General features: G+C 36.6%; 1 long non-coding RNA gene across 1 annotated transcript; it reads left to right on the top strand.

Annotated features, from left to right (window-relative positions):
* The first annotated feature begins 20,612 nt into the window (after window positions 1–20,612).
* LOC147370075 (uncharacterized) lies at window positions 20,613–57,361 on the top strand. Its single transcript, XR_015168480.1, has 3 exons — window positions 20,613–20,787; window positions 32,311–32,423; window positions 56,979–57,361. It is a non-coding gene; the product is annotated as an uncharacterized LOC147370075 (long non-coding RNA).
* Window positions 57,362–72,089: the final 14,728 nt, after the last annotated feature.

Below are 72,089 nucleotides of genomic sequence, written 5' to 3'. Positions count from 1 at the left end.
GTTAAAAATCTATCGGCTCTTAAAGAAGATAAAGTTCCCTATGATGGAAAGAACACTGAACAATATGCCCAGAGTCCTGAAATTAGTTCTGGACCTACTCATTAACAATGTTACCTTGGACTAACAATGACCTAATACCAAATGTCTTCACCTATGACATAACAAAATATATTTATTTTACCTCCACAGAAACTTGTTGTAAGATGAAAATGTGTTTAATGATGAGAACACATTCAAAACTAGTAGATGTTACATAAATATGATGATTTATTTTACCAGTTTATACCAAAGCAAAAGAAAAATAAATTTACTTATATATCCATTCATCTGCTGATGGACATCTAGGTTGCTTCCATGTCCTGGCTATTATAAACAGTGCTGCGATGAACACTGTGGTACACATGTCTCTTTCAATTCTGGTTTACTGGGTGTGTATGCCCAGCAGTGGGATTACTGGGTTGTATGGCAGTTCTATTTCCAGTTTTTTAAGGAAGTTAGCCAGAAAGAAAAACACCAATATAGTATACTAATGCATATATATGGAATTTAGAAAGATGGTAACAACAACCCTGTATGCGATTCAGCAAAAGAGACACAGATGTATAGAACAGTCTTTTGGATTCTGGGGGGGTGGGGCATGATTTGGGAGAATGGCATTAAAACATGTATAATATCATATAAGAAATGAATCACCAGTCCAGGTTCGATGCAGGATACAGGATGCTTGGGGCTGGTGCACTGGGATGATCCAGAGGGATGGTATGGGGAGGGAGTTGGGAGGGGGGTTCAGGATGGGGAACACGTGTACACCCATGGCAGATGCATGTTGATGTATGGCAAAACCAATACAATATTGTAAAGTAAAAAAAAATAATAATAGTAATAAAAATTTACTTATATAACTAAAAGTATATCAGAGAAAACCATAATATGCAATAAAATGTGCTTACTGAAGTTTTTAAAAATGAAATTCATTATTTTATTTTCATATAGAAAAATGCCAACATTATACAAGAGGCAAGACCATCAGGTCGTAGCCCATCTTCCTTGTGTCTCCATGTTGGTAGAAGTCATAGAAATTGGGCAAAATGCTGGTTTAGCTATTATAATCTGTCTTACATATGAAACATCAGAGATTCAGAGTTGTCAAAATAGTGGTGAAAAGTTTAATTTTATTATTATATTTTCTTTTACTAGTTTATATTCAAGTCAATAATTTTCTAGGTTAAAAGTATGCCTTATGAAAAATAAATGATGACAACAATCCATAGACTTAGATATATCTAAATATTTAACTTTGTCTTTCAATATTTTTTAGTACTTTCTAGATGCTGGAATCTTGTAAAAAATTTTATCAATGCTTTATCAAGTATTTTATTAAGTGCTCTTCAAGTTTTGCTGCGGGGATATCAGTTCATCAGTATATTAAATTTGTTCATACATGTTAATGAGAAGTTCCCAAACAAAAAGTAAAAAGAAAACATTTCTTTCTCTCTCTCCAATCTCAGACTATTGTCCTTTTCTGTTTAATTCTAGACAGATAGTACTTTTTGGGATGGATGGGAGAGGAGAGTTTTCATATTTCCAAATTCTTTTGACATATTTTGTTTTGTATCCATATAGAAAAGGGAAAGATGTTCTTCCACCATGATTTTATTCAAATGTGACTGCTAATTTCTTACTAATTTATAAAATATTATGTCACAGTGTTTAAGATGTGAGGTTAAACCATCCATTTTTCACATCTGCAAGGAAAATATGTCAGCTGCTTGTGACATGGCTTTTCAGTTTCCCCTTCAGAAACTCTATAGTCAACACTTTTCCCCGCTGTTTATTGAACATGGAAAGGGAAAAGAAAAGGGCATTTTGAGGAAGAGATTTTAGGTCCTCTCATGTAAGCCATGCGATTGTGCATTTTTTTTTTAAGTGTTTTGAAGTTACTGACTGAATCGTTACAGTTCTAATGGTGGACGCGACAGAAACTTTATTTTACTGTTGCACACAAAAATTATGTAGCCTGTGTTAGAGCGAGGATTTTCACTCTGACAACGTTTTCAGAATCTATTATATCTATATTCACTGATTGGAAGATAATACATTTGTCTCCATGGCTGCTAATCACCAAATTGTCCCTTTTTAAAAAATTTCTGTCATCCTCCTTTGGAGATACTTACTAGATGTCATACATTTGATTAAACACAATTTTGGAGAAATGGAAGGTCTATCTGATGGAACTAATAGACCGCTGCCAACTGTGTCCTCTCAGATAGCTACTCTAACTTATTTACTCAGGACTAAAATTTTTATGTATGGAGTACAACAAAATTTTTATTAAGGGTCAAGTTTATGGTTATATTAAAAAAGAACGATTCCCCAGTTGAAGGATGTTAGGTTACTAACCTAAAAATGGAAGTTTTACCGTGTTGTCTGCTGTTAATATCACTCTGACATAAATCGATATATGCTTTTCCTTAAATTCATGAATGTACTTGGCCAGCAAGCAATTAAAGTGTCTGACCTGAGATCCATTTATTCCCTTGACCAGCGTATAGCCCCAGAGGAAAAGAAAAACAAAGGGCAGGTGACCTGGCCTAATCTCCTTGTCAACTAGTCCTCTGGGTAAATAGACTAATGATATTTACTAGGAGGAACAGGCGTTATCTATAGGACCCCTTAGCAAGATCTCCCTGGCTAAAGGATCACTGAGAGTAAATAAAATTGCAATCACTGGATTTATGAGGAACGGTTCCCTGGAGAATATCATGTAAGTCATACAACTCTGTGGGTATAAAATAGAGCTGTTTTTTAACTTAAATGCCTCCTGCTGTGTTAGGTAAAACCACAGAACTTCAGAAACCTCATCTATTATTCTGGGTGAGAGAGAGTGTTCAATACTGAAAGAAAGGATACAGCAGAGTTTCTAGATTTATCAAGTACAAATACAGATGCCCAGTTAAATTTGAATTGGAGAAATTTGAAAGTATATCCCTTGCAATATTTGGGAGTTACTCATACTAAAAACTGAGTTTGTGTTTTGACTATTTAAATTTAACTAGGTATCTCATATTTTAACTGGTAACCCCTGTTTGGAGAAACAGTTGGGATGCCTCGGATATTTATTATCTTCTTTGTCTTTTACTCTGGATTACCTACATGTTTTTTTTGAAATCATTAGTAGATTTTATTCTGGGTGACATCTCTGATTCATGAGCCTTATTTGTTGATTTGATCCTGTGTATAAGCACAGCAGAAAAAAAAAAATATATATATATATATATACACACACACACAAACAGACTGGTTCCAAATAGAAAAAGGAGTACGTCAAGGCTGTATATTGTCACCCTGCTTATTTAACTTCTATGCAGAGTACATCATGAGAAACGCTGGGCTGGAAGAAGCACAAGCTGGAATCAAGATTGCCAGGAGAAATCTCAATAACCTCAGATATGCAAATGACACCACCCTTATGGCAGAAAGTGAAGAGGAACTAAAAAGCCTCTTGACAAAAGTGAAAGAGGAGAGTGGAAAAAGTTGCCTTAAAGCTCAACATTCAGAAAACTAAGGTCATGGCATCTGGTTCCATCACATCAAGGGAAATAGATGGGGAAACAGTGTCCGACTTTATTTTTTTAGGCTCCAAAATCACTGCAGATGGTGATTGCAGCCATGAAACTAAAAGACACTTACTCCTTGGAAGGAAAGTTATGACCAACCTAGATAGCATGTTCAAAAGCAGAGACATTACTTTGCCAACAAAGGTCTGTCTAGTCAAGGCTATGGTTTTTCCAGTGGTCATGTATGGATGTTAGACTCGGACTGTGAAAAAGCTGAGCACCGAAGAATTGATGCTTTTGAACTGTGGTGTTGGAGAAGACTCTTGTGAGTCCCTTGGACTGCAAGGAGATCCAACCAGTCCATTCTAAAGGAAATCAGTCCTGGGGGTTCTTTGCAAGGACTGATGCTAAAGCTGAAACTCCAGTATTACTCAGCCATTAAAAAGAATATATTTGAATCAGTTCTAATGAGGTGGATGAAATTGGAGCCTATTATACAGAGTGAAGTAAGCCAGAAAGAAAAATACCAGTACAGTATACTAATGCATATATATGGAATTTAGAAAGATGGTAACGATAACCCTGTATGCGAGACAGCAAAAGAGACACAGATGTGTAGAACAGTCTCTTGGACTCTGGGAGAGGGCGAGGGGGGATGATTTGGGGGAATGGCATGGAAATATGCATAATATCATATAAGAAACGAATCGCCAGTCCAGGTTCAGTACAGGATCCTTGGGGCTGGTGCACTGGGATGACCTGGAGGGATTTAAATTTAAATAAATTTAAATTAAAAAAAAAAGCTGAAACTCCAATATCTGGGCCACTTCATGTGAAGAGTTGACTCATTGGAAAAGACCCTGATGCTGGGAGGGATTAGGGACAGGAGGAGAAGGGGACGACAGAGGATGAGATGACTGGATGGCATCTCCGACTAGATGGATGTGAGTTTGAGTGAACTCCGGGAGTTGGCGATGAAAAGGGAGGCCTGGTGTGCTGCAATTCATGGGGTCGCAGTCAGACAAGACTGAGCGACTGAACTGCACTGAACAAATAAATCAGTTTTACTCAGTGCATCTTTACTATTTTAAATTTGCTGAAGTTGTTGTTCATTAACCACTAACACATTACTGTAACTACATACAACCAGGAGCCATATTTGTGCTTATGTATCTGATACACAGATTCACAAAAGCTGCATCCATATCCATTCACATAGATTTTCACTTACAGTAAAAAAATATGTCCACGTATGAAAAAATTATCTAACACTTAGAGAAATATATGAATGGTTATTGGGTCACTATCACACAGGAATATTATTTAATAGGTACACCAAGGGGTTATATAACTCTCTATAGGAAAGTACCTTTGACTTCCTACTTACACTTCACTAGAACCCAGACTCTATGGTGTTTCATGTTAATATGTAGATGTTTTCCTATAGAAATGAAAATCATTTGTGTTGTGGTAAAGATAAATCTTTAACTCTGTGTCATTACTGTCCTGTAGGAGAATATTTTATATTTGACCTATGAGTCATAACTGCATTCTTTCAGGTCCGTATATATCATTCTCTCAAGTCCTCATTTGAACTAACTTTATCATCCTGTCTTTTCTCTTATCAATCTGACAATAATACATTGACATATGTTCATTTTTGTGTTTGAATGCAAGTCACATTGTAAATATTTTTGAAAATAATACTGTGACATACCTAATATTGAAGAGTTTATAGTTTGTTGAGGAGACGTACAACTAATAGATGGATTATAATATTACATTATTCTGGCATTGCTAGTTTATATATCTCTTTCATTAGATAAGATGTTTGAGGACAGTGACTGCATTCAGTTGGTTTTGCATTTAGAAAGTGACTGATCAAATCCACCCAGGTAAACTTATTATTCAGTGTGGTGGTAGATGATTAATGAGTTGATCTCTGATTGAAATATTTGCTGTTTAAGTGAAATGTTCCTCAACATACTGTATACAGCTAACAGAGAATTGTAACATTCATAAAATCCTGATATCATCCCCAAAGATGCTCTGAGATGTGACATGTTAGATAGGCTCTTTAAAAGGGAAGAATGAATAATGACCTTTTTGTCTCAAACACTACATAGCTTTGATTTGACCTTCTAGGTCTACTCCCAGCTCTTCACTCTAGATTTTGTCCCTTAAGGCTGACCTATACAGAATTCCTCAACCAGTTCACTTGCCCTCTGGATTTAGTTTGCTCTCATCAAATGCTGAAAAGAGCCAAGAGAGAAACCCTTATCACTCCCACTGGCAATAGGTTACTTCATTATTGTTATGTGTTTTAGAGTTAGTTCAACACAGAACTGGCCTTATACGCATTGATTTGTAAAATGTATTGGCTCTTTTAATATAGTATAATTAATTAATTATACTGATTGATTTATACCCTATTCTTTTTCAGAAGGATATCAGATTACTTAAGAAACATTAAAAAATTATAAAGTGATACAATATACAAGAAAGGTATGTGAAAGAAAAGAAAAATTAGAATGAGGGAAAAACGATATGAGTTTTGGAATAAAATCCATGCTATGATAATCTTCACCTATACAATTTTGAGGATCCACACATTTGTGTAAAAATTCATGAAGAGGAAAATTGTATCCATTGCAACTCATAAGTCTAAATGGAAAGCATATTCCGTGAAGAAATTCAATAGCTCAGAGGCCAAGAAATCAATAGAAAAATTTTCTCTAAAATCTTCATCAAAATCTTTGCAGTGTTAGATTACACATTTAGCAAATCATTTTACCTAAATAAAACTTTAATAAGCTTTTTGTTTTATTATGTGTTGCTTTTCTGATAGATGCTGTGTGGTGTTTGTTTATAACATTAGTACTGACAGGTCAGTTTATTTCTCTCCCACAAGTCTAATCTCATCATAACAAAGATCTGGACAAATGGACTAATTACAGCTCAAGCAGGCAGGATTTCTTGGCTCTGGTCTTGCAGCAAGGATTTGAAACAGCACACTAGTTACAGCTCAGTAACAGCACAAGCAATCAGAACTTTTATTAAAAAGACAGGATAGTACACTCCCCACAGGAGGGAGTGGGCAGACTCCAAAGGAGTGAGCTCCAGTCCGCTTGGCTTCCTTTTTTTTTTTTTTTATTTTATTTAACTTTACAATATTGCATTGGTTTTGCCAAATATCAAAATGAATCCGCCACAGGTATACATGTGTTCCCCATCCTGAACCCTCCTCCCCCGTCCCTCCCCATATACCATCCCTCTGGGTCGTCCCAGTGCACCAGCCCCAAGCATCCAGTATCGTGCATTGAACCTGGACTGGCAACTCGTTTCATATATGATATTATACATATTTCAATGCCATTCTCCCAAATCATCCCACCCTCTCCCTCTCCCACAGAGTCTAAAAGACTGTTCTATACATCAGTGTCTCTTTTGCTGTCTCCTATACAGGGTTACCTCTCCGTTCAGCCCTGTGTGAAATAGGGCTTGTACCCACCACCAATCAGGAGGGGGAATGCAAACAGGCGTACCCTCAAGGCCAATCAGAGAAGGGGGTATATCTGGGCCCATGCAAAACAGGGCTTTTACCTACTCATCTAAGAAGGCGTGGACTGAGAGTACTGATTGATAGTTGCACGTTACAGGACAACAGACTCAAATGTATGTCTTTCCCATAATTCAGTCTGTTATAATCAGATAATGTAGAATATTTATGAACTGTTAATGGGCATTCAGAAAACTAAGATCATGGCATCTGGTCCCATCACTTCATGGGAAGTAGATGGGGAAACAGTGGATACAGCATCAGACTTTATTTTTTTGGGCTCCAAAATCACTGCAGATGGTGATTGCAGCCATTAAATTAAAAGACACTTACTCCTTGGAAGGAAAGTTATGACCAACCTAGATAGCATATTCAAAAGCAGGGCATTACTTTGCCAACAAAGGTCCGTCTAGTCAAGGCTATAGAAAAACCTGTGGTCATGTATGAACGTGAGAGTTGGACTGTGAAGAAAGCTGATCACTGAATTGATGCTTTTGAACTGTGGTGTTGGAGAAGACTCTTGAGAGTCCCTTGGACTCCAAGGAGATCCATCCAGTCCATTCTAAAGGAGATCAGTCCTGGGTGTTCTTTGGAAGGAATGATGCTAAAGCTGAAACTCCAGTACTTTGGCCACCTCATGTGAAGAGTTGACTCATTGGAAAAGACTCTAATGCTGGGAGGGATTGGGGGCAGGAGGAGAAGGGGACGACAGAGGATGAGATGGCTGGATGGCATCACTGACTCAATGGACGTGAGTCTGGGTGAACTCCGGGAGTTGGTGATGGACAGGGAGGCCTGGCGTGCTGCGATTCATGGGGTCGCAAAGAGTCGCACACGACTGAGCGACTGAACTGAACTGAACTGAATGGGCTCCTGGCTGCCTGAGGTTACTTGGAAGACACAACTCTGCATCAAGGGCCCATGGCGTGGACTTGGGGAAGCCCCCCAGTGGTTAGTTCCTATCCGCTGTGACCTTGGGGCACATGCCCAAGAATTGGAACAGTCTGTGATCAGTTTTGCAGCATACCTGTGAGCTCTCCTGGCCATGTCTGGGGCGGGGTGTAGAGATCAACTTGCATCCTTTAGGCTAGGTCTGCCCGCATTGCTCATGCCTAACTTCCTATCTAACAGCATCAATATAAGATGGACAGCTTATGGACTAGGGCAATTCATTCGTAGGTACATTTTGAGACAAACATTGAGCGTGAGATAAGGAAATGCAGTAGAAGGCAATGCTGTCACCTCAGGGGAATATTTTAGAATAGGCAAACTGAATTCAACTGGACTTTAGGTAAATCTTGGGCTATGCTAAATGCAAGATTTAACTCTGGCAAATGCCTTACTCTCCAAAGTTGTAGCTTGCCAACTGAGAAGAGATTCACAGGTATAGACATGCTGCAGCCACTGTGGAAGAAGAATGAAGATCTTTTTGAGAAGGTTCAGAGGCTAATGACGACTTGTGCCAGAAGAGAATTCCTTCTCAGTCTGTCCTGAGCTGAGGTGCTGGCAGGGCCATGCTTCCTCTTAGAAAATTATTTTAAAACAACTTCACCACACAGTCAAATGGATAAGAAGGGCAGGGAAATTTGACCCTCAGAGTCAATAAGTAGTAACCTTGTAACTTGAACCTAGTCTATCAAACTCTTCAGCCTCTGCTTTTTCTAACACATCATTAATAATCTTTATTATTAGCTATTAGCATTAATATTAACATGAATGTTATTTTTGCTAAAGCAGGCAAGTAAATACTGATATTTCAAATAATGATATGACAACCTTACTCAGTAAATAATGCTAATTCTCAATGCTTCTCCAAAATGAAGTGGCTCTTGAAAATTAGATGCTTTAGCATTCCCTACTAAGTGTCCAACTGCTCATTAAGAATGAAAATGTGTTTCACATATGTTGGTCTTTGACCTTTCTATTTGTAGAGCATTTTACACTTGTGATTTCATTACATTCTCCAAATCCCTGACAATGTTTGGCAAGCTTTACAAAATAGTAACTTGATCAGCTTGCCTTGAGGCCACCCAGCAAGTCAAGAGCAGTCAAATAAGGGCAAGACCTCAGGAATTGTGACTCTCTTTTTTCTATTGTATAAAAATATTTACATATCAAAATTTACTTTTTTCCTTATAATTGCACTTCATAAATATGTATATGAATATATGGATAAGTTGTTATATTAAGAAATTATATGTAGAAAATTAGAGAAAGTAAAACAAATTTATAATGAAATAGGTTATTTTACTATTTTTTTTCTTTAAATATTAGTATCAATAAAGTAGAACTTTGTCTATCACAGTTACAGACTGTTTGAAACTCATGATTGATAAGCAGCTGCCAGAAAACTGTTATAGGAGGAAATATTTTACAAAATTTCCACTAAAAGTAATCTTTAGTGCAAATTTTTTTAAACCAGTATTTACTTTTTCTGAATATTACTCCCCCAAAAGCTAAGAGGCTTATTAAATTAACTCCATAATGCATATGAGATTATTTGCATAACCATTGCAATGAAGCCTTCCTCCCTCATGCTAAATCCATTCCAGAGATAACTGTAGAATAAAGTCAAAGAGCTTTACAAGTGAAGGGACAGTGGAGATAATTGTTGTCCTTGCTATGTATGGAAAGAGGTTGAGGTCAAAAAGTTTAAGTGACTTGTTCAAGGTCACACAACTAAGTGGTAAGTTGAATTCAGAAATCCAGACCCCCAGTCCATAATGTTGTGTTTATGATCTATTTAATGGCTTTCTGTGCAAGAGCAGTAAATAGCTTAATCACTTGATCACAAGGGTACACTGATTCAACAAATCAAATATGACACAGCTTAAAAGGTGCATTTTATGAAAGATGTTTACCTTATCCCTGTTTACACAGCAAGGAACTTTGAGGAGTTAATTTCAAAACTGTAAGCTGCGTGAATCAACTTTGATGAAAAACAAATATAGAAAATCAAAACAACCTCTAACTAGTCTAAGTAGATAAACTTAATAATATAATTTAGAAAGGTGCCATATTGTATTTACAGCTCAATGAAATGGAAGTGGACTCAAAATGCTTAATGTCAAATAGCTTACCAAAAATTCAAGAAAGTAGGACATCCAAAAGTTTTTGTTCAAATAACAAAAATACCCACTGTGATCAGTATAAATAAAATGATACTTTCTTTTTGATTAGCTCTTTTTTTAAGGAAGAGTGGGCAGAGAATAAAGTGAAAAATATTTTATCTAGGGTAAAAGAGTTTCAATATGTTCATTTCATACCTATCTTATTTAAACAGTAACATCAAAATGGAAACTAGATTCATAAAGTAAATTCAGATATTTGTACAATTTCATTAGAACTTAACATGTTTTTAGTAGCATAGAACCTTAAGGAAGGAAATGTAATCATTTTGAATTACTTGACTGATCTATGATGAGAGACTTTGGCATCAAAATAATGCAAACAATACATATATTGACTTTTTTCACATATAAAATAAATCCATATATATTCTCTTGTTCAGTAACATATTGTTTGTGTGTATATATAAATATATACATATATATACAATTTTTTCAGCAAGTTTGATTATGATTAAAGAGCAGAATATAAACTGAACAGTAGTTGTGACACTGTAAGAAGTTTATTTGACAGAGATTAGGAGGTGGGAATGAGAATATCTTAATAGAACAGAATATGAAAAAACAGTCTCATTTTACAAAGAGAGAATTCAAGAAATGCTGTCTACAGTTGATAGAAAAGGAAATAAAAGATTATTATTCTATGTCAGATATTTGATCTATGGAACTTAAAAGAATGATAAAAATATATAAATGAAAAGGACAGTTCAAGTGTGTAATTAAGATAAATTTTCTTGTACTACAGTAGACATTAAACAGGTAATGTTTAAACTTCATAAATTAGTAAAGAAAAGCATAATATATTATTTAGAAATAAAAATTGGCCACCAAAAATTGGAAAAAAAAACACTTTAAAATAGTTGCTAATAAGAATGTGCTGGGGAATGGGAAAAATAGTTTTCCTTCATATATTTTTATTTTTTAAATCATATCAATGTATTAATAATTTTATGTTTGATTGATTCCTCTATTAAAATAATAATTACATAAGCAGTAGCTCTGATCTGAAGTTGTTACTATGATAGTATCTAATCTGTCACCACAGTTCAGTAAAACTATTTAAAAAGTATAACTATATTATCTGTTCAAACTACATCCAGTTAATACTGCAAAAATAGCCTGGACTTTAGCTAGTATGGAATTGATAGTCTTTAGTAATATTTCCGGAGAAGGCAATGCACCCCACTCCAGTACTCTTGCCTGGAGAATCCCATGGATGGAGGAGCCTGGTGGGCTGCAGTCCATGGGGTCGCTAAGAGTTGGACATGATTTCATGACTTCACTTTCACTTTTCGCTTTCATGCATTGGAGAAGGAAATGGCAACCCACTCCAGTGTTCTTGCCTGGAGAATCCCAGGGACGGGGGAGCCTGGTGGGCTGCCGTCTATGGGGTCGCACAGAGTCAGACACGACTGAAGTGACTTAGCAGCAGCAGCAGCAGCAGTAATATTTCAATTTAAGTCAAATAGTTCACAGAGCACCATGGTTACATGGAAGTTTACATGCAAACTTAGTGGATTTTTTACTAAATTGTTGAATTAAATCCCACTCTACATTCTGTAAGAAAAGCCTTTCAGTATTGAAGGGCAACTTAATATATTTTGTCTACTTGTAGACTATGCCTGTATTTAAGATTGAGAAAAAATGTTACATATATTTAGAAAATAGGTTTATGTATTCTAATAATTGTAATCTTATAAATTTTATTACTCACTCAGTGGAAATATTTAGTATCAGAAATGATATTTTTAAATCAGTGAAAACAAATGAGAACCATATATTCTAAGCAATTAAAATTAACCACATATTACTTTTGCACTATTAATGGTATAATATGTCAGAATTCCATAGTCAATAGTTTTTGCAATCTAAGCATATTTAATGTATTTTTGAAAGGTAAGTACATTTTAGTCTTAATTAACAGCTTTAATAATGAAAATATAATGTTGCAAACTATATTTTAAGCCAAATTTTAAAATCTAAAATCTGCATTATAAAAATATCTTAGGATTGAAGAATTTAAACAGTACATGTGGATTACTTTGTTCTGTAGGTCATATCATATTCATACAAATATTTACATGTAATATATAAGTTATTACTTGAGTATCAGACACATTTCCTAAACTGTGCTTGTTATAAGAAATCTTAAATGTAGTCTAAGCAACACTGGTAAGTAATGTCACTGTTGAGTTGGTAATTTCTCTGAGCTATCGGTTCACATGAAGTTCATATTGTGAAATTCTAAACCATGAGTTATTTTTAACCTTTTTAAGTTTTAAATTATCTCTTAGAAATCTTGTTATCCTTCAGCTTTCAAATACAAGCACCTAAATCACAGAAGTAAAACAAGTGATTATGAAATATGAGTTCTGTTTTAGTGAATGATGGCAATAGGTTACAAGATCCTCCAAAAAATTACAAGGGTTAAGGTACAGAAGCATACTAAAAAACAAGCTGAGTAGGAAGAACGCGAAACAACAAAATTTGGTGGGCTTTAAACTACAGAGACCATGCTTCATCAAAAATGTCAGTCACTACATACATTAGCATCTTTGTTTTAATATTTATGTTACTTTTTAATGAACATTTCACTTAATATTAAGTATAAAAGAAGTTATTCTTTAAAATGTATTTAATGGTCTCTCTTGCCTTAAAGTAATATGAGCCCAATTGGGCCCAATTACCAGATTCTTGCATTTATAATTGCATTTTTTCCCCAAAGACTTTCATATACATCAGCTTTTAGCAGAATCGGAAACCATATCATCTTGAATCCTAAGGGAACAGAAAATTAAGTATAGAGTTGGGGAGGTAAATATGTTTTAAAAATAGTTCTATAGGGCAAATGGAAAGTGGTAATATAGCATAATTGAGTACAGAAACTTTTCTGTGAAGACCAACTTGAATGACATGTGAAATAGGAAAAATGAATATATGCTATAATTTCTATAGCATATATTCTATATGTTTATTGTAAAAAATTCTAATGTTTATTGTTATAACATTAAGCAATAAAAATGTAATATTTATAATGTCATTCAAATTCCCAAAAGTTAAGTGACTATAAACCCACATGCACACACAGACACACACACACTTCATGGTAAATCTAAACATCAAACTCTGTAATGAGCAAATGTGTTGGAGGCCACTACAGCTTGCGACGCAGGAGATCCGGGTTCAGTCCCTGGGTCGGGAAGATCCCCTGGAGAAGGAAATGGCTACTCTCTCCAGTATTCTTGCCTGGAGAATTCCATGGACAGAGAAGCCTTACTGGCTACAGTCCATGGGGTCACAAAAAGTCAGACACAACTAAGCAACTAACACTAAAGTCTTGGACTCTGATGTTTATAAAACCACTGTCGGCAGTGTGTGTGTGTGTGTGTGTGTGTGTGTGTGTGTACATGGTTGGATGGGGGTGGTTGAGACCCACTGTACGCCAAGTGCCTAAAACACTGATTAATATGTGATAGGTTCTCAAGAAATATTTGTTTAATCAGTAAATTATGCTGACGAATTCTTCCTGTAACATTTTTGACGAATGCATTTTTGTCTCTCCTACAAGCATCCATGTAAAATAGCAGTATTAAAGACATTGTTCAGAATTGCAGTAGAAAACTGCTTCCAGAACCATATGCACCGTGGTAGGGCACCAGCAGAAAAGATGGTCTCACAGGCCATCTGCTCAGAAGGATCTGAAGGTGAAGAGAGTACACTATTTATATAAAAAGAGAGAGGTGAACCAAACAGGTCATGTGAATTATCTACACTGGAGAAATAGAACAGCTTTTTTATCAGTGAGCTTACCAGGTCTTCTCTGTTTGTTTTGAACTGAAAGATTGAAAGAATGCTGTGTTATTCAGGTTCAAACCCTTCACTGACCTCTCGACTTTTACAAGATGCCTTAACAACTTTAGACTTTTTAGTTATTGGTTCAAAGATAAGATGTTATGGGTGTGCACAAGGTTTGTCCCCTCAGTTGCAAATAAATTGAAGCAAAACTAAATTCAATTTAATTTTCCTCTGGCACAGTGGGTGATCATTGAGATTGGCCATTTGCAGTTCAAAGAAACTGAACTATGCTGTCTTTCCTGATAAAAATTTTTCTAGCCATATGTCTTCCATATGATGTACTTGCACCCTGCTTAAAACATATTTCTTCTTACTCCTATTAGGAAAAGGATTATAGCTTGAGTATGAATTTGTTTTTCATGAATGGAGATGTTTATTTTCAGCACAGTTTTTCAAATAAGATTGCAACGTCTTTTAACTATTACAAAGCTAGTGGTATCCACGTTTCCACAGCTTTATGTGTAGTTATTAAAAATCCTAAATCCTTTCTTATCTATATTTAATAATATTAAAATAGACTCAATTTATTAATTTTATCCTAAAATCTCTGAAAAAGTAAAAATGCTTTTAGTTAATAAAACTAGTCCAATGTCTACTTTACAAAGATACATATTTCTCTATACAGAGTATAGAGTCCATAGTATAAAATGTATCTCTGGATTTCTCATTGTTTTCTACTTTTGTCCCATATAGTGGATAACTATATATTACTTGTCACAAAACAGGCATAACAGTCATCACAAAAAAGTTTTAATACTAACTCAGAAAGTACAGAAATTTCATTCTGTTATTTGCTATGCCACACAGCCAACTCAGAGACCCTTAGATCGGCCAGAGACTTTGCATAGCAATTTACATCCACTCACAATATATATATTATTAATTTAGCAAAACACTTCCTGGATTGTTTTATGAATTCAGCATTTTCTTGATATCAGTGTCAGACAGAGATCACAGGAAAAGAAAACTATAGGCTAAATATTCCTCATAGACATGAACACACACATCTTTCATTAGTATTAGGAAGTACACTTCAGCAGTGTATTAAAAAGGTAATAAACCTTGACAATATGGAATTTATTTCAGGAGTGCAAAATTAGTTCAGCATTTAGAAAACAATTATTGTAATTCATCCTATTAGTTTCAAAATTAATTAGTATTTGCATAGATGAAGATAAATATTTGACAAAATTTAACATATGTACGTTATACGTGAAAAGTGAAAGTGAAGTCCCTCAGTCATGTCCGACTCTTTGCAACCCCATGGACTGCAGCCCACCAGGCTCCTCCCTCCATGGGATTTTCCAGACAAGAGTACTGCAGTGGGTTGCCATTGCCTTCTCTGATACAAACAGCATCTTGTAATGAAAAACAACTTCTTCAACTTGATAAAGGTAATTTATGGGAAATATACTCACATCGTACCTAATGGTGAGAAACTGAATACTTCTCCCCAAAATTTCAAGGTGATGATGCTCAATTTCACTGCTTATACTTAACAATGGACTGAAGGTCCTAAAGTGGTGAAATAATGTAAGAAAAACAAATAAAATCATAACAGTTGAAAACAAGAGATAACACTAATTGTGTGTTTGTGTGAGAGAGAGAAACAGAGAAATGGGGTTGGGAGAGGGGAGAAACACGGCATGATCACCTACATAAGAAAATTCTAAATAATCTGAGAGAAAAACCCAACTCACACTAAGTGGTTTATGTGGGTTTCAGAACAAAAGATCAATAAAAAGTCAAATGCATTCTAGATGTTAGCAATGATATTTAAAAGTAGTGAAAAAAAACAATATTTTTGGCAGTGGTTTTAATAAAATAGACAGCTATAAATCTAAAGAATATGTGCAAAATGACTGCATGTTTAAAGTATAAAACACTGGTAAGATTAATTATAGTGGATCCAAATAAATAGATATTTACTGAGTTTATGGAGTTGAAAATTCAATGCAATTCCAATTAAAATATCAGCAGGGTTCTTGTAGACATTGATAACCAATTCAAAATTTTGTATGTAAGTGTAGAGGAGCTACATTAAACAAACAACTCAAAAAATTGTAAACTAATTAAGCTAGCAGAGACTTGGCAGAAGCATAGACATCTAGATCAATAACATAGAATACAGTATCTAAGAATAAATTCATATATACAAAACGAAGGGAAGGATGCTAAGAAAAATAAGTCTTTTGAATAAATGATGTTGCATCAATCAAATATTCTTATAAAAATAAACCTCAACTCACATGTTATATCAAAAGTCAATATAAAATTCATTTTCAGGTGGATAATAGACCTAATTGTAAAACTTAAAACTGTAAAAGCATACATATTGCTGAAAATCCTAAGGAAAGTTGAAAATATTAGAGTTTCTAACAGAAATTGGATCCTCATCAGCAATCTGCTTCTTCTATAATTAACATGACTAAAGGTATTTTACTTCTGGCCTTGAGCATAAATATTAAACTTACTTAAATTAGAATAATTAATTTATATTTAAAGAAGTAGAAAGTAACTTTTTCTTCCTAGATTCAATTAATGCAGTTTAGATAGCTCAAAGAAACTTTTTCTTACTTACTTTGCTTTAATGACAAAATTCGTGTTTGTTAAAAATTAAACAAAATAATGTAAATAAAAATGAAATACTTTCCAATATTCTTTCACTATAGTCCTTCTGCCACTGCTTCTTAAAGGTGTTTGTGGTGGAGACACGTAAGTAACAATTTGAACATGTAATTCTATGTCCACTTTCTACAGTTATTAGAAGTTGAATGTGTTAGGTGTACCTGATAAAGTCAACTATGTTGAATGTAACGTGTTCAGATTCAGCTGGTATCCTAGTTAAACACACCTACACCTGTCAAACCTGGAGAAATAATGACTTGACAAAATTAGGCATCCATCTCTCTGAGCAGAATTCACACGGCTTCCAGGCTTTCCAGATGGTAAGTACTTTTTCCATGCCCAATGACCACTCTTTTGTCCCTGCGTCCTTTGAGTCAAGTAGACCATTGGCCTTGTGTATGTTGTGTGTTAGTCGTTCAATCATGTCCGACTCTTTGTGACCCCATGGACTGTAGCCTGCCAGGCTCCTTTGTCCATGAAATTCTCCAGGTAAGAATACCAGAGTGGGTAGCCATTCCCTTCGTCAAGGGATCTTCCCAATCCAGGGATCAAATCCATGTCTTCTGTACTGCAGGAAGGTTCTTTATCATCTGAGCCACCAGATGAGCTTAATTTATTGCATGTAATCTAGAAACTTGACAATACTTGTACATTAAAATTATAGCACTAGAAATTAACCAGAGTTAATTAGAATTCAAGATAATTGGGATAAAAACAGCTATTAAAAAATTGGAAGTATTTGAATAAAACTGAGATAATGGTAAATTTTAATCTGGTATGTCTGGAAAAAAATCACACACTGAAAGGCTAATGAAAACCAAAACATTTTCAAAAAGTCTTTCAATATTGAAGAAGTGATTTTTCGCTTTGTGTAGAGATTTTGCCCATGTCTAACAACAATTGTAATTAATCATCCAAACTTTCATTTATCTTAAACAGTTTGAAATCGACCACCGTATTTGCCAAAACAATCATTATCTAAAAATAATAAAAATAATAGGTAATTGACTCTAAAAAATGAACTATTTTTTAATAATTTTATTCATTAGATATATGGAAACTTCATATATCTAGATATTGAATGTGCTTCTAAATTAGATGTTATACAATGCTGTTATTAGGAGAAATCCTTTTTGTTTATGAGATAGAGTATTGATATTTTTTCTTTAATTATAAATTGATTTTTTTTCTCCTCACTATGAGTAACATTTCAGCAATGCTGTACCAAGTAATATTTCATTTGATGTCAGAGAAATTAACATATTCCCTTTCAGATGTGTATATATGGAAATGCCCTGTTTTTCATGCAGACTTCTGAAGTATGAGTGAAAAAGGTATGGCCGCAGTCTCTTGTTATACCAGCAACGGCCATTCAGGCCACAGTTCATACTGCGGTGGCAGCTGTTCCACAGTCTTCTTGGCTTTGAGAAGCCTCTGCGGTTTTCTCTGCCGCAGCCATGACCTAGCCCAAACCCTTTCTCACACCCCACACAGCCATTTTACTCTACTGTTTCCAACTATTTGCAGTGAGAGGGGTTATCTTAAAGTTGCCAGATCCCAGAATTCCACATGAAGTGTGGGTGCAAGTCTTTTCTTCAGGAGTCTTAAATTTATTTCGAGATTCAACTGTCTCCACTTCAGATTTGGGCCAGAGCACTGAAAAACACGCAGGTCCATGACGTGGGTGTCTCCCTTGGGGCATTCCTTTCAAGACTCCTCTTTAAAGAGTAGACAGAATAGCGGAGGGTTGTGAGCTATCTGCTGATGCCTGATCTTCTCTTCCTTGCATATTTTACTTTTATTTTATTTTATTTAAGCTTTATTTTTTGCCAGGCAAGTGTTCTTCAAAGGTAAAATGGTGAATTTGGCATTTTGGTCCAAAGATTTGGCATCCCGCAGGCAACGCTATGTTCATCCTTCATAAACCAAAACAAGGAACTAACACACAGTTAATATAGAAAATTGTGAGGGAAATTAATAACAATTGACATCTGTTAGTGCTCGACAAATTATCCTACCGTACACTATTCTTCTCTTGGACATGTCTGTGGAAGTTACTATTGAGACAGTTTTTAGCAAATTTCCATTCTATGTTTGGACATGAATCTGGACATGAGTTTGAGTAAACTCTGGGAGTTGGTGATGGACAGGGGGCCTGGGGTGCTGCAGTCCATGGGGTTGCAAGGGTCAGACATGACAGCCCCTGAACTGAATTGAACATTTTATGCTTTAGGTCAACATCCTTCTTAGTGTATCCTGACTCATTACACATAACTCTTTTACTAAGTCATGAAGCTAACATTACAATATGTCATTAGCATGAGAATGTTTCTTAAAAATGTAGTGAGACTGTAAATACATATTGAAATAATATTTTCATTTTATTCAAGAAAAGCCTTAATCTAGCACTCTACAGGGCAAAGAATTTAAGTCACAAACACACAGACACATATGTGGTAAAATACCAAAGTACTGAACACTGTTCTGTAAATTATTTGGTCATGATTATTTTTATGTCAAGTATGCAAATGTACCTCATGTTGTCCTTGAGTTAATTCTACAGAAGACTTTCTATCTCCCAAGAGGGTCATTTCTGGATTGACATTGAGAACTAGAGAAAAAGGGGCAACAGGTAAATCTCAGGACGATAAGACTTTGTTGTTGTTGTTGAATAATAATTAAATCACTAGGGATGAGATTAACTAACGGCATGAAAACTTCCTAGAAGAAGCTTGCCTAAAATGGACTTGGAAACATTCAAGGTGCCTCCCTGGATGCTATTAAGAAGTCATATTAAAATGTATTAAAAAAACAATCAGTTCATCAGGTATGTTATTAAAAAAAACACTTAAACTATGTAGTATGATTTTGTGATGATAAATTCAACAATCTCTAAGTTATTGATTCTATAGGGAAAACTGATGATTTCTAGATCAAGAAGATTTTTAGTTTTTTATGCTTGCTATTAAACTTTTTAATTTTGTATTGAAGTGTTGGGGGCCTGAGTGAGGCACTCCGCCCGTGGCAAAGGTCATGAGGAAGGAGGCTCGACATACGCAAAGGTGGGATCGAGCCTCAGGAGTCCCCCTGGAAATCCTTGAGCATCTACCCCCATAACCAGAGCCTGCCTACTTTACTACTTTGTGCTCCCACCTACACCTCTGACTTTACAGGGGGCTGTCCCCCACCACCTCTTTCGGAGAAGGAGTTAACCTAGAGCTCCAGTTAATAAAAACTCCTGGGCGTGACAAGAGTGTTTTAACCTACAAACTCCTCTGAAGGTTCTCTAGCCTGCCTGACAGGCTTGTCCGGCCACATGTGATTGCTTACAGCCTCCCAACCGTGAGAGGCACGAGATGCTTTAAACCTTCTAAAAACAGGTTCCTTAGAAAAGTTAGAAAACTATTAGTATAAGTATAATGGGCTGATTAGAAATTGTATTGGTGAAGGTTTCTTCATTTGTTGAGCCAATGTTTGTTGCTAAGTCTCCATATCCCCTGCCCTTACACACATTAATGAATATATAGAAGAAATAAGTATTAACCTTTGATATTAATCACGTTAGACCTAAGTAAATTCTTTCCTTAACTAAAACCCACTACACCCTCACCCTATAGGAATGTTACTTTATTTGGGTGGCGTCTGTTTTAAGAATAATCACCCCTGGAGAAATAAGTGTCCTGGTTGACTGACTGCTGTCACAAGGAGAGGGTCATAAATTGTCAGCAGGCCCCCTGGCCAGAAGATGATGTAACACCCCTAAGACCTCTGTATACATTTGTATGAAGCACCTGACTTTGATAAAAGTCAGGACTGCTGACCCTGTGTGACTTTTGCACATCTCAGTGTATAAAAGTAGACCATGGAAAATAAAGAATTGGGATCAGTTTCTCGAAATACTAGTCTCCCCATGTCGCTCTCTCTCTCACTCTGGCTGAGTCTCCATCTGGAGCGCGGAACCCGCCATGCTTATTGATTATGCCTGGGCTTCTAAGATCCGACCGGGGAGGCCTGAGTGTCTCCTCTCCTTCGGGAGAATGGAAGGATGCCTGCGGCCTATGTAAGTGGTGCAAACTTCTTGTCTCGAAGTTTTATTGGTCTCCCGTGTAAACCAAGCTACTCAGCCTCTTTTCTCCACTGAATTTTCCTGCTGAGCTATCCTCATTCTATTACTCTTTACATTTCTAATTAATATCTAATTGAAGCTATTGTATCCTGATCCTCACCGATGCCGTCCCCGCTTCGAACTCCCTGGATCAGCCGGGGCTGGACCCCGGCATTGGAGTATAGCCAATTAATAATGTTGTGATAGTTTCGGGTGAGCAGGAAAGGGATTCAGCCATACACACACTGCTATACTTAAATTGAGTAACCGAAAGGACACACTCTATAGCACAGGGAAGCTTGCTGAGTGTTACGTGGCAGTCTGGATGGGAGGGGAGTTGGGAGGAGAATGGACACAGGGATATGTAGATCAATAAGATATTTTAGACAAAGGAATTTTGTTTTTTTTTTTTTTTTTTTATTTAATTTTATTTTTAAACTCTACATAATTGTATTAATTTTGCCAAATATCAAAATGAATCCGCCACAGGTATACATGTGTTCCCCATCCTGAACCCTCCTCCCTCCTCCCTCCCCATATGAATCATCATTAACTACCCCAAAAGCATGAGAAAAAGAGAAAACTAAAAGGATCTCAGAAAATTAGGATAAATGGTAAATAATTATAAGATTATAAAATCACCACATGTTTCTCTGATAAATCAAATCAAGCCAGGTAACTAGAATCAGGATCAGATAAGATCAGATCAGATCAGTTGCTCAGTTGTGTCCAACTCTTTGTGACCCCCTGAATCCCAGCACACCAGGCCTCCCTGTCCATCACCAACGCTCGGAGTTCACTCAGACTCACGTCCATCAAGTCAGCGACGCCATCCAGCCATCTCATCCTCTGTCGTCCCCTTCGCCTCCTGCCCCCAATCCCTCCCAGCATCAGAGTCTTTTCCAATGAGTCAACTCTTCGCATGAGGTGGCCAAAGTACTGGAGTTTCAGCTTTAGCATCATTCCTTCCAAAGAAATCCCAGGGCTGATCTCCTTCAGAATGGACTGGTTGGATCTCCTTGCTATCAGGATAGATTTTTTGAAACTTTTTTAATTTATTCTTTACAATGATTCCTTTCAGCATGTGTTTACCATATAATTTTACTTTTCACCTTGGATTTTCGTTGGAAATTAATGAGTCAGAAACTAAGGGAAGAGAAAAAAATAAGAGTTAATAGCTTGAGTGACATCTTTCACATTATTCCCGGACTTTATTGACACAAAACAGTTGTATTTTTGTCTTCCTCTTTGGATAACTCTATGTGATCAACATTTAGAAGATGTAATAAATTTTTTTAGATCTACAAACTTACCGTGCTAGAGAAATCAAATTTTAACATTAGGACCCAACAACCTTAGATTGATGAATAATTTTTAAAGATCTGTTCACAGTGTATTTTTTTCTATGCATATTACCTTAAGGTATAGATTATAGATTACTAAAGTACTTAAAGTAATGTACAGTTGTTTAGTTTTATTGGTATTGTTGTTACTTAAGAGAAGCTTGTCTTACAAGAATATCTATTAACAAAAAAATTCTGCTAGCAACTGTACACTTAAGATATCTATATATTTGTGTGTGTATAACATAGGTACAAATTGGTACAGAGAGACAAACGGTTGGAAATGTTATTTTTCTTTCTTTTTAGAGTGTTTATTTAAAATTCACTTAGTAGTCAAGCCACATAAGAGACTTTGATTTGAAGAGGTTTCCTTTTGAAGGTGACAAGCTAGCTTTCACTAAAACATTAATCCTCTGGCTATTTATCAGAAATGAGAGACTGTAAGGACATTGGAGACTAGAAATATTATACTCAGAGAATAAAGAAAATCCTAGCACTTCTTGACCTTAAAGGTTTTATCACAATATACAAAGTCACTTAGAAAGTATATATTTGGAATTAAAATGGAAACATGAGGCTTCAACAGATTACAGAAAACTATCATTTAATGGATTGCTCTTTAAAGGTTTTTTAAAGTGCAAGAAACTGCACACACACATATACATACACATAAAATTAAGTGCAAAGAGTGATTTTAATAGCCATGGCAAAAGAAAAGATGATTTCAAAGGTTTTAGTCATGATTTCTTTTTAATATCACTAAGTCCCTGAGACAAAATAAAGAGAATAAGTGTAGCACACACAAAGGAGATGCTGTTTTGGAAAGGCTGGTCAAAAACATTAAAAATAGATGAAAGTATGGAAGTCATCAGATACATTTCACAAATCTTGATTTCTCCCTATGTACGTGCCCAGAAATATGAGCAGTTTCAAGAGAACACACACAATGTCATATCAGGAAGTTAACATATTTATGAGGAAATAAAAAAAAATCATCCCAATGAAACAGAATTTTTGAAAATAAAGACCATCAAATTCAACTGTATTATCTACTATGTCTGTAAATGAGAATGCAGAAATCCAGAATAGTGCATTATGCAAGGTAACAGGATTCAAATAGAAATGGCTGCTATGTTGTGAAAGCGTATCGGTCCAACATTAAAGGGAACTGAATATTAATTCACCAAATTAACCTTGTTAAATAAAATACTTTTCTCACCTTTCCCCACATCTTTATTTGTAAAATTAGATTAGTTGGACTAAAAGATAACAATTAAAAAGAATAAATGAAACATATCTACATGTCAGTTCTTGAGAAAAAGGATTTTTAAACAACACACACAGTTTGATAATATTCATATACATTTAAAATACTCAATACACTGTTTTATATTGTTTCTGGGTAAATATATGAATGCAAAAGTTAAAAAATGAGTATAGAGACATACATCAAACTCATGCTAGTGGTTGCTTCTGAGATAAAGATAAGAGAAACATGGAGTATGTGGTTAAGAGAAACTTCACCAGTATCTGGGACTTTGTTTCTAACTATAAAATGTGTATAATGATAGTATGCACCTCATAAGCTTGCTGTGAGTACTAAATAAGCCAACATAGTAAAGTGTTATCTATATGTTTTCTCAATAGCCAAGTTATTTTCCAATAAAATGTATATTATTATGTTACCTTGAAATGAAATTCACTTGCTTAATTGATAATGAATACATGAGTGACATTTAATTGAAATGTGATTTTCAAATTCACTATTTTGCTCTTCCATATTCTCATATTTTAACTCTACTTGCTCAGTTTTATAACAGTTATATTAATGAAAACTAGATGAAAATATATACTCTGAAGAAGATTATTTCAATGTTGTAATAATTTAAAATCTTACTACTCTATCAGTAAATATGTGAAAATATTATTTTCATTTCCTGGTTATAATTTAGATATGTGTTTAATCAAACGAAAGCCTTTTAAGGTTAATGTTTAAGATTAAATCTAAGACTAATGAAGCAATGGTATCTTGATTTCTCAACAAATAATATAGACTCCATAGCAATTATTTCAGTGTGGCTCACAAATTAGCATCAGTTTAAATAATATATGCACCATTTCACATAGTGAAAAAGCGATAATATTATTTTATAACTCCAAGGCATTGAATTTAATGATCACTAAACTTTTAAACAAGTCTTAAGTCTCATAATAAAAGATCAGGTGTTCTTCCTATTCTTGATTTTGAGCAATAGTAAAGGTTTTCTGGTTTTAGTCAAATTTTATATCTTAGAATAGTGGTTCTGAATCTCATAGCTTTTAGTGCAAATTTAGAAACCTAATAAATACTTAACAATCTCCTATAAATTCATTGCCACAAAACTTACCTGTGAGTTGAAAACACGTGGTCCCTATAGGCAGGGAAAACTTACCCTTAGATCCTCGATATCGGCATGTGTCTTGGTACACGGGAAGCATTAAACAAAAGCCTGTTATATTTTAATTAGTGAAGAAGTTAATTGCTTGATATATGTGTGGATTTGATCTATATCTCTGAATTGTTCTTTCTTTACATGGAGAATATAAAAGAAGAGAAAGAGAAAACATCTCTCTAAATTTAAAAAGGAGGCAAAAATAATGATGGAATTGAACATTCAGATCCATCTATGATCCAATTGTGCTCTACTATCCTCTGCATAAATTCTAAACTTTTCATTATACCTGGGAGCATACGACACGTAATGGTGACAGAGAAGTGAAAGATGGTATTGTTTCAATAGCTTGCCATCTTTAAAGTAAATAATTACTTTTTATTTAAGCTATCTCTCCATCTATTTATCTCTATAGCTGTAATTTGAATGTCTCCAATTTGGGCACTTAAATTTATCAGTTTGAAATTATTTACTTTGTGTTTTATTTGAGTTCTATTAGAAATATGTATGATGGCCTCATTTTAAAATGCTGGTTAATATGATCCGCTTTTATTTTAGATATTCACAAATGTGGGAAGTTAATAGTTTATTGCCTATAGAATAAAAATCAAGCTATTCAAACTATGCCAAAATTCACAGTAATTAACATCATGGACCCCCTCCCCCATTTTTAAACAAAAAAAAACACATTCTTTGACTATTTTTAGCACCATGCTTGCTGTATATTCACTGTGGGCTTGGTCAATGTTTCACCAGAGAGAATGTAGACCGCATTATTCCCAGAAATCAGTAGATTATATGGTTACTTTCATGGCTTCATATATGTATACGTATAACTGAATCACTTTGTTGTACACTTGAAATTAACACATTTTAACTATTTCAATTTAAACATGTTTAAAAACAAAAAGAATATAGAAAAAGTACATACCATGTTTAGCACTAATAAAAGCATCTAAAGTGGGTTTATTAAGAGACAGGGTAGAATTTAAAGTAAGAAATATTACTGGGATGAAGAAAATTTTGTAATGATAAAGCAGTCAATTTTTGTCACCATAGTTATTCTATCAAGAGAGCTATTATAATAATAAAACTAACAAGATAACTTCAAAATATATGAAGCCAAAGACGAATAAAGCTAAAAGGAAAAATAGATATGATTATAGCTAGATTTCAACACCACTTCTCTCAAAAAATGTTAAAATAATTAACACAAAGAAACTTAAAAAGAACACTGTGAACTTATTGACATTTATAGAAAACTCAACCTAAAAGTAAGTTCTCTTTAAGTACACATGGATATATACCAATATTACACATTATTCTTGGACAAAAGCAAACGTCTACTATAGCTCAATAGATTTAAATGAAACAAAATTCTTACAAATTGGGAAGGAATAAATAAAACTCTCTTAGAGGTTTCATGATCAACTATACATAAAACTCTGTGGAACTTATGCCAGCAAGAAAAAAGCTACAAGAACTAATAATTGAAGACACTATATCAATATATTAATACAAAAAACTATTTTCCATATATTAGCATTGAATGATTACAAAGTAAAATGAAAAGTGCAATATTATTTAAATACCATCAAAAATATAAATCAAGGGGTAAATTGAATAATAGATGTATAAAAATATACAGTGAAAAGCACAAATTAAATGATTAAAATGAAGAGATATACCAAATCAACATATCCAATAATTAAAATATGAATAAATGGCGTTAATTATACCTCAATAAGGGTTATCTTTATTGAGATATAGTTTAGATACTTAAACTATTAACTTTAATAATTTGACCCTTTTTCAAGGGCAACTCAGTGTTTTTATGTATGTTTAGCAAGGTTATACAGCCATCATCATTTTATGATTCGTTAATATTTTCATCACCCTCAAAAGAAATCACAGTGTGTCAGTCCTGGGTTTCATTCTCCCTCCCCTCCAGCCCCTGAAATTTAACAATAAACTTCCTGTCTCTAGACATCTGCCCACTCTGGACATTTCATATACATAGAATCATATAATAGCTGCCCTTTTTCATCTGACTACTTTTACATGCCTAATGACAATATTCATCTATGTCTTAGCATGTATTTAATCCCTTCGTAGCTAAAAAAATATCCTATTATACGGACATATTACAACTCTGTTTATCCTCACTTACCAGCTAATGGATATTTGACTTGCTTTTAATTTAGGATATTCTATGAATATTGCTTTGCATATTTGTATACAAATTTTGTTATGAACATATATTTTCAATCCATATTTTCAATATGCCCAGGAAAGGAACTTCTGCATATGATAACTGTGTTTAAAATTCAATCAGTTTACTTGGTATAGGAATGCTATACTTGTTACTGTTCTGTTCATGGTGTCTCTTCTCAGATTGGATTTGGTAGTATGCATCCTTAGAGTAATTTTCCCATTTCATCTAGATACTTAATTTTTTTGCCATGTATTATTCCTAGTATTCTCTTAAAATTTACTTTATTTTTGTGAGGTCTGCATTCCCTCTGGCATTTCTGAGTTTGGAGTTGACGTCTTGTGTTGTTCTTTTGTGCAATCCCGCTAACAGTTTGTCAGTTTTCAAAGAGCAGAATTTTTGTTCATTTTCTCTATTGTTTTTATCATTTATTTCTGCTCTAATCTTTTAAAATTATTTACGCTTGATTTTTGTTTAGCTTGCTCTTGTTTCCTAGTTTCTTTGAAGAGTTGAGTTGCTGATTTGATTTTTTTTCTAATTTTACTAAGGCATTTTCAGATGCACAGTTCCTTCTAAGTGCTACACTGCTTTAGTTTCATTCCATAAATGTTGGTATGTTTTTTTAATCTCAAAGCATGTTTAAAGTCTTCTGTGATTTTTTTTCTGTCATTTCTAAATGTATTTGCTTGCTGTTTAATTTCCACATATTTGTAAATTTCCCAAATTACCTTCTGTTGATTCCTGATTAACAGGCTTCTGATTTGATTCCATTTTCATCAGTGAAGATATCTTGTATTATTTCATCATTTAAAATGCTTGAAATTTATTTTGTTAATGACTGCCCTGTGGATTACAATTAACATCTCAATTTATAACAATCAGGTTAATACCAACTTAATTCCAATAATATACAAAATATTTTCCCTACATAGCTCTGCTTGCACCTTCTCCTTTGTACTATTACTATCTTAAAAATTGCATCATTATACATGTGTGCCCTAAAATGTAGAATTAAATGTCTTGCTTTAAGGAATTTCCTCTTAAATGATATGAGAAAAAGAGTATTACAAACTTTTTATCAGTGCGTCTTTATAGATTCTTTTTCTTTCTTCCTGTAGATTCAAGTTTTGCATTCAGCAAATTGTAGTGAATTTAGCATTTGCTGCTTAGTGTTCTTTCATTTCAACCTGAAGGACAGTGTATGCTGAGGAAGGTCTTTTACCATGTCAGGGGCACACTTCCGCCTCTCCAAGTCTTGCCATCTGTGTCTCAGCCCTTGCCTCCTGCACGTGGGAGCCTTGAGCTTAGCCAGGGAGAGGGTTTAGGGCTGAGGGCCTGCTCAGGCCTTTGTTGACCTTATACACCATGCAGCCCCACCTACCTCTGGGTGGCCTTCCAGGCGCCAGGAGACATGTCAGATTTTTCCGAAGCTTCCTGTCTCATTCTCCAGGTTTTCACTGGAAGACTTTTACTTAGCCCACACTTTGTTTGTTTGTTTTGCTTCTACAGCTATTCAGTGTCTCAAGGAACTACAAAAATGAAATACTCCAGTTGTCTTAAACAGCACTCAAAGTGAAAATGCTTTTTCCTCTCACATCTTCTTTTTCAGTACTCCTTTATTCCCTTGTGAAACCTTCATGACTCTCACGTATTACTCTTTTTTTAAAATATAAATTTGTTTATTTTAATTGGAGTCTAATTACTTTACAATATTGTATTGGTTTTGCCATACATCAACATGAATCCACCATGAGTGTACACATGTTCCCCATCCTGAACCCCCCTCCTGTCTTCCTTCCTGTACCATCCCTCTGGGTCATCTCAGTGCACCAGCCCCAAGCATCCAGTATCATGCATCGAACTTGGACTGGCGATTTGTTTCTTATATGATATTATACATGTTTCAATGCCATTCTCCCAAATCATCCCACCCTCTCCCTCTCCCACAACGTCCTAAAGAGTGTTCTATACATCAGTGTCTCTTTTGCTGTCTCACATACAGGGTTATCATTACCATCTTTCTAATTTCCATATATATGCGTTAGTATACTGTATTGGTGTTTTCCTTTCTGGCTTACTTCACTCTGTATAATAGGCTCCAGTTTCATCCACCTCATTAGAACTGATTCAAATGTATTCTTTTTAATGGCTGAGTAATACTCCATTGTGTATATGTACCACTGCTTTCTTATCCATTCATCTGCTGATGGACATCTAGGTTGCTTCCATGTCCTGGCTATTATAAACAGTGCTGCGATGAACATTGGGGTACACGTGTCTCTTTCAATTCTGGATTCCTCAGTGTGTATGCCCAATAGTGGGATTGCTGGGTCATATGTCAGTTCTATTTCCAGTTTTTTAAGGAATCTCCACACTGTTCTCCATAGTGGCTGTACTAGTTTGCATTCCCACCAACAGTGTAAGAGGGTTCCCTTTTCTCCACACCCTCTCTAGCATTTATTGCTTGTAGACTTTTGGATCGCAGCCATTCTGACTGGCGTGAAATGGTACCTCATTGTGGTTTTGATTTGCATTTCTCTGATAATGAGTGATGTTGAGCATCTTTTCATGTGTTTGTTAGCCATCTCTATGTCTTCTTTGGAGAAATGTCTATTTAGTTCTTTGGCCCATTTTTTGATTGGGTCATTTATTTTTCTGGAATTGAGCTTCAGGAGTTGGTTGTATATTTTTGAGATTAGTTGTTTGTCAGTTGCTTTATTTGCTATTTTTTCTCCCATTTTGAAGGCTGTCTTTTCACCTTGCTTATAGTTTCCTTTGTTGTGCAGAAGCTTTTAATTTTAATTAGGTCCCATTTGTTTGTTTTTGCTTTTATTTCCAATATTCTGGGAGGTGGGTCATAGAGGATCCTGCTCTGATTTATGTCGGGGAGTGTTTTGCCTATGTTCTCCTTTAGGAGTTTTATAGTTTCTGGTCTTACATTTAGATCTTCAATCCATTTTGAGTTTATTTTTGTGTATGGTGTTAGAAACTGTTCTAGTTTCATTCTTTTACAAGTGGTTGACCAGTTTTCCCAGCACCACTTGTTAAAGAGATTGTCTTTAATCTATTGTATATTCTTGCCTCCTTTTTCAAAGATTAAGTGTCCATAGGTGCGTGGATTTATCTCTGGGCTTTCAATTTTGTTCCATTGATCTATATTTCTGTCTTTGTGCCAGTACCATACTGTCTTGATGACTGTGGCTTTGTAGTATAGTCTGAAGTCAGGCAGGTTGATTCCTCCGGTTCCATTCTTCTTTCTCAAAATTGTTTTGGCTATTCGAGGTTTTTTGTATTTCTATACAAATTGTGAAATTATTTGTTCTAGCTCTGTGAAAAATAGCATTGGTAGCTTGATAGGGATTGCATTGAAATATATTTTGCTTTGGGTAGTATACTGACTTTCACTATATTGATTCTTCCAATCCATGAACATGGTATATTTCTCCATCTATTAGTGTCCTCTTTGATTTCTTTCACCAGTGTTTTATAGTTTTCTATATATAGGTCTTTAGTTTCTTTAGATAGATACATTCCTAAGTATTTTATTCTTTTCATTGCAATGGTGAGTGGAATTGTTTCCTTAGTTTCTCTTTCTATTTTCTCATTATTAGTGTATAGGAATGCAAGGGATTTCTGTGTGTTGATGTTACATCCTGCAACTTTACTATATTCATTGATTACCTCTAGTAATTTTCTGGTGGAGTCTTTAAGATTTTCTATGTAGAGGATCATGTCATCTGCAAACAGTGAGAATTTTACTTCTTTTCCAATTTGGATTCCTTTTATTTCTTTTTCTGCTCTGACTGCTGTGGCCAAAACTTCCAAAACTATGTTGAATAGTAGTGGTGAAAGTGGGCACCCTTGTACTCTTATGACACTTCCCTGCTCAAGTGACCCCTGGTGGAAAGAAAACGTCAGTGGGTGCAGTCTGTCCTGCACAAGAAGCACCAGGCTTATACCTGTCTCTGTTGGCAACTTCACTCCTCTCCATATCTAGGACCTCAAAGAATTAGTACCATAAATGACTATTCTGCCAGAAATGGCAAGACATTTTTGGTTTTCCCCAAATTGCATCCTACTTCTATTTCAGCAACTCCTCTTCATTTCTTATGTCCGAGTCAAGAATGGATTTTTCTCTGGAAAATTTTAAATTTTAAATGTCATTTGTATGCTCTCATTCCGGGTTAATTATTCTTTAAAAGACTGACTTTAGAAAGAGGCAAATGAGAGTTCCAAAGAAATTCAAGGTAAACTTTTTATTTAGTGTTGCCAAAATTGATGATATGAGAGGAAAACATTCTTTCAAGCTGAAGAATTCTTAAGCTGAAGTCAATTTTAGTAGCCAGTGTACTTACATTTTCTGCATTCAATTCTTTGCCATTACTAAGTAATGTAAATTATAGCACAAATTCTCACTTTGTTTATAACTAAAGCATGGTTTTGGTTTTATTGCATTTTCATCTTTCAAATAATCTTTGGAAATAAGATACTTTATTCAACAAACACTGTAGCATTTCTCTTTTTTAAGCAGACATATCTCAAGCACCTACTACATATTAAACACCTATCTAGATACTAGATAAACAAACAAACAAACAAACAAGCAGTAGTTTTTGAGAAGTAAATGTTATGCTTTGAATTTTAAAATACATATTGAGATTTCAGAATTGCAGGAATCAAAAAGGCTGGAGCAGTATGGAAAAGCAACAGAAGTGAGTTAAAGAAGGAAATAAACTAAGCATTAAATAATGAGTTGTTGTTTAGTAGCCAAATCATGTCAGGCTCTTTTGTGACCCCATAGACAGTAGCCCATTAAGCTCCTCTGTCCATGGAATTTTGTAGGCAAGAATACTGGAGCGGGTTGCCATTTACTTCTCCAGGGGATCTTCCTGACTCAGGAATAGAACCCAAGTCCCCTGCATTGGCAGGCAGATTCTTTACTACTGAGCCACCAGGGAAGCCCCCCCAAAATGAATAGGATTTAAGAAGGCAGAGGGAATTTAGAAGCACAGCCAAGCCCCAGGGTCAGATCATGAAGCCAGTCAACTAAATCCCAGACTATCAAGTTGTGACAGACTTAAGGTTTCTTTCTAAAGTAAACATTGAAAATGCGTAACTGCCTCTCCAGCCTGGATTTGAGGCTTTGTCATTTGCAATTCTATTATCTCTCTGAAATGGATGGGAGGTTGCCCAACACAAAAGTCTTTCCTTGATCAAAAAGAAAACTAAAATTCTTTCCCCTTTCTCATAAACGTATTCTTCTTTCCATAGCTGACTAGGTTCCCTCCCCCTAGGTTTCTAAAGATTCCAGAAAATATTTCATTGACTGGAGCACTTTGAGTAAAAAGATTGCTACCAAACCCCAAAAAGATTTTTAAAAAGGAAACCTCAGCCCTGCTCTGGCCCATAAGATGATAGCGGATGTGATGCAAGTAGATGCTTGAGATGCTTGCAAAGAGGCTGGTTCTTATCTTGCTCCTCCCTTTTCCAGGAGAACCTGCTCCAAGGAACCTGTTGGAGAATGAGTGACATGAAAGATCTGACTTGCACCAATCAACCTAGCTGAGACCATCTTCAATGAGCAGATCACCAGACACGCCCCAGGTATGTGAACCCTGGCCATATCAGCCGAGCCAACTGGGAAGACTCTCCAAAGACTAAGTTACTTCAGAGAGGCTTGAGCAATAACAGCTAAGCCTGGTGGCTGCTGCTAAGTTGCTTCAGTCATGTCCGACTCTGTGCGACCCCATAGACGGCAGCCCACCAGGCTCCCCTGTCCCTGGGATTCTCCAGGCAAGAACACTGGAGTGGATTGCCATTTTCCTTCTCCAATGCATGAAAGTGAAAAGTGAAAGTGAAGTCACTCAGTCATGCCTGACTCTTAGTGACCCCATGGACTGTAGCCTACCAGGTTCCTCTGTCCATGGAATTTTCCAGGCAAGAGTACTGGCGTGGGTTGCCATTGCCTTCTCCGAAGCCTGGTGGAGAGCAGTGAAAATCCTAAGACCTGCCAGACATCAGTGTTAATTGTTGTGTGCCTCTGGGTGGTGGGTGCTATGTCAGGCAACGTTACTGTGTCAACGGATAACATATACTCAGCTCATGACCGAAAGTACAACCTTTTTACCTTCACAAAATGAAATACCATTTAATCACTTCCTCAGGGTAGCTTGCTTAAGCAAACACAATATCTTTCTGCCTCTGTAAAGCTGCAGCCTCCCTGTGAGCCACCAACAGAAGCGTTTGTCTCACCTGATGACAGGGATGTCTCCAGGGATGTCTCCAGGGCTCTCGGGGTTCCCCCTGAAATTAGCAGGCAGCCAGAAGATACGGCAAGTTTTCTTGAGCAGGAATGGATTACGACTGGATTGCTGAGGCTTTCATGGTATCTTTGCATGTGTTGTGATCATTTCTTCCTTTTCAAGTAGAAATAAAAGGAGAAAATAAAATTGCAGCCATCCCCCTATCTAATTTGAAGTAATAGTAGAAGTTGCTGTACTAAATACTAGTGTAGAATGTTTCCTCTCCTTAAATCTGGCAAATTTTACTTTTTCATGATATTTGGCTGGATCTTAAAGTCACCTGAACTTATTATGTTCCTGGAAACTGTCACCAAATGAGCATCATATGTAACCATATGTAACATCACTTACATTTGCATGATGGCAAAGTGGCATAACAATTGCCTGGATTTCTCCAAGTCCTACAAGCTTGGAATCAGATGCCATGTGTGTCTGAGCACAGGTACAAGTCATGATCAGTGCTACAAATTAGTACAAAGTAAACTTCTACCAAGAGGAAGGAAGTAGAGAAAGGATAGAATTTCTTACTCTTAGGTAGAGCTATTCTAAGCAGTGTGTTCATCTGATGTCTTTCCTGTTACTCTTTGCCCTCTTCTAAATCTCCCTCCATCCTTCTTCATGGTTTTTTTTTTTTTTTCTTTCTCCACCAGAGACCATCCCGCCCCAAACACATCAGGGTATCTAATGCCATCACGTCTTTAAACAGTAGGGTAGGCCTGTCCCTGTAAGATTTCCTTGAACTCCCAAAGGTTACTTTTCTCTCAAGCAGGAAGACCCTATCCCCTTTTTTTCTGATCCCAGTCTCTGATAATATAAGCTATACCTACATCCCTGAGGGCCTCAGGGCAGTGAATTCCTGGTCACTGAATTATCACTGGTTTCTTCTTATCTTTGTAAATGATTATAAATAAAGTTTTCTAGAATTATAATGATCATATATTGAGTTTGCTAGCTGTTTCCTGTGAGAACACTAACTGGTAAACTCTTTAATCACATTCTTCAAGATTTTCTTTTTTCATGAAACAGTTAACTTCTTGGAAGAGGTGTGAATGTGTGTCTGAGATCTTGGACACATTAACCTTTACCTGGGTATTGGAACGGCATTTGCAAAAGGAAAATAGAAAAATTGTCTGTATCGTCATTCCACCCACAGTAGGAAAAAAAAAAAAAAAAAACTTTATGCTGTAATATAGCATGATGTCGAAGTTCCAGTGGATAAGATACAGAGACAAACCATATTCTGACTGTATAATCTTGTTGGCAACCTAAGGCTCAGTTTCCTCATTTTTGAAATAAGCACTTGACTACCTGCTCCATTCAACTTCAGCAGGATTCTTGAAAGAATCAAATGAGAGCAAATGAAGATTCATAGAATTATGTACCCCAATGTTCATCACAGCACTGTTTATAATAGCCAGGACATGGAAGCAACCTAGATGTCCATCAGCAGATGAATGGATAAGAAAGCTATAGTACATATACACAATGGAGTATTACTCAGCCATTAAAAAGAATACATTTGAATCAGTTCTAATGAGGTGGATGAAACTGGAGCCTATTATACAGAGTGAAGTAAGCCAGAAGGAAAAACACCAATACAGTATACTAACACATATATATATAGAATTTAGAAAGATGGTAACAATAACTCTGTGTACGAGACAGCAAAAGAGACACTGATGTATAGAACGGTCTTATGGACTCTGTGGGAGAGGGAGAGGGTGGGAAGATTTGGGAGAATGGCATTGAAGCATGTATAATATCATGTATGAAACGAGTTGCCAGTCCAGGTTTGATGCTCGATACTGGATGCTTGGGGCTGGTGCACTGGGACCACCCAGAGGGAGGGTATGGGGAGGGAAGAGGGAGGAGGGTTCAGGATGGGGAATACATGTGTACCTGTGGCGGATTCATTGTGATATTTGGCAAAACTAACACAATATTGTAAAGTTTAAAAATAAAATAAAATTAAAAAAAAAAAAAAACTGTTTTTGTTAAATATTTTGGAATACCCTATATATCTGATTTTGAGCCCAATTAGACTAAAAATGGATAAGATTTAAAAACTCATATTTGTTTGAGACCCCTTATATGTGTATAGATTTTTTTGTTATTAAAAATAAGGATGAAGTTCCAGGAATGCTAATATATCTCAGAGGAGAAATTCAATCAAGCAGAAATTTTCTAAAACTGATTTCACTGAAGATATCTAATTTCTGCAACATCATATTTTTACAAATCCAGGTCACTTCCATGAATAGATACGTAAAAGTCATCTGAATACTGTTTAAGGTTGTTCACTGATTGTTTCATGCTATGTAATATCTGGGAGGCAGTTTGATGACCTGTCATTCACCTATTTATCTATTTCTCTAGGTTATTTGTGTAAACACAGCACCCATCATGGAACATTATGTGTGGTCTGTAATTATCCTCTGCCAGTGGAACCTGAATAAGTGAGTCATCTGCTACCATTCTCCTTTCTAGGAATAGTGGTGGAGTCAGTGATTGTTATCATGTCTGAAGAAACGCCACCCATCAGGGGTCACATTTACATGCTCTATTGAAAAAGAACTTTAGCTGAAAGTGTTCTAATAGTTCAGATCCTGCTGTGAAACATATGTGAAGAGACATTAACCACCTACATGTGTTAGAGATGTAAGAAATACAGAAAAACTGTGCAGTTTTACAAACTGGCAAAATAATTGAAACTTAATGAGGAGGTTCTCTGGGCAGAAAATGACCTCTTGTTTCAGTGTCAGTGAGTTCCCACTTTGTATCTGGTAGCTGGAAAAATGAATGAATAAGAGCGTAAAGAGCAGCCTAAATCCCACTGAGCCCATTTTTTCTCAGTGCTGATTACCTTCTAGGTGTTCTTTTTGCCACTTAGGTATTCAAAACAGTTTTTTTGCTTGACTGATTCAGATTATTTTAGGTTTGTGAAAAGGCAAAAGAGAGAAACTTTCTCCAAGTGTTAAGACAAGCCTAGTGTTTAGAGATTCCCACAAATCCAGATTCAATTTTAGTGACATGGTTGCAAGGAAACCCCACAATTCTAAACCTGTTGAATTTGAACTGTGAGGCTCATTATTGCAACCTTAAAAAACAATCTGCCTCTTTCAGTAGCATTTTCCTTCCACTAAGAAGCTAAAGGATTTAGCTCTATATTTCTCCAGGGACAAAGTCTGTCACTGGCTCTTTGAATCATGCTGTCTATTCATCCAGGGTATGTAGATTGTCTCCTGGCTCCCCAGGATCCTCCACCCTCAGAGCTGCCCTCCAGCCCTGAATTTTCTGGGCCCCAAGTGCTAAGTCTTCTTTCTAAGAAAGTTTTTGTAAAATCTATTTACCCAACATTTTATCCTATCTCTCATTTAAATAAAATTCCCTTTTCCAGCTAAACATATGGTATCAGTTAGAACAATAATGTAGTTACTAACAGAAGAATCTCAAGTTTATGTGCATTTGGCTAGTTTATGCTTTTTAAAATTATTATTATTTTCCCACTTTCTGCTCTTATCTTTAAGAGCTTCCTGATCTTGTTGATGTTAGAAGTATAGTGTATTTCTCTCTCTTAATAGGCTACCATGCCACCCCTAACCCCAAGTTTCCAGAATCAGGAAATTGTAACTGTTGGAGAAAGTGATCAGGGTCATACTTTGTTTCAAATTAGCTCAAGTGGAGCAATAGAAACTCTTAAACCACTACAAATGGATTGTAAAGTTGTACATGCATTTTGGATATCAGACTGACTGCTTTATTAATGGTGTTAAATGTACACATACTATATGAAACAGCCAGTCAACTCTTAGGCATTTACTAAAGAGAAGTGGGAGCATAAGAAGTGTACAAAATTAAACATGCATGTTACAAAAGCTTTATTTCAAATCAGCAAAACCTAGAAATATTAACTGTTCAGAAATAGGTGAATGGACAAACAAATTGTGGTATATCCATACAAAAGAATACTAGTCAGCTATAGAAAGAATGAACCATTGATACACAAAACAAAATAATCTCCAAAAAATGATGCTGAATAATCAGAGAGAATGGTGCCTATATGGTCTCATATACTTATACTTTTTGAAAATAAAAACTAGTATATATGACAGAAAATAGATCCTTGCTTGTCTGGGGTTGTGGCTGGATGTGGTTGAATAAAGTGATTGTAAAGTGAACCAGGACTTTCCTGGTGGCTCAGACGGTAAAGCATCTGCCTATAGTGTGGGAGACCTGGGTTCAGTCCCTGGGTGAGGAAGATTTCCTGGAAATGGCAACCCACTCCAGTACTCTTGCCTGGAAAATCCCATGGACAGAGGATCCTGGTAGACTACCATCCATGGGATTGGGAAGAGTTGGACATGACTGAGCAAAAGCAGAGACATTACTTTGCCAACAAAGGTTTGTCTAGTCAAGGCTATGGTTTTTCCTGTGGTCATGTATGGATGTGAGAGTTGGACTGTGAAGAAGGCTGAGCACCGAAGAATTGATGCTTTTGAACTGTGGTGTTGGAGAAGACTCTTGAGAGTCCCTTGGACTGCAAGGAGATCCAACCAGTCCATTCTGAAAGAGATCAGCCCTGGGATTTCTTTGGAAGGAATGATGCTAAAGCTGAAACTCCAGTACTTTGGCTACCTCATGCGAAGAGTTGACTCATTGGAAAAGACTCTGATGCTGGGAGGGATTGGGGGCAGGAGGGGAAGGGGACGACAGAGGATGAGATGGAGGGATGGCATCACTGACTCGATGGACATGAGTCTGAGTGAACTCTGGGAGTTGGTGAGGGACAGGAAGGCCTGGCGTGCTGCAATTCATGGGGTCTCAAAGAGTTGGACATGACTGAGAGACTGATCTGATCTGATACAATGAAAACAGAATGTGGGCTTCATACTGGTGGTGATTTAGTCATTAAGTCTTGTCTGACTTTCATGACCCCATGGACTGTAGCCTTCCAGGGGCTTCATACTAGGAAATATTAAGTTGTTGAAAGTGTTAGTCACTCAGTCGTGTCTCATTCTCTGCGACCTCATAGACTGTAGCCCTACAGACTGCACTGTCCATGGGATTCTTCAGGCAAGAATACTGGAGAGGGTTGCCATTCCCTTCTCCAAGGGATCTTCCTGACCCAGGGATTGAACCCTGAGCTCCTGCACTGTAGGCAGATTCTTTACTGTCTCAGCCACCAGGGAAGCCTAGACGTTGTTGAAAGATAGAAATTGTTTATTTCTTGAGAGCTTGACAAGTTTTTTTTTTTTTTTTTTTTTTGTGGAAAGGTGATAGAAGCCAGAGAAAAAGCAAAGAAACAAATAATTTCAAGTTAATGGTCATAAACAATGCATATTCCATATGTACTTCTGTTCATCGATAATATAATGTCAATATGAATGTAATTAGGACAATAATTAGGTAATAACAAGTTGCTGTTGCCTCATACAAACAAAGCTTATCTCCTTAATCTTTTAGGGAGAGGCTGTTCCTTCCCTGGGAGAGGGACTGAAAATGTAATCTAGTTTAAGATATCACTCAAGAAAGTTTAGTGGTATTGAGGCAGGGTGAGTGAGAGCTGTGATTAGATTTTCTTATTATATCATAACCTTACCATGTCAAATCTCACAAATATTGTTTATCCAAATCAGGAAAGCCCCCTTAATGGACTAGGTGAACAATGTGTCTGGCAATTGCAGACACTCATCAGGATCTTCCCTGGTGACTCAGATGGTAAAGAGTCTGCCTGCAATGCAGGAGACCTGGCTTTGATCCCTGGGTTGACAATATACCCTGGAGAAAGGAATGGCAACTCACTCCAGTATTCTTGCCTAGATAATCCCATGGACAGAAGAGCCTGGCGGTCTTGAGATCATGGGGTCACAAAGAGTCAGACATGACTGAGTGACTGACACACATCTTTTCATAAGCCACCTACCTCTAAGAGTGAGCAAGGCCAACTGGCATTCAGAGCCAATTGGACACTTAATGGTTTCAACCTTTAGGCCAATACTAGCTAAGTATGTTGTGAGTAATTATTTTAGTAAAAGTTTAAAGTGAAAGTGAACCCCATGGTAGACTTCTCTTTTAGGAGTCTTGAAATTTCCTTTTAATTTCAATTAAAATAATACTTTAACCCAATGTAAAAAGAGCAACCTTAATTTAGGACCGTTGTAAAATCAGCCAGGTAATAATACCTTTTGCTAAACAAACTGCCTCAGAGGAAATTAAGGACAAAGAGATTTCTTCCAGGAAACTTTTGAGTATCAAGCAGAGTAGGTATTATCTACTCTGTATAAAATAGAGTTATTAAACAAAAGATATAAGGCATTGTTCTTAAACTTCAAAATTTAAGAACATGCAAACCCACAGCTGTAATGTAGGTTTCTGTATCTAACCAGGAATGTTTCTGGTGGACTTCCATGATGTTATTGACTTGAACTGTGGACTGAACTGCTTAGCTGTAATTTCTGAGAAGTTACTGCTAAAATTTGAAGGAGTTACCACAACTTAATGCACTACCACATTCATTTAGAAAATCCAGAGCACAAACCAGGTCATATAAAAATGACTATATTTAGAGAAATAAGATAGAGCATAGGAATTTTAAAAACTAATTACTATATACTTAGAATATTCATAATAGCTATAAATAGCATTTAAAAGGCCTCATTCTTATATTTTTATATTTATTACTACAAACAATGGAATGCATCTTTATTATCAACTAATTCCCAGGATTTTACTTCCAAAATTACATAAATAAAAGACTACCAAACTAGTTGAAATCTCTCATTTTTCAAGATGAAGAAAAAGGGTCCCAAGAGTTGATTTGGTCAGTGTCACAGGGATATCAGATGTTTAGACTGTTCTTACCTCCTAGATCACGCCTCTTTACAACACACTGCAAATATTTTCTTATTTGTTAGCACATGTGATTAAATGGTAGTTTGTGCCCTATCAAAACTTAAATTGAAGCTTACTCCTTTTCTCTCCAGTTAGTCTTCAGCAGTTCCTTGACCTGTGAAGCAACAGCACTTGGAAAGATAGAAGTTTCAGGATTTCTGTAAGCTCAAAATTTCAAACTCATGGTGTCTTAATGGCTTGAATACTGTTTCATATACTTTCCTGCTTCCTCAGCCCTCCTCTCCTTACTCTCAGCTGTTGACCTTACTTTCTACTTCCCTGAAAAAATTAAAGCAATAGAGAAGAACCCCATCCATACCCCTCTGCTGGCAACTGAAGCCACATCCTCCCACCCATGATAACGTCCAGAAACAGCATTGAGTCTTTACCATTTTTTGACAACCCAGAGTTGTCTCTACTCAATTGTATACTCTCCTTCACATGCCATTTTTTCTATACTTAATCATTTTTACCTAGTGCATTATGCTAATATATTTTCTATCTGAAAACAAAGCCTTTTGTTGATCCCACTTCTCCTGCCAGTTGCTGCCCTATTTCTTTGCTACACTTTGCAACATGTTTCTTCAGATTTAAAAAAGAAAAAAAAAAAGACAAAGATAGTGGAATATATTTGCTTTACAATGCTTTGTTAGTTTCTACTGTATGGCAAAATGAATCAGCTATATGTATGCAAATATCCCCTCTTTTTTAATTTCTTTCTGATTTAGGACAAAAAAAGAACATTGGACAGAGTTCCCTGTGCTGTATAGTAGGTTCTAGTTAGCTATGTATTCCATACATATAAATAATAGTGTATATATGTCACGGAGAAGGCAATGGCACCCCACTCCAGTACTCTTGCTTGGAAAATCCCATGGACGGAGGAGCCTGTTAGGCTGCAATCCATGGAGTCGCTAAGAGTCGGACATGACTGAACGACTTCACTTTGACTTTTCGCTTTCATGCATTGGAGAAGGAAATGGCAACCCACTCCAGTGTTCTTGCCTGGAGAATCCCAGGGATGAGGGAACCTGGTGGGCTGCCATCTATGGAGTCACACAGAGTCGGACACGACTGAAGTGACTTAATATAGCATAGCATATATGTCAATCCCAATCTCCCAGTTTATCCCACCCTCCTTCCCCCATTGGTATTCCATACATCTGTTCTCCACAACTGTGTCTCTATTTCTGCTTTGTAAATAAGTCCATCTGTACAATTTTTCTAGATCCCACATATCTCCATTAACATATGATGTTTGTTTTTGTCTTTCTGACCTACTTGATTCTATACGACAGTCTCTAGGTCCATCCACATCTCTGCAAATGACACAGTTATGTGTTTTTATCACTGTAGCTTTGTAGTATAGTCTAAAGTCTGCGAGCCTGATTCCTCTAGCTCCATTTTTCTTTCTTATGTTTGCTTTTGCTATTTGGGGTCTTTTGTGCTTCCATACTAATAGACCATATTTTTAGTTTGGAAGAATCAATATTGCGAAAATGACTATACTACCCCAAACAATCTACAGATTCGGGGCTGCTGCTGCTGCTAAGTCACTTCAGTCGTATCCGACTCTGCCCAACCCCATAGATGGCAGCCCACCAGGCTCCCCAGTCCCTGGGATTCTCCAGGCAAGAACACTGGAGTGGGTTGCCATTTCCTTTTCCAATGCATGAAAGTGAAAAGTGAAAGTGAAGTCGCTCAGTCGTGTCCGACTCTTAGCGACTCCATGGACTGCAGCCTACCAGGCTCCTCCATGCATGGGATTTTCCAGACATGAGTACTGGAGTGGGTTGCCATTGCCTTCTCCGACAGATTCAGGGCAATCCCTATTAAATTGCCAATTATATTTTTCACAGAATTACAGAATTGTACAAAAATGTTTACAATTTGTATGGAAATTTGTATAAGTCCTCAAAGCTTTTTATGCCAGCATTTTCAATTCTTTTCCATCTTCTTTTAACAACAAATTTATTTCCCTGCTAAAGAGTTTTCTGTCTAAAACAGGACTCTCAATATGACCAGCCATTGCCTCATTGACAAATCCTTTGGCTGTTACATAATTTTAATTTTTCAAAAACCACCAGCAGCTTTTTATACAGTTGATTACTTACCTCTCCTTAATACATGTATCAGTCAGAATTAGCTGGGCTATGAAACAGTAAAAAACCAAACCCCAACCTCACTGTGTTAAAAGTCATCCATATCTGTCCTTTATTTGACACATTTATCCCAGGCATTTGGAGTCTCCTCTTTGCTTGGCCTTCACTTGGGAACCAACACTGGTGGAGCAACCACTATTTGGAAAAAGGAGCCATTAAATTCTAGAGCTAAAAAATGAAACACGCCACCACTCGCTACCTAGATCTCCCTGACCCCGGCCCCCTTTTCCCACACCCATTATCCAAGGTGTCAACAAAACCTGTATAGTTTCTACAAAATATACCAATATCTGGTCACCTCTGTCTATCTTTACAGCTAACATCTTTACTGCTGTATGTTTATATAACATCCAAGTCAACATCATCTTGTTCTCAAATTATGTTAATATATTCATAACAAAAAGTCTCCTTGCTTCTAAGTTGCTTCCCAACAGTTTATTTTCAACACAGAAGCCTGAAAGATTCTTCTTAAACTGTTAAGCAACACTATTATGTACCTTAAAAAGAAAGACAATTTTGGCACATGCTGCAACATGAATGAATCTTGAAGACATTATGCTAAGTGAAATTAGCCAGTCACAAAAGTACAAATGCTGTATGATCACTTGCATAAGGTACATAGAATAGCCAAATTCATAAAGACAGAAAATAGAATTGGGATTTCCAGGGCCTGGGGGTGGATAGAGAGAGTGGGGTGTTATTGCTTTAGGGGCATACTTTCAATTTTGGAAGATAAAAGAAAGATGATATTGATGGTGGCACAACAATGTGATTTAAATGTGCTTAACATGGTAACATTTATAAGCAACATCATGCCACTGTACTGCATTCTTTTCTGAAGACTTCCAGTTTCACTTAGTGAAATATACCAGTGTTTGCCTTGGCCTGCATGGCCATGCATTATCTATCTTCATGCAATAACCTCTGCAATTACCTTACCATCTCTTATTTACTTACTTTGTTCCAGCTATACTGGCCTCGCTATAAAACTATCATCGTATGCTTTTGGCTGTGTGTGTGTGTGTGTGTGTGCGCTCAGGTGCTCAGTCGTGTAAAACTCTTTGCAATATCAAGGGCTGTTGCCCGCCAGGCTCCTCTGTCCATGAGATTTCTCAGACAAGAACACTGGAGTGGGTTTCTGTTTCCTCCTCCAGGGGATTTCCTCGATCCATGGATCAAACCCAAGTTTCCTGTATTGGCAAGTGGATTCTTTACCACTGAGCCGCTTGGGAAGCCCACTCTTTGCTCTAGCCATGACTAACTTTCTCTCCAAATGTAATCTTGGGTAAATCTTATCTTCTCAAAGAGTCACCTTTATCACACTATGAAATGTTATAACATCTGGACTTCAACTCACCATTAACCTACTATACATTTTGTGTAGTACTTAACATTTCTAAAATATTATGTAATTTGATTAGTAATATGTTTATTATTCAGTGCTTCCACTTGTTAAAATGTAGTTTCCCCAGGGAAAATCCTTGCTGTTTAGCTTGTTGTTATATTAGAAGTGCAATGGACATGTCAAACTTATAGAAGGTGTTTGTTGAATGTTAAAAATATAAAAGGATTTTACTACCCCAAATCAATATTCATATTTGCTCTATGGGGCTTTCTAACCTCAATAATCTTTAAAAATGTATTTTCTCTCTTTTTCTAAGCATTTTTTTCTATTCCTAGGTACTTCTGTAGACCACAGCTATTTCTAGTTTCTTTCAGGCCCTCATATTCACAGCAAGTAGTTGACAATTATTTGAGATAGACTTTGCTTTTACTGTTTAATGGGTTGCTTTTTATAAGTGTATCTGTAAGAATAAGAGCAATAATCAAAAAATGAGTTAACTTTTGCAACAGTTTCTTTTTTTTATGCTGTCATTAATTCTTCTGGTAGTTATAAATTATTTTATAGACAACTATTCTCTACTTGTGGGGGTTTAACATTACTAGCAGAAATGGTATATGATTATCATTTGAAGTTTTATTCTTCAATTTATTCCAATTAGATGAGTCATCAATATTTGGTAAGAACATCATACACAAATTTGTATATGTTTGAAGTTTGAATGTGAATATCATGGGCATTTAAAGTTAAAACAGAGAATTAATTATTGGAAACAGCAATAATGGTTTTTCATTTAAGACTCTCCAATTATTTAGAAATATAGACATTATGATTCAAAAATAGCACATAAATTATCCTTTATGATTTAACATTTAAGAGATTCTATAAGAAAACTCACTGCTCCATCAATTGAGGTAAATGCAACAATAAGTCTGCCTTGGATTCAGTGGCCAAATTATTGTTGTTATAAAGCAGCAACAACAAATATGCTGTATATCAAGCATCAACATCAATTAAAAAGTATTTGTTGGATGTTTTCAGTGTGTCCATCTCTGTAGACAAAACTATATACAGAACACTCATTGTATTCTGTTCAGTATGTTTTTGAACTATTTCATCAAAGTAACTCCACAAATCCACTTGAATACCTTCTAAAATTTGTATATAGACAGACCTTTTACACAATAAAATCTGAGTAAATGTTAAAGATTTGGCCTTGCAATTATGTTTGCACTTTGCAAAAATGGGCTTTGAGCAGTGGTTTACCCATTTAACTTCCCACTCCCTGCTCCTTACATGGGAAGTGTTGGCTCCCCTGCCTGCTGTTGCAATCACTGCCTTTGAGTAACGCCAGGAGTAATTACTTGCAGCCCCTACATTTGTACCAGCAATCAGTTTAGATTCCACAGAAAAAAATCTTATCTGAATTACACCATTTAATGGTACTGTGCTTTAGCTTGAAAAATAATGCATTCGATTATATTTGAAAGCCCTGGATATTTTAAAACATGCAAACATACACATGGTCCAATTCTCCAAATTCCTTTCTTTCTATCATCCTTTTTCAAAAATAGGGCCTCCAATTTGAATGGGGGACAAGTTTGGCAATGGTTTCTCTGCCATCCTAATGATTCCAAGGCAAAGTCTCATAGTTTTGAGTATCAAACTCAAGGCTTATATTTTTTGTTTGATTGATTGTTTACACAATGATATGCTAACAAATGTTTAGCAAAGACTTCTTCAAAAAATATATGCATGCAAATGTGTAACCAATTTTACTGGGACTTTTATAATAGATGTGTAGCACATTAATAATTATTGTATGTATTCTTGTCAATTCTGTATAGCCAATTAATTCTCACAGAAGCTCTTGCTGACATTTTTCAAATTTTGTAAATATATGAAGCATAAAATTATACTAATAAATGTAATTCTAATGTATAATGGTTGATATTTTGTTTACCTTAATATCCTAGAAAATGATACAGTTGTATTTTGGAACTTCACTTGTTCTTCAATAAGTGAAACATTTTTGCTGAGTCAGAGTCATTTTTGAGTGCTGGAAGAATATTTCTTAAATTTATTTTGCCTTTTACAATATAATTGCAAATTTGTGTTTAACCTGCATTATTAACATTTTCTCCATCTCTTTCTATATAATCTAAAAATGACAAATGAAACCTTGATTTGTAGAATGTTTTCATTCCCATTATAAAATACACTCTGTATGGCCAATTTAAGATATCGATCTGATATCACTGAACAAATATTTCCACCTCACAGATAGAATACACATACTAGGCTATCTACTAGATCATCAAAATTCCACCTTTTAAATTTACTTGACCATGTCTAACTGTTTTCATAGACCTAGAGACTTTTGACATTTTTCCTTAGTGCACTGATGAAAATTTTAGTTAGCTTATTCTGCTAAATGTTTCAATCTTTAGCAAACCACTTAGTGAGATTTGCTAAAAGGTGGTAATGCTACCCAGCTGGTCTCTGTGGGTTTCGAAGAATGGGATAATAAACATGCTTTGATATTCAGGATATGTAGGTTGCTTAGGCCCATAATTGTTTTTAATGGGCTCTTCTCTTCAAAAACACAGTTGGCTACTAAGCCCAATAAACCAAACAGAGTGAGGCCAATGACAATTAGTGGATTTATGGGTTTACAATAAGTGGAATTGGTTAAATATAAATAATCAGTAGAATTTCTTTTTAAATTTTGTAACATGCTATGTAACATTTATTATCCTACATATCATCTTTCAGTAATGGTTTGGAATACTGTCTGACAGTAGTAAGCTGACAGAATAATGCAACAATAAAATGCTCCTTTGTTTAATGATTTCATTTTGTAAAGGATTGTTTCCACACAAAGTGACTTCTGTTTAAAGCAGTCAATAAGGAAGGCATTTCTATTTATGACAGGAACGATCTGGCTTGTGTCTGGCTGGTACTTGCCTTGTATTTCAAGCACTTTGAAAATTATCAGCTTTTACAGGAAACCCAACCTGGTTAGGCAAACATAGGAAATAAGCACACAGAATCACCTCTTTAAGAATTTTCAAGCAAATTAACTGGTAAAATGGAAAGCAAATCATTTCATGGTAAAACTGAGTTTTGTCTTTTTAAAATTTAATATGTATTTCTTAGCACAGAGTACGTTTATTTGCCTATATGGAAATAAAATGCAAACTTAGAACTTTTGGAGTGAGGTAAACTCAAAATTTTAGATACAGGATTAATATTTTAAAAGTTCACAACTTGGAATTTATATGGACATCTTACTCCTCCTTTCCTTTATAAATCTTTACCTTGGGTATGTAATGAGAAATACTGCCAGGTTTTGAGATGGCTCGATGATTATCTAAAACTAAGTTTAATGTGTTTGAATTCATTTAAAATGAATCTGCTTTTCTAAGGATGCTTTCCCTAAAAACTTAAGCCCATCTGTGTTTTATGAAGAAAATCCTTGCATATGTTTCTAATTCTTTCATAAACATGCTATTAAAGTAATGTTTGCAAAGGCCAGTAGATAGGCAAAAACTATATAAAATCTTTTTTCTTTAGAAACAAAAAGGTTAGGTGTAAAGCCTAAGTGTAAAGAAACGTGAATCCAAAATATCTGTGCAGACACACACCCACACACAAACTTCTTTTAATCTGCTCAGTCTTTTTATTGTACATCTTACTTCATCCTTTCCAGCCATTGTTTTTTACCTTCTCTATATTTATTCTTTAAATATTTCTTCTTAAACTGAATTAAAAAAAAAACTGCTTCTTCCAGTCTTTTATAAAATAAATGCGATGTAACCAGCTTGGTCAGGAGAAGCAGAAAACACAGGAAAAATGTGGGATTTCCCTAGTGGCTCAGTTGGTAAAGAATCCACTTGCAATGCAGGAGACCCAGTTTTGATCTCTGGGTTGGGAAGATCCCCAGGAGAAGGAAATCTCAACCCACTTCAGTATTCTTGCCTGGAAAATGCCATGGACAGAGGAGCCTGGAGGGCTACAGTCTATGGGGTCTCCAAGAGTCAGACATGACTGAGCATATAGGAAAAATAATACTACAGTCACATGGCCCATATAGCTCATTACACGTTTAGGTCATAATTGTAAAAAGGAAATACAGAGATAACCAAGTGCGGATGTTCATCAAATATTTGAATTAAAGTACTAAGTGAATATTTGCATATGTCTGGTGACATTATATAAGTTTATCTTTTACTTTTTTTGTCATTCTCTGAATAATACCCATTTGTGGCCCAAAATGTTTCTGTTGGTGCCTTGTATGATACAAATCGATCAATTACTTGCCACACCTTTCCTGTGCTGGTATGTTGGCAATTGCTGAACATGGGAACAGTGGTGGATATGAAGCTTGTCAAGGACACAGAAGCCTCACCATACCTCTCTGTCCTGTGGATCTCCATCATAAAGAGACAGAAATAATGCGGTTCCCAAGGCCATCACCTTGATTTACTCAGAAGCACCACAGGTGAATGGACTAGGTGGTAATCTCTCTGAACTGCACTGACCGCTCAGTTTTCCCATGGTCCCTCAAGCTAGTTACAGACCTGTGTCTATGGTGCAAAGTCAAATGAACAGTTGAGGCAATTATCTGAACAATTCTGGTGAAAAGAAAGCTTGTTACTAAAGAAAACGTGAGTTGGGGGGAGTCCCTTAATTATCCATATTGAATTTCTGTATTGATCCCATTCACGAGACAATCGCTTGACTCACCACTTCATTTGGCTTGGGTAGACATGGGGTGAGGTAATTGAAAGCGATTAAACAGCAGTATCTGGGGAACCATAAGTGACATCTTAGGTCAGATACTGTGGTACAGGATAGCTTCATCAACAAGTATGTATCATACCCCTACTGTGCCGGACCCTGGGAAGATTACCAGTTAAACGGAAAAGAAAATTACTATCCACAAAAGAATGGAAGCCAGAGATGCGTCAGTGAAAAATGAGGTATAGTGGGTACCAACTCAACAGCGAGTTTCAGAAGAAAAAGCTGTGTTTTAAGTAATATGTTGATTTCTTTCCAGCGCCTAGTGGAACTCAGAAAGCTTTCAGTTAGATATCAGGTTGGCTTTCTAAAAAGGCATGTCACTATTTGAGAAAGAGTCAGAAGATTTCTACTGAAATCTTTGAATGAATGAAACAAAAGCACCCTGGCTGTCTTTCTCTAGACGGCAGACGCCTCTGGGAGGAGTGAGACATTCAAGTGTAATAAATCCATGGGCTTTTCCTTAAGGGAACTGAGTTGTCATTTTTCTACAAAGTGGTAGGTGAGAACAGCAGCATAAGACCACTGGGTGTCTGTGGCAGATAAGTGAACGGCGAAGAAAAGATAAGTAAAGACTGAAAATAAATCTGCACTCACATGGCAATTTTGCCTTGAGCCAGCTAGGTAGACCAGTAGCCTTTTAGAGTCAGAAGATTATGTAGTAAAAGTGACAGCAAGGTTAACCAATCCTCGCCTAGAATACTGAGGCAAGCCTTCTCCAGGGCAGGTCTGTCTGAGCATTTTCTCTTTTAATAGGAACGATATCATTAGTAGTTCTATAGTAACTTTATTTGAAAACACATTTGTCTCTTGGAATACATACACACTCACACAGTACCTGAGCCATACTTATCACAGAAAGGACAGGGATTCATTATTCACATGCATTCATTTTTATCATATAGCATTTTTAACATATTTATTTTTATCATACAGCATTTTAACTCTTTAGAATCCTATATTATATGCTTTTCTCTTTATGATTTTAATGAATCTACACACACATATAGTTCCAAATAAGTAAAGGAGTACGTCAAGGCTGTATGTATATTGTCACCCTGCTTATTTAACTTATACGCAGAGTACATCATGAGAAACCCTGGGCTGGAGGAAGCACAATCTGGAACCAAGATTGCTGGGAGAAACATCAGTAACCTCAGATATGCAGATGACACCACCCTTATGGCAGAAAGTGAAGAGGAACTAAAGAGCCTCTTGATGAAAGTGAAAGAGGAGAGTGAAAAAGTTGGCTTAAAGCTCAACATTCAGAAAACTAAGATTATGGCATCTGGTCCCATCACTTCATGGCAAATAGATGGGGAAACAGTGGAAACAGTGGCTGACTTTATTTTGGGGGGCTCCAAAATCACTGTAGATGGTGACTGCAGCCATGAAATTAAAAGATGCTTTCTCCTTGGAAGGAAAGTTATGACCAACCTAGACAGCATATTAAAAAGCAGAGACATTACTTCATCAACAAAAGTCCATCTAGTCAAAGCTATGGTTTTTCTAGTAGTCATGTATGGATGTGAGAGTTGGACTATAAAGAAAACTGAATGCCAAAGAATTGATGCTTTTGAACTGTGGTGTTGGAGAAGACTCTTGAGAGTCCCTTGGACTGCAAGGAGATCCAACTAGTCCATCCTAAATGAGAAGTCCTGGTTGTTCATTGGAAGGACTGATGCTGAAGCTGAAGCTCCAATACTTTGGCCACCTGATACGAAGAGCTGACTCTTTGGAAAAGACCCTGATGCTGGGAGGGATTGGGGGCAGGAGGAGAAGGGGACGGCAGAGGATGAGATGGTTGGATGGCCTCACCGACTGAATGGACATGGGTTTGGGTGAACTCCGGGAGTTGGTGCTGGACAGGGAGGCCTGGCGTGCTGCAAAGAATCAGACACAACAAAGCAACTGAACTGAACTGATGCAGACATATATAAGTAAACATGTAAGTTAAAGTTATTAAATATATCATAGTACTGGGTTGGCCAAGAAATTGGTTGGGTTTTTCTGTAACATCTTACTGAAAAAGCTAAACGGACTTTTTTTGCCAACCCAATATATTATGATAGTTACAGATTGCTAAGATACAAATAATTTCTGGATGAAATTCCTTTGTCATCCCATAACATTTCAGATTTTACTTAAAAAATAAAACTCATCATATTAGGAAATCATAAATCAATATTAAGGTAATTCTTAATGAATTTTATAGAGGAGATTTATTTGTCATTAGAATCAAGCCCTCCAATGACACCTATCTTTTCATGTTCATCTTTGTCACTGAAGTTTAGGACCAGTGCTAGAAAAGTGTGACAGGAACGTATTCTGGCTTTCTTGGAATCTGTTGTGCGTTTTTACATACCCACCCTCTAGTATACAGGTGCACTTGCTTCAGTACTCATGGACTCACTCTTGCAGACAGATTTGCTCCTATTTAGAGCTAATCACAAAAGTACTTGGATTTAGAGGCAACTTACGATAAACTAATTTCCTGCCTCAGACTTTCTTTATTAAAAAATTGATCTATTCCATTTGTCTCTCCGATTTAATCTATGGCATCAATCAAAGGAAAGATTTGTACAAATATACATATAAGTTGGTGGCTCTACTGAGCTGTAAAGATAAAACAATTGTTACCCTTCCCCATCCTTAATTGTATTTCACCCTGAACCAACCTGAATTATAACTGAGAAACTGGAAAAGTTACAATTGGCTTTACTTGCTCATTCAGCTGTTATTCTTCTCAAAATCTGAACCTTCCCACAAATCCTCAGAGGCAATACAATTCTTTATTTTAATGAATTCACTTGCACCCCACTGAGAATTAATTGCTTTGGAAGCAACCCAGTGGTCCTACACGCCGAGAGGCCCACTGGTAGTTTTCCTGTTTTTTCTAATAAAGAACTCTAAGGAATTAACCAACCTCTAACCAGGTATAATATCTACTTCTATTATTCCTTTCTAGCCATGTGTCTCTGCTCTACCTTTTTCTATTTACACACACACACACACACACACACACACACACCATGAGAGGACTGTGACATCCCGGGTATTATTGACAAAACTTCAATTCCTTGTTATATAAATACAACTGGAGGAGTATGTGGCATATAAATCTACAGGTCAACTCTCTATAGTCACTTTCTCTTTGTGAAGAAAACAAGCAAAAAATTGCTCTTTGTGAGGATTTATTGGGTGTTAAAATCTACAACAAAATTGGAATTTGCCATGCTTATATATAATACAATGTGTGATTCTGTGATTCCCATATGGGCCTATAATCCCTACTTGACGTACTTCACTAATTCATTAATCAAAAGATATTTATTAAACAGCTATTGGATTTGCCCCCAAATTTGAAGCTGTAATTGGAGATTTATTCCAGAAGGGTAACATATATTAGAGCATAGAGCTATTACAGACACAGATAACTCACATGACATACAGGAAGTGGTGTATAGACTGCAAGAAACTGCACCGTTAAAATGTTGGTTAAATTCTATGCAAATACTACTTTCTAAAAAATTATTATTTATACTGCTTAAATTCCTTAATTGTCTTGATAAAGAGGAGAGCTACTGAGGCAAAGTTAATGTTTGTAAGTGACACATAATAAATAAGGAGCAATTAGAAAGAGAAATAACTGAAGTAGGGTTCTAAGTTATAACTTTCGCATTTCATTGTAAAATTCACATCCCCAATTCTTTGCAACCCAGCCACAAAAGGGATAAAAGAAATGACTCGCCAAATTATTGCTATGGAATTGAGAAGAAAAACATTATTTATAAATAATGTTTTTCTTTTAATGAATTCTAAAAAATATTTATCACGTAGCATTTTAGTAAAAAAATAACTATGAAAAATAAAAAGATCCAGTACATTCCTCATGAGAGGAATGCATTCTTCAATTCTTAATGCAGTCTTAAAATGAGAGGAAATATTCTTCTGAGGTTTCTACTTCTAGTCAAGATGGAGTGAGAGATTTGACATCCTTCTTCTAAAAATTTTTTAAAAAGTGGAAAAAATCCTCAAAATCGTAGATTCATTGGGCAACAGGCAACAAAATATAATGATTCCTGAGAGAGGTGAAACAGATGAAGAGAGCTGTATGATTGTCGCATCTTGCTCTTTGAGGTACAGGAAGAGGACATTTAGGCAAGACATGCCTTAATTGTGGGGATAGACCTGGAAATCTAGAAAAGTGCTTCAACAATACGGGAACTGAGAACTTCCAGATGTTCCAGATGTTCAAGCTGGGATTAAAAAAGGCAGAGGAACCAGAGATCAAATTGCCAGCATCCATTGGATCATAGAAAAAGCAAGAGAATTCCAGAAAATCATCTATTCCACTTTATTGACTATGCCAAAGCCTTTGACTGTGAGGATCATAGCAAACTGTGGAAAATTTTTAAACAGATGGGAATAACAGGCCACCTTACCTGCCTCCTGAGAAATCTGTATGCAGGTCAAGAAACAACAGTTAGAGCCAGACATGGAACAAAGGACTGGTTCAAAAATGAGAAAGGACTATATCAAGGCTGTATGTTGTCACCCTGCTTATTTAATGAATATGCAGAGTACATCATGCAAAAACCTGGGATGGATGAAGCACAAGCTGGAATCAAGATTGCCGGGAGAAATATCACCAATGTCAGCTATGCAGATAAATACCACTCACTCTAATGGCAGAAACTGAAGAGGAACTGAAAAGTCTCTTGATGAGAGTGAGAGAGGACATGAGGAAGGTCATTTAAAACTCAACATTCATGAATCTAAGATCACAGCATCCAGTCCCATCACTTCCTGGACAGTAGATGGGGAAAAAGTGGAAGCATTGACAGATTTTACTTTTTGGGCTCCAAAATCACTGCAGACAGTAACTGCTGGAATAAAATTAAAAGACGGTTGCTCTTTGGAAGAAAAGCTATGACAAACCTACATAGCGTATTCAAAAATAGAGACATCAATTTGCCGACAAAGCTTTGTATAGGCTAAGTATGGTTTTTCCATTAATCACGTGCAGATGTGAGAATTGGACCATAAAGAAGGCAGAGAGCTGAAGAATTGATGCTTTTAAGTTACGGTACTGGAGAAGACTCTTGAGAGTCCCTTGGTCTGCTAAGAGATCAGACCAGTCCATCCTAAAGGAAATCAGCCCTGAATATTCGTTGGAAGGACTGATGCTGAAGCTGGAGCTCCAGTACTTTGGCCACGTGATGTGGAGAGACAACTCATCTGTAAAGACCCTGATGCTGGGGAAAATTTAGGACAGGAGAAGAAGGGGATGACAGAGGATGAGATAACTGGATAGCATCATCAACTCAAAGGGCATGAGTTTGAGCAGGCACAGGAGATGGTGGAGGATAGGGAACCCTGGAGAGCTGCAGTCCATGGGGTGGCAGACATGACTTTGTGAATGAAAAATGATAACAAATATTTCTGATTCTGACTTAAAATTCTTACATCCAGAACCAAAAGGATGAAATTTTGGTGTTGATAAAGATGGAATAACCTCTCTCCTGATAAAGCTCAAGAATATTTATAGGAACACAAAAAATTCCCCACACCCAGCAAATGTGTGTTTTAATGTCTAATATCTGATAAAAAATTACCAGGTGTGCGAACTGTGGTGGTAAATCAGACTTCAATTGTAGAAAAGTGTACATAGGAGCCAAAATAAAAATGCTTGAGCATTTCAAGTTTATTACAAGAAAAGTATAGAATACAGTAAGAACATTAAATGAGTACATGTCACAACTAAAAGCTGGTTCCCAGCATTTTTGCAGAAGCAAGATCCAGTGGTCCTTCCCCTACATGGTATATACAATGTTTTCTCTCCTACAGGAGACCACCACCTTCTTTACAGGACAACTAGGATCCAAGGTGTTAATGGACCTTGGATAAAATGTTAGCTTGGATTTCACACAACCTCCTGGCCAAGATCTTGCTATGTGACCAGTTTTTACCCTTGAGAACCTTGTTAAAACAATATACAAGCTATCAACCATGATTTTATCATCAAATAATGCGGCTGTGCTATTTGAGACAAACAGAACTAGAGTCTTGAGTCTGACCCAGAGTTATAAAACAATACTGTTTAATTGTACATTTCATGCTCTGTCCAGGAATACACCTCTTCAGGCAGTTTCCCGGTCCTCTAGAATAAACTGATTTAATACTCCCACCATGCAAAGAAAGGAAATCACTTTTGATGAGGAGGAGAAAAATCAATCTATCTAAAAAGTCTAGAATTTGATAGAGATTATGTCATTTTTAGACAAGCACATGAAAACAATTATTCTAACTATCCCATTTGTTCCCTACACATCTATTAGAACAGCTTGAAATAAAAAAAATAGTGACAATTCCAAATGCTGGTGAGAATGTGGAGAAACTGGATCATTCATGTACTGCTGTTGGGGATGTAAACTGTTACAGTGGAAAGTTATTTGGTGGTTTCTTAAAAGCTAAATACATACAAACTTATCATGTGCCCCTGATAGCTCAGATGGTAAAGGATCCAGCTGCAAAGTAGGTGACACTGGCTCGATTCCTGGATTGGGAAGATCCCTTGGAGGAGGGAAAGGCTACCCACTCCAGTACTCTGGCCTGGAGAATTCCATGGACTGTGTAGTCCATGGGGTCACAATTCATCAGACACGACTGAGCAGCTTTCATTTTCACTACCATGTGCCCCGGGAATTGCACTCCTGGGCGTTTATCCTACAGTAATGAAGGTTCATATCCACTCAAAAACATATCCCAAGTTATGCAGCATAGCAGACTTATTTATAATAACACTAAACTAGAAATGAATGAAGCAATATCCTATAGTAAATGATTAGCGAAAGAATCTGATACATCCATTAAGGGCTCATCTCTTCTAGTCCAAAGAGCTTTCTATCATATCCTGCAATACCAGTATTATTAGGGGAAAGACTGCTAATTTGAAAAAAAAAATTAAGTTTTCTTTAAAAGTGCCAGCTACTTGATTTCTCTCTATTTGGGGAGAAATAATCATGTTATATTAGAACAGATGACAAGAAGCACAGATGTTGAAAAATATACGGACCTGTGCCTGGAAGACATGTGTTCATTACATGGTTATGCTATGAGTGTAGCTGTGCAAATTGGTTAATCTCTCCCAGGATCATATTCCTCACTGAGAAGATGATAAAAATACAGCTCCCAGCAAAGGTGTTGTGCAACGAAAGCAGTTTAACTGAAAACCTTCATTGAGGGCCAAATATACAAGCATTCAGTTAAGATATTTTCCCTACCCAAATGTGTATTCGTTTTATGGATGTTATGAAGGAACAGTTCAGAGCATGGAGTCAGATTTAAAAGAAACTTGAGCTAGAATTCAAATGGCTTCTACCACCAGTTGTGTGAACTTTGGATATTTACTTTGAGATTCAATGTTTTCAACTCTGGAAAAAATTCATAAATTGCACCACAGATTTTAGTGTTCAGTTAATGACAGAATGATATATTATATGCATACTCTAAACACTAAATTTAAACACTCTAAACACTGAATCTTCAATGCCTTTACAAAGTCTATTTACTTAGACACATGGCAGTTTGGATTAAAAGTCAATCTATCTTTGTTGTTTTTGAATTAGAAATAATGCCTCCATAACATTATAAGCAAAGTGAAGTAATTGGAATCACTTGAAGTGGGGAATAATTTCTCCCTAATTTAAGATTTTCATTTTTGAGTGGATATAGGAAAGAATTTTAGCTAGAGCTGGATTTCACCTAGACTGTCTCCCAGATTTACATGCTCAATTTGTATTTGACATATGTATGTAAATAAATATAACTCTTGTGTGAAGATTCTGAAGACACCTGTCCTGAAGTTGTAAATCCTAGTGAAATACTTCATGCTCTGGGCCTTCTAAAATGCATTCTCAGAGAAGTACTGGAAGCCTTACCACAGTATTTAGCACAATTTTCCAAAATTGCTATCAAGTTTTCTCTTAGGCTTCCCTGGTGGCTCAGACGGTAAAGCGTCTGCCTGCAATGCGGGAGATCTGGGTTCTATCCCTGGGTCGGGAAGATCCCCTGGAGAAGGCAATGGCAATCCACTCCAGCACTCTTGCCTGGAAAATCCCATGGACGGAGGAGCCTGATAGGCTACAGTCTATGGGTCACAAAGAGTCGGACACAACTGAGCGATTTCACTTTTCTCTTAGTAATTGAAGTAAAAAAATTAGAGTTAAATATGAAAACCACCCAAGTATCCACATGAACATTGACAGAAGCAAAAAAAAAATTATAAATATATAATATAAAAAATATAAAATAATATATAACACATGTACATATTTATGCTCTTTAGTCAAAAGACTGACCATGTTTACTTCCAATAGCATTATGTTACTGAGTTGTTGCATAAAAGGCAAAATTAATAAAGGGTTAAAGAGAAAGTGATTTGTTTTTCAAATATACTTTCTTCAGTATACAAATAACATTAAAGAGAAGAAAAGCATTTTTAAATTGCCTAATATGATTAGATTTGCATACTGACAAATTCCATGTGCAAAGTTTTCATGCCTGTGTGGAATGTTAAAGTCCTCAGATCAAATAAATCACAGTCGTTTTTCTCTTTATTTATTCAATGTTTATTTTTTTTAAATAATTTTTCCAGGTGGCCCAGGTGGTAAAGAACCTGCCTTCCAATGCAAGAGGCGTAAGAGAAGTGGGTGTGACCCCTGGGTCAGGAAGACCCCTTGAATGAGGAAATGGCAATCCGCTCCAGAATTCTTGCCTGGAGAATCCCACGGACACAGGAGCCTGGTGAGCTACAGTTCATAGGGTCACAAAGTGCTGGACGTGACTGAAGTGGCTGAACACGACAGAACAGGGTTAATCTGTTTCCCCATTTAACTTCCATTTTGGAACTGGTAAAATCTACGCACTTCTTCAGTTGGGCCATATGAATAAAGGAAGATAATAATATAACAAAGAAGCAAAAAATGTCCGAAAGATACAGTTCTATGCTGAGTTTAAGCTAAAAGTAGCACCACATTTTTAATCTCTGGCAAAGACAGAGTGAGTTTTGAAAATTAAAATTAACCATATTTAAAATGGTGGGTTTTGTTTGTTTATTTTCAGCTCTATATAAAGAGCAATTCAATGTAAGCATATTATTCATGTTACTTGTAGAGAATGATGATGTTACATTTAACTAAAGTGCTTATTTCAATAGTTTTATTACTGAAACTATGTTTGGAGATCAAGACCGTCAAGGGGACTTTCTGTTTTATCACCTTCTGTTTCACCATAGCTTGATGTAGCTAGAGTAACAAGAATGCTTCACACATGGGAAAGTCCCTGTAAATCTGCTTCATGTTATGGGAGACAATGAGAGGGATAAATACATCCAGGCAAGCGTGCGCACACACACATATTTATACACATCCATGCACATACACATATGGACTTTCCCTGGTGGCTCAGACGGTAAAGCGTCTCGCTTACAATGCGGGAGACCTGGGTTCGATCCCTGGGTCAGGAAGATCCTCTGGAGAAGGAAATGGCAACCCACTCTAGTACTCTTGCCTGGAAAATCCCATGGAGAGAGGAGCATGGTGGGCTACAGTCCACCAGATGGCAAAGAGTCGGACACAACTGAGCAACTTCACTTCACTTCATACACATAATACTGTTGCCATGTTCAAGAGTTTCAAATGAAATAAAAGCATAAGTTGTCTATTCAACATCTAAAACAGAGATGCAGTGATAAACACACTAAAGATGCATTCTCATCTCAGAATTCATAGTAGAAATCTGGGGAAACCAATTAGGAAATTAGGAATCTTATGACAAAGAATGACAGGAAATATTTTCTATTGGGGGAACAAGGAAAGACAAGTTATTAAGGAGTTGTTAAAGGGGTTCATCAGCAACGTACTTATTAAAATCTTCCCAGTACTTAGAAGCGGTTTTTGATTAATATCATGAACATACAGTTATATGGAAATAAGACAAATTTTGCAAGTCAGTCAACATAAATATTTAATGACTTCAGATTGTATATATTATGTTTCTATTAATTTTATCAGGCATAACCATCATCTAGTTATAAATCCTATTTTGTATTAATGGAATATCAACTAAAAGACAAATTTCTGTGATTTCCCAGTAATGCAAAAATAGAGACCCAATGTACCATTTATTGCCTGAGCATTGAAGTAACTCCAGTTTCTTCAAGCAGATGAGAGAAATAAAAACTCCAGAGGCGTGGAAAGAAGATGTGGTAGATTTATTATTGATCTCCCCTCTTTAATCTTCTTGGAATCCACAACTTTTGTCATGCTATTCGTTTGCACTGAAGGGGTGGATTTAATTTCTCATTCTTTGACTTCGGTCTGGCCATATGACTTGCATCAGCTGATAGTTCTGATAATAGGATTTAAAACATCACGCACATTTCTACATGCTCCTTTGCAGCTCCACCATTATAAAAATAACATATCCCGGTCACACAGCCTACTAGTCCAAAGGAGGAAAAATGTGGGAAGTAGAGCTGCTATAGCCTATCCACCAAACTTGGAGAGTTTTGAACCAAATCCAGCCTGAAAAAGATAAAACACAGTGGGCTTGCACATATGTAAAACTAAATAGTTGTCTTATCCACAAAGATTTTGTGGTTGTTTTCAAGTGACTTATTCTGACAAAGTTAATTGGCACAGCAAGCTAAATGTAAAAGATGAGATCACAGACATATATTTAAAGAGGGAAGGAAGCCAAAATAGAACCAAAGTTAGATTCAAGAGCCTGTGTCTTGATAGAGATGGGGAATAGCATTCATCCCCTGATGTAATTTGTGACCCCATGGACAGTAGCCTGCCAGACTTCTCTGTGCATGGAATTTCCCCAGAAAGAATACTGGATTGGGTTGCCATTTCACAAAAGTATGAGAAATAATTAATATCAGTGATTATATTAGCAGATACATAAAGGGAAGATTCTCCAAGAGTGGTGTTTCTGTATGAACCTGTCCCAGATACCAAGGAAGAAGACACTACTCCCAACCTCAAAATATCTCAGAATGGTATCTCTTATTTTTAAAACCTGGCTATGCCCTTGTAGCCAAATATGGAGAAACTTTATATAGTCAGGAGAATCAAGAGCGGGAGCTGAATGTGGCTCTGAGCATGAACTCCTTATTGCCAAATTCAGACTTCAATTGAAGAGAGTAGGGAAAACCACTAGACCATTCAGGTGTGAGCTAAATCAAATCCCTTACGATTATACAGTAGAAGTGACACATAGATTCAAGGGATTAGATCTGATAGAGTGCCTGAAGATCTGTGGACAGAGGTTTGTAACTTTGTACAGAAGGCAGTGGTCAAAACCATCTCCAAGAAAGTAGTTTAAGTCACACAGTTGTGTCCAAATCTTTGCGATCCCATGGACTGTAGCCTGCCATGCTCCTCTGTCCATAGGATTTCCCAGGCAAGAATATTGGAGTGGGTTGCCATTTCTCCTCCAGGTGATCTTACCAACCTGGGGGTTGAACCCACATCTTTTACATCTCCTGCATTGGCAGGCAGATTCTTTACCACTTGTGTCACCTGGAAAGCCCCAATCTCTGAGAAAAGAAAAGCAAAAAAGCAAAATGGTTGCTTGAGGAGACCTTACAAATAGCTGAGAAAAGAAGAGAAGTGAAAGTAAAAGGAGAAAAGGAAAGATATATCCATCTCAATGCAGAGTTCCAAAAAATAGCAAAGTGAGATCAGAAAGCCTTCCTAAGTGATCAGTGCAAAGAAATAGAGGAAAACAATAGAATGGGAAAAACGTTTCAAGAAAATTAGAGATACCAAAGGAACATTTCATGTAAAGACGGGCACAATAAAGGAAAGAAACAGTTTGGAATACCAGAATCAGGAGGTACTAAGAAGAGGTGGCAAGAATACACAGAAGAGTTATACACAATAGAACTTAATGACTCAGGTAACCAAGACGGTGTGATCACTCACCTAGAGCCAGACATCCCAGAATGTGAAGTCAAGTGGGCCTTAAGGAGCATCACTATGAACAAAGCTGGTGGAGGTGATGGAATTCCAGTTGAGCCATTTCAAATCCTAAAAGATGATGCTGTGAAAGCGATGCACTCAATATGCCAGAAAATTTGGAAAACTCAGCAGTGGCCACAGAACTGGAAAAGGTTGGTTTTCATTCCAATCCCAAAGAAAGGCAAAGCCAAAGACTGCTGAAACTACCACACAACTGCACTCATCTCACATGCTAACAAAGTAATGCTCAAATATTACTTTGATTTTCAAAGTCAAAGTTGCAAACTAATTTGATTTCCTACATTAATTGACCAGAATGTAAATATCTCCAACTCTGTCTCCAAACAAGCTACGTCTCCCCACCCGCCAGCCCTGTGTTCATGAACATTTAAAAACGGCACCTTCTGTAAATAACAATTTCATTGATATGCTCATAGCTAAATTGTTTTATATTTTAACAAGTTAGCTTGTGTCTCTTCTTTTAATTTAAAATCAGTTATTCTACTCAAGAGAAAGTTACACAGAAAGTTAGGTACTAGCATTGCACAGTGAAGTTGTATAAGAAAATATGGCAATATAGTAGTAGAAATTATGAGTAAACGTTTCTCTAACCTATAAAATCTTATGACTCATTTTTTGCTTCTCTAATTTGCAAATATATACCCATCATATTTTCTATAGGAGACAAATAATTACCTAAAGTGACAAGTTCATATTTTGGAGAAATTTCACAGGAATTGAAAGGTAATGAAATTATGCCTATATTCTTCTTCATAGTAATAAGAGCCATATATACGATATGTGGGCTGCATGATACTTGATTCTACAGGAAGCGTCATCTTCTAGGAGGGAAGGGATAAACCACTGCAGATGACTCTATTCCGGTGCTTGGCAAAACCAATCATTTTTATGAATGCCAAGTATTAACAACTGCTTATCTTATAAACTCCTTTACCCCCCTACACAGCCACAGTGTATCATCCATGTGTGGGCATGCACGGACTACATACTGGAGTCATTATCCAAGCATAAGGTGCTATATCATTGTGGATTTAGCTTTTCAACTGAATCTCTTTAAGCAATGTTAAAAAAAAAAAAAAAAAAAAAGATATTATTCTCTAACAAAGAAGTAATTTGCATTAGCAGTACATTTGGTTTTTGGTGTTGCTCTGATTTTTACAGGTTTATTTCCTTTAATAGAGATTCATGCAATTATGAAAATGTTATTTTTCAAGTACTTATCAGTACCAGACAGTATGGCTAGTTTCAGCTTAGGGCAATTATCAGTTAATTTGGCATCTATCTAGTAGATTGGCTCCCAAATCACAAGGCTTTTCAGACTAAATAGCATTTATTTTGTGAGTTGCTCACAAGTGCTCATCTGCATGTATGAAATTTCCCCTCTGATTCTGGCTTCTGAATGTGTATGTTAAGCAAAATTGCAGGGCTGAATCTGTTTAATGTTTCAGGTTCTGACTAACTTATTGTCTTCTGAACTCATTTTTATAGTTTTTAACTCCCCCCAATTAAGATTTAATTATTTTAGTAAGGATTTGTATAGCTGCCTCACTGTGCTGTCTACCTCTATTGGGTAGCCTGCATCATGAATGGAAACGTAGGGAGATTTTACTAAAAATTCTAGTTCATTTGCACACAAACCCACATGTGCATAAAGGCAAAACAACATTAAACAGAAAAACCACCAGCAAGTAGAGCGTTGTTTTTCACAAGTTAGGAAAGCATGTATATTTTAAACGTAATTTTATATGATACTGCAAAGCCCAGAAAACAGAGGTCTAAAAACAGAAGCATTCATATGCATTTATTTTTGTATATACTATACTTTTCAAAGTATAACAACTGAATTCACTTTAAGATTGTATACAATATCTTTAGCCATGCCTTGGCAAAGCACATTAACAATTCATGGTAATCTAAAAAATATGAGACACGTTGCTTGTAATGGCAATAAAGATATTTGATATGTGTATGTATTTGTATGTTTCATGGCTCTTAATATTTAATTAAAACTCAATTTGAGGTGTTTTTATTGGCTAACTAGGTTTTGTTTGTTCATCATAATCTTCATAAGCTATGACATCGCTATGTATAAATCAGTTTCGCTCAAGATAGTGAGGGATTTTCTGAGGTAATGATGCCGCCTTCATGACCCTTCATTTGTGCTGTATACACAAGTATAGTTTTTATGCAATACAGTTTTCACACTTACCAGCATGTTCTGAACAGTCTTAATGATTATGTAATGTATTTTTAATCGAAGCACAATAAGGCAACATAAAAAATCTTCCACTTTATCAGTAACCGAAAGAATTACTTTGGATCTTATCTTTTTATTCAGATTAGTAAAAGATTTAAGGTGATTTGTCCATTTATTCTGCTTATTGACTAGTCTGGTTAAGCGTGAGTACTTTCAGTGTCGAGCAAGGGAGTACAGAGGTATTTAGTCTGTTATAGTGGAGCTTAAGAGAACTGATTTAACTACCTTGGAATCTAACTGCTTGCTTTGGCATAGCCAAGGCACAAAGTATCCTAAACCATGTAACTAATAATTAGGTGAGGAGGTCACTTTGAATGTGGCACCCAGTGGGAGTGCAGGCATGTCCTAACTGGATCCAGCTGAATTGGTCATCTACTGATCCACAGTGTAGTCATGACTGATGCTTACAGTCAACATCATTTCTGATGGGTGGGGCCCTGTGCTATAGTGACTGTAGATCCACTGTTCGTGCACTCTAATATTCTCATTAAGAATTGTTTCTAAGTGTTTCCATTGAAACACTTCAAAGGAAGTGTATCAAAGTTAATATTCCAGCTTTTGTGCTATGTTGAAGAATACAGTGTATCCCATAGAATCTCCAAGTGTTTGATTCATTGATGTACTAATTGATGTTGTTGCTGTTCAGTCACTCAGTCATCTCCAACTCTTTGCAAGCCCATGGAGCATGCCAGGCCTCCCTGTCCTTCACTATCTCCTGGAGTTTGCTCAAACTCATGTCCATTGAGTCGGTGATGCCATCCAACCATCTCATCCTCTGTTGTCCCCTTCTCCTCCTGCCCTCTATCTTTCCCAGCATCAGGGTCTTTTCAGATGAGTCAGCTGTTCTCATCAGGTGGCCAAAGTATTGGAGATTCAGTTTCAGCATCAGTCCTTCCAATGAATATTCAGGACTGATTTACTTTAGTATTGACTAGTTTGATCTCCTTGCACTCCAAGCGACTATCAAGAGTTTTCTCCAACACCACAGTTCAAAAGCATCAATTCTTTGGTGCTCAGTCTTCTTTATGGTCTAATTCTCACATCAGTTTATGACCACTGGAAAAATCATAGCTATGATTATACAGACCTTTGTTGGCAAAGCGATGTCTCTGCTTTTTAACACACTGTCTAGGTTTCTCATAGTTTTTCTTTCAAAAAGCACATGTCTTTTAATTTCATGGCTGCAGTCACCATCTGCAGTGATTTTGGAGCCCAAGAAAATAAAGTCTCTCACTGTTTCCATTGTTTCCCATCTATTTGCCATGAAGTTATGGGAAGGGATGCCATGATCTTCATTTTTTGAATATTGAGTTTTAAGCCAGTTTTTCACTCTCCTCTTTCACCCTCATCTCCAGGCTCTTTAGTTCCTCTCCACTTTCGGCCATAAGTGTGGTGTCATCTGCATATGTGATGTTATTGATATTTCTACCAGCAATCTTGAATCCAGCTTATGCTTCATTCAGCCTGGCATTTCTCATGATGTACTCTGTATGGAAGATAAAATGCAGGGTGACAATATTCAGCCTTGACGTACTCCTTTCTTGATTTGGAACCAGTCTGCTGTTCCATGTCCGGTTCTAACTGTTGCTTCTTGACGTGCATACAGATTTCACAGGAGGCAGGTAAAGTGGTCTGGTATTTCCATCTCTTAAAGAATTTTTCAGTTTGTCGTGATCCGCACAGCTTATTTAACTTATATGCAGAGTACATCAAGCGAAATGCCAGGCTGGGAAAAGCACAAGCTGGAATCAAGATTGCCAGTAGAAATATCAATAACTTCAGATATTGCAGATGACACCACCTTTATGGCAGAAAGTGAAGAAGAACTAAAGAGCCTCTTGATGAAAGTAAAAGAGGAGAGTGAAAAAGCTGGCTTAAAACTCAACATGCAGAAAACTAGGATCATGGTATCCGGTCCCATCACTTCATGGCAAATAGATGGAGAAACAGTGGAAACAGTGGCTGACTTTATTTTTGGGGAGCTCAAAAATCACTGCAGATGGTAACTGCAGACATGAAATTAAAAGACACTTGCTCTTTGGAAGAAAAGCAATGACCAACCTAGACAGCTTATTAAAAAGCAGAGACATAACTTTGCCAACAAAGGTCCATCTAGTCAAAGCTGTGGTTTTTCCAGTGGTCATGTACGGATGTGAGAGATGGACCATAAAGAAAGATGAATGTGGAAGAATTGATGTTTTTTTTGGAATATATATTTTACCGTATGTGAAATAGTTCACCAGTCTAGGCTCGATGCATGAGACAGGGCGCTCAGGGCTGGTGTGCTGGGTTGACCCTGAGGGATGGGATGGGGAGGGAGGTAGGATGGGGGTTCAGGATAGGGGACACATGTACACCCATGGCTCATTCATGTCAATGTATATGGCAAAAACCACTACAATATTGTAAAGTAATTAGCCTCCTATAAAATCAATATTTTTTTTTTTTAATGGTTGGAGGGGAAGGGGACGACAGAGGATGAGATGGCTGGATGGCATCACTGACTCGATGGACGTGAGTCTGAGTGAACTCCAGGAGTTGGTGATGGACAGGGAGGCCTGGCTTGCTGCGATCCATGGGGTCACAAAGAGTTGGACACGACTGAGCGACTGATCTGATCTGATCTGATTTTGAACTGTGGTGTTGGAGAAAACTCTTGAGAGTCCCTTGGACTGCAAGGATATCCAACCAGTCAATCCTAAAGGAAGTCAGTCCTGAATATTCATTGGAGAGACTGATGTTGAAGCTGGAATTCTAATACTTCAGCCAGCTGATGGGAAGAACTAACTCATTTGAAAAGACCCTGATGCTGGGAAAGATTGAGGGCAGGAGGAGAAGGGGGCAACAGAGGATGAGATGGTTGGATGGCATTACCGACTCAATGGACATGAGTTTGAGTAAACTCCTGGAGTTAGTGATGGACAGGAAAGCCTGGCATGCTGCAGTCAGTGGGATTTCAAAGAGTTGGACATGACTGAGTGACTGAACTGAATTGAATCAAAGTGAAGCAGAAGAAGTTTTTTTTTTTCTGAAATTTTCTTGCTTTCTATATTATCCAATGTATTTTGACAGTTTGATCTCTGGTATCTCTGTACTTTCTAAGTCCAAGATTGTACATCTGGAATTTCTCAGTTCACGTATTGTTGAAGCCTAGTTTGAAGGATTTTGAGCATTACTTTACCAGCATGTGAAATTAATGCCATTGTATGGCAGTTTGAATATTCTTTGGCATTGCCTTTCTTTGGGATTGGAATGAAAACTGATCCAGCTTTTATGGAGCATCTGTTACACTGTACACTAGACTCTCTCAGATGGACCCTGGATGCTTACAGACTAGTGGGAGAGAGAAGTAGAAACAAATCTATCAAATTCAAATTTATGTGATAATACAGTATACCGCTATATTGGTGTATTTGCATTAACATCACTATATATTTCGGGTGAACTATTGCATTTTTAGGATTACATAATCCCTTCACAGTTAATGATTTTCAACATTTGCTGCCTATTTTTGATGTACATCTGGTTCACACAGTTCATTGTTTAAATAATTTATTGTATTGATTAGTGAATACCAATCCATTTCAAATTATAGTGATAATTGTAGCTTTATTAATGCATTACTGTTAGCCCACTTTTTTTGAAGTTGATTTGCTTCATGGCCTAATATTTATGGATCATCTCAAATTTTTGTATCGTTTATTTTTATTCATCCTGTGTTGCATAGACCCAATAACCTGAGACTCAGCAGCCAATTGAGCATCTCATCTGTGCCCACCTTGTCTAGAGTCATGTGAATACAGTTTTGTGTGTGTGTATAATTGCACTACAATCTTTTCCAGAGCAACCCACCGTTGTACGCTTAGGACGTTTGTTCCTTATGTATAAGAACACCCTTTGCTCCTTTCTGTTGTTGCTATATCTAAGCCACTCTTCTTCTATAATAGTTCCCTCTCCATTTCCCCACCTTGCCCTGTTGATTTAATTGTACTTTACTAATTAACATTGCTTAAGGTTTTCTCCATGTATCTTGCCCTCCTGAGTATGAGAGATTAGTTATTCATATTTTCCTTTACAGAAGCCAGGTTTCCTCTTATAGGTGTGCAGCTCACAACTATGACGTATAGATGGTGTACACAAAATAATCTCTCTGAGTCACTTAAAATATATAAATTCAGTGAACAACTTATCCTTAAAGACCTGATACATATAAGGAGTTGTGAAAGCTGGTGATGCATCATGAAAGGGGTACCAATGCACTGTTATTGGGTTTTAAGAGAATAATAAAGTCAGTTTTCCCCTAGTAGGAACAGATAAGAAAAGTTCAATTATAAAAGCACCATTAACAATGCATTTTGAGAATTGACTATTTGACATTCAGACAGCCTCAAGGACCGGACGAAAGAGAATAGCACAAAGCCACCATGGCATTATCCAGAAGGGCGTTCTAAATTTGGGGGAAATTAATTCCAAATTTTCATTTTGAATTTTGGCCAGTGTGTAAAGTAAGACAAAAATTTTCATTAGAAACTGGTTCGAAGGTTAATTTGGTGGCATATTGTAGAAAGTCATTTATGTAAGAGTGGCAGGATTTTAATTTTTTATCTGGTCAATTGGAAACCAAGGAAAAATCAGAATCATATTGTCCTATCATATGTGTTTTATAATTTTATATTAAAATATGATCTTATGAAATAATCAAATACCAAGTATTTCTTACATAATTACATGCATGAAGTTGTCCCTAAATAAGTCATATCTGAGACAAAACAAAAATTAGGAAAGTGAATATACATATACATTGCCCAGAATTAATAGCAGAAGAAAAAATGCATTGACATAAATTATTATGCACAAAATCAGGAAAATATGTTGTTTGACAATTTTATATGGTGTGGTAGAGAATTACAGAGCCCAGGGAAAAAATAGACAATTCTAAATAAGTAAGATAAAAAGAAAGATAGATGTCAGAGACTTCACGAAGAGTTTTTGATGTGTTAAACAATGGTTAGAGTTTGAGCACAACAGGAGACTGATCTTTATTTCACATTTTGGCTTTCTAATCACGTGAATTTAAGTAGTTCTGACTTTGAATGAAAACTGTAAGTTGAAAACCTTCCAAGCTGTCTGTAGCCTCCCTGCTTTGGATTCACTCAGAGGTAATAATAGGGGTTATCTCATTGTGTGAGAAAATGGAAGGAGATAGAGAGATGGTGCCAAGATAACAAGAAAGTCTTCATTATTCGCTGAAGTTTGCAGTGATTATGCTTGAAGAGAGAGGCTTTTATGCGACACAATCACCTTCCTTGGCACGGCCCTGTCCTTTACCTTGGATCTAAGGCACTCGAGACAACTAGAGATGGATGTGCTGCCGTTTTGAAACTTCACTGATGTTCATTCTGCTTAGAAATTTTATAGAGTCTGACGAATCTTACTTCTTACAATCTGATTTACTTTAACATATATCATTTTATTTTATCTCCATTTGACAGAAGTTTTTTGTTTTTTTTTAATGTTCATCTTTTAATTGGCATATGGCCCAAATAAGTTTTATGAAAAATGATAGAGATGATAGAGAGGCTCTCTAGAGTCTTTAATTAGGTCAAGTCAATTTTCTCTTCTTCTTAAGCCAAGGGCATCATTATTAGAAAGTGCCAACTGTGATACAGGATTTCAAAAGCAGCACAATCAATGGTTTTCCCATTGTCAGGGAATAATAGAGCTGAAGCCTAATTACATTTCAAAAATGAATAGAAAAAAATCTTGAGGTACAGTAGCCTTTTATTGTAGGTTTTCTGAGACCAAAATTTATAAGAGTAGAGATAAAAATGTGTCGATTTTCTCTGACTATTTAATATGTATTGTAGACTCATCAGTCAGGGCTATAATGTTGTGATAGTTCAATGCCGTGCAGACATTATGACTTCAAATAGGTAGATGTTATTTGATTTTAAATAACATTTTTGTCTGTTTCTTTATACACAAAGAAAGATTAATTCACCTAAAATATTTCCATAGTACTTTCAGCATTGTACTTTGCACATTTCTTTTACTGCAGAGAAGTTAAAATAATGCACTATAAAATCTCCTATGTGCTCTAAGCTGGATTCAGCCTCTGGTTAAAAAAAAAAAAAAAGGAAAACAGAAACAAAACAGATTGTTGCTGCTAAGTCACTTCAGTCGTGTCTGACTCTGTGCGACCCCATAGACAGCAGCCCACCAGGCTCCCCGTCCCTGGGATTCTCCAGGCAAGAACACTGGAGTGGGTTGCCATTTCCTTCTCCAGTGCATGAAAGTGAAAAGTGAAAGTGAAGTCACTCAGTCATGTCCGACCCTCAGTGACCCCATGGACTGTAGCCCACCAGGCTCCTCCGTCCATGGGATTTTCCAGGCAGGAGTACTGGAGTGGGATGCCATTGTCTTCTCCAAAAGGTTATACTTGGCTAAAATTCAGTTCACTTAAGGTCATTTTCTGAATTAAGATAATTTTCTGAATTTATCTAATTTGAAAATCTAGTGATACACTGTTGCCTTTTAATATTTGTAGTATCACTACTAGTAAAATCCTGTATAGAAAACCTCTCAGTGTTTAAATGCACATAGCAAATATCTCCCTTGCTATGTATATAACAGGCTTTAGAGCCAGTGTAATTATACTTAAAATGTGTGTAGGTAAGAGAAGTGAAACTAGCAGTGTTAAATGCCTCGCTCGTGATTGTACAGCATGATTAGTAGTCTGGGTGTTGGTGTATGTGTGTGTTTAATAGAGACGAGAGAGACGCCCTAAGACTTGGGCTCAGTCCTTGAGATACTTGCCTATGAACATTTCAGTCCAGATATAATTCACTGGCACCTTGCAGGCGAGGAAATGAAACCAGAGGAGAAGCTGCTTCTGATCTAAAGGGAGAGCCATGCTCAGAACTTCGTGTGAAGAGAGGCAAGCTATATAGCACTGCAGCTGGAGCTGAGTCTTCCAAATGGGGTGTTTCTCAAGGCACAGGATAAGCCAGCAGTTTGTGCCTCTGCTTTATTTCACGGATTAACTGTGACTCCTTAAAGAAAGTAAGGGATTTGCATGAGGATCAGACTCTTCCTGCTTTGCCATCTAGCTTCTTCTTCCCCTACTGAGTTTTTCTGACCTTTTTTCAGTTTCTCTAGCCTTTCTAGAAATAGACAAGGAAACAGCTCCTGCCTCCCATTAGTGGGATTGTAATGTCTCAAAAGTGGATCGTAGTTTTCCAAAGAAAGGCTGTTAAAATCATTTACCTTAAGGTACTGACAAAATACCATAAAAGAACCTGTAAATATACATAAGAATTTTATTTTTATTTTACTTTTTAAGCTTACCCATCATTTAATATAATTTTAAAATGTTATTTAATTTTCTTTAAATTTTATAGTGGCATATAGTTGATTAACAATTGTATTAGCTTCAGGTACAAAGCAAATTGAATCACTTATACATATATATGTATCTATTCTTTTTCAATTTTTTTTCCCATTTAGGTTATTACAGAATATTGAGCATAATTCCCTGTGCTGTATAGTAAGTCCTTTTTGGTTATTACAAGTCAATCCCAAACTCCCAATCTTTCCTTTCCCCACCTTCCCTCCTGGTAACTGTAAGTTCATTCCCTAAGTCTGTGAGTGCGCTTCTGTGTTGTAAATGTTTATTGTGTCATTTTTTTTTAGATTCCCCATATATGCAATGTCATATGGTATTTGTCTTCCTCTGACTTATGTCACTTAATATGATAATCTTCAGGATTGCCCGTAACAGTTTCAAATATTAATGATTCAAACTCAGAACAATAGGCTTACAAACACATTTACTTTGAAGAATCCAAAATAAAATTTAAATTTAAAATTGCTTATTTGTAAAATATGTTTTTTACAATGCTCCTATGTATGTAATTATTTGAAAATTAAGTACACTAAATTGAGAGAAAGAAGCAAAAATATCTGCATAGAAATTGCAACCCTTTTCATCTATCTTTATGGAAAAGTCTTGTCAAATGAACCAATAATCGTAAGATACAATAAGAAATATTTTGGTCTCACGCTGCCCTTTAAAATTCTAAATGTATCTTTCATTGTAAATCATAATATGTGTAGGCCTCTTGAGTCCTTTGTTTTCTCCAAGATAACATAAATTTTTATGGTCACTTGAAGAAGCAAAATTTGTCTCAATTCAATCAATAAAAATGCTAGCAACATGTAATAACTAATTTAATGTGAAATCACCTTGTCTTCCCAGATGAAGCTAAATATTGGCTCACATCTCTTTCTCAGAAGCTTTAATCAGAATGACCTCAGGCCACAAGTCCTCCTGTGGGGTCCACATCTTTCCCCACAAGCTCCATACATGTGTCACTTCATCAGAGGGGTGTGCAGTCGCTTCCCGATGAGCCTCTCCTCTTCTGTTATGATGGTGCTGTAGCCAGCCTCTCTACTTTTAGTGTGCTTACATGTGTCCATCCCTCAGAATGCTGTGTCCACACCTGAGAATACTGTGTCCACTCACCGCAGGGGACACGTGCCACGTTCCCATAGAAAGCCCACTCGGTGGGCTTGGGGTGAAGTGCAGCCAGCTCCCTTCCGCTGGAGAGCAATCCACAAAACTTTCCAAACAAATTCGGCTCAAAATCTCAAAGCTCTCCAGTCTCTCAAAAATCTTATCCAAACCACTATGAGGTACCATTTCACACCAGTCAGAATGGCTGCGATCCAAAAGTCTACAAATAATAAATGCTGGAGAGGGTGTGGAGAAAAGGGAACCCTTTTACACTGTTGGTGGGAATGCAAACTAGTACAGCCACTATGGAGAACAGTGTGGAGATTCCTTAAAAAACTGGAAATAGAACTGCCTTATGATCCAGCAACCCCACTGCTGGGCATACACACTGAGGAAACCAGAAGGGAAAGAGACACGTGTACCCCAATGTTCATCGCAGCACTGTTTATAATAGCCAAGACATGGAAGCAACCTAGATGTCCATCAGCAGATGAATGGATAAGAAAGCTGTGGTACATATACACAATGGAGTATTACTCAGCCATTAAAAAGAATACATTTGAATCAGTTCTAATGAGGTGGATGAAACTGGAGCCTATTATACAGAGTGAAGTAAGCCAGAAGGAAAAACATAAATACAGTATACTAACGCATATATATGGAATTTAGAAAGATGGTAACAATAACCCGGTATACGAGACAGCAAAAGAGACACTGATGTATAGAACAGTCTTATGGACTCTGTGGGAGAGGGAGAGGGTGGGAAGATTTGGGAGAATGGCAATGAAACATGTAAAATATCATGTAGGAAACGAGTTGCCAGTCCAGGTTTGATGCATGATGCTGGATGCTTGGGGCTGGTGCACTGGGACGGCCCAGAGGGATGGTATGGGGAGGGAGGAGGGAGGAGGGTTCGGGATGGGGAACACATGTATACCTGTGGTG

Source organism: Bos grunniens, chromosome 7 (assembly GCF_055505025.1).
Source record: "Bos grunniens cultivar Pamir isolate PY7600 chromosome 7, Bosgru_T2T1.0, whole genome shotgun sequence".
Lineage (NCBI taxonomy): Eukaryota > Metazoa > Chordata > Mammalia > Artiodactyla > Bovidae > Bos > Bos grunniens.
This window is presented reverse-complemented; position numbering and strand designations above follow the sequence as displayed.